The 72,089-nt window shown below is 39.7% G+C and overlaps 4 protein-coding genes across 6 annotated transcripts in view; 2 read left to right on the top strand and 2 right to left on the bottom strand.

The window, feature by feature from the left end:
- Nucleotides 1–14,537: 14,537 nt before the first annotated feature.
- On the top strand, nt 14,538–40,232 carry vsnl1a (visinin-like 1a). 2 transcript variants are annotated; one of them, XM_062437196.1, is made up of 3 exons: nt 14,538–14,708; nt 38,355–38,570; nt 40,035–40,232. In XM_062437196.1, exons 1-3 carry the CDS (start codon nt 14,547–14,549, stop codon nt 40,230–40,232), a joined length of 576 nt encoding a protein of 191 aa, XP_062293180.1. In that variant the 5' UTR covers nt 14,538–14,546. The 2 variants fall into 2 exon arrangements, with proteins under 2 accessions (XP_062293180.1, XP_062293179.1); XM_062437195.1 differs by lacking the exon at nt 38,355–38,570 and having other exon boundaries at nt 14,547–14,708.
- A 3,285-nt stretch (nt 40,233–43,517) lies between these two features.
- Nucleotides 43,518–46,590, bottom strand: sf3b6 (splicing factor 3b, subunit 6). The gene is made up of 4 exons (XM_062437333.1): nt 46,466–46,590; nt 45,220–45,338; nt 44,297–44,435; nt 43,518–44,084 (listed from the first exon to the last, which is right to left on the bottom strand). The coding sequence occupies exons 1-4, from the start codon at nt 46,493–46,495 to the stop codon at nt 43,995–43,997; spliced, it is 378 nt and encodes a 125-aa protein (XP_062293317.1). The 5' UTR covers nt 46,496–46,590; the 3' UTR covers nt 43,518–43,994.
- A 6,503-nt stretch (nt 46,591–53,093) lies between these two features.
- Nucleotides 53,094–63,341, top strand: tdrd6 (tudor domain containing 6). The gene is made up of 13 exons (XM_062437783.1): nt 53,094–58,734; nt 58,931–59,010; nt 59,655–59,709; nt 60,369–60,436; nt 60,522–60,579; nt 60,743–60,819; nt 61,011–61,082; nt 61,770–61,812; nt 61,955–62,007; nt 62,094–62,202; nt 62,351–62,418; nt 62,873–62,930; nt 63,250–63,341. The coding sequence occupies exons 1-13, from the start codon at nt 53,094–53,096 to the stop codon at nt 63,339–63,341; spliced, it is 6,474 nt and encodes a 2,157-aa protein (XP_062293767.1).
- A 566-nt stretch (nt 63,342–63,907) lies between these two features.
- pla2g7 (phospholipase A2, group VII (platelet-activating factor acetylhydrolase, plasma)) overlaps nt 63,908–72,089 on the bottom strand; it is an 8,230-nt gene continuing 48 nt past the window's right edge. Inside the window, exons 1-11 of one of the 2 annotated variants that reach the window (XM_062437649.1) lie at nt 72,025–72,089; nt 70,696–70,823; nt 70,031–70,181; nt 69,382–69,475; nt 69,199–69,267; nt 68,187–68,358; nt 66,979–67,092; nt 65,441–65,532; nt 65,176–65,346; nt 64,939–65,087; nt 63,908–64,801 (exon numbers count right to left, since the gene is read on the bottom strand). The exon at nt 72,025–72,089 is cut by the window's right edge and continues 48 nt beyond it. In XM_062437649.1, coding sequence (XP_062293633.1) covers nt 64,701–64,801; nt 64,939–65,087; nt 65,176–65,346; nt 65,441–65,532; nt 66,979–67,092; nt 68,187–68,358; nt 69,199–69,267; nt 69,382–69,475; nt 70,031–70,181; nt 70,696–70,791 — 1,209 coding nt within the window. In that variant the 5' untranslated portion in view covers nt 70,792–70,823; nt 72,025–72,089 and the 3' untranslated portion in view covers nt 63,908–64,700. Of the gene's footprint in view, nt 64,802–64,938; nt 65,088–65,175; nt 65,347–65,440; nt 65,533–66,978; nt 67,093–68,186; nt 68,359–69,198; nt 69,268–69,381; nt 69,476–70,030; nt 70,182–70,695; nt 70,824–71,832 lie in introns of both variants that reach the window. The other variant, XM_062437648.1, reaches the window with a different exon arrangement.

Below are 72,089 nucleotides of genomic sequence, written 5' to 3' on the forward strand. Positions count from 1 at the left end.
AGAGTAAACATGAATCATGATATTCGTAGTTACTTGATGATGTGTCTTTATGGCGTCCCAGTTCTGGACTGCCGAGGTGTTCATCTTCACAGATGTCGCCCTCCGAGGCTTCAGTTACATCACCACACTGCTCAGGTGACGATGCTCGACTGTCACCTGCAAAATCACTTGCGCTGATATCAAAGAACAACTTCAGCTCTTTTAAGACCATGTCAAACTGTTTTTTCATCTCAAATGTGGGGCCTTCGTTCACGTCACAGGCTGGACTGTCTCTCCCAGAGGGAACGGTGGAGAACACTGATGGTGGGTTTAAGTCTTCGTGGTTGTAGATGGATTCACAGTTAGGTTGTTGCTCTGGCCATCCTAGAGCGATGACATCCGCTGCTGAGATAAAACTTGCGAGTTCATTACAATTTATATCGCTGTTCAGAAATCCATTCGCCATGTTCTCAGTGTGACACTCGAATCTGTCCAACTCCTCTTCCTCCTCCTCCTCGGGTATCTCATTGAGCTCGTCACACTCTGCCACTGGCATGGAGTGGTAAAGTTGTCGCTGGGGTTTTTTCAACAGCTGCCCGGGCAAGCTGGTGAGGAGAGAGCTGTTGCCCGGGCCAGCATCATCATCATCATCGTCGTTCTCATCATCTGGTGAGAGCTGGATCTTTTCGAAAGTGTCAAATGCCCCTGGCACACAGTCATAGAGAGTGAAGGCAGATGGCACCGGGGAAAATCTGTCGTTATGGTTTGGAGCTGTGGGGTAGTTGTCAGTAATTTTTGAATGGCATGTTTGGCTTAAATCGTGCGGACCTGGCACGACTGCATCACTCATTGGTGGAAACCCGAAGCCTGAAATGTCATCTTTATTTTCATTTACAGTCAATGTTTCATTTTTCTGTTGGTATTCAGAGAAGTAACTGAGCTCATTTCCAGCTTCATCTTCACTAGCCGGGGTCAATTTGTTGCCCTCTGTCTCATCACTGATGCAATCATCAGGTGATATTTCAGCCATGTCTGCTCTGTGTTCATTTTCATGCAGCAGATCACCCTCAGATTTCACAGATGTCTCTGAGTAACCATCAGTTTTCATTTCTCCTTCAACACTTTGCTTTACCTGAACTGTCTCCTCCATCAAGGAAATATCAGCACTGTAAAGGTGATCAGACAAGCACTCGAGTGTTTTCACCAGTTCATCCTCACTAAATGCTAATTTGTTGCCACATGTACTTATTTCATCCTCTATCCACTCTGTGATGTTAATATCAAGAGTTGAGATAGTGTTCATGTCTTCTGTGCGTTCATTTTGTTGATACGGCTCTTCCTCTAGCTCTATTTCTTCTCCAGAGTTCCCAAGTCTATTAGTTATTACTTCTTCTCCAAAACTTCTCCTTTCTTCTCTTTCTTTAATCTCAGTTGACTCATCCATTCTGACAATGCCAGTCTGTGAATATTCAACCTCCTGTGATATCGGGAAGTCAAGACTGACAAAAAAACAGCCTGATTTATCCTGCTCTTTCAACTGATGTCCCACAGTACCGAGGCTTTCTTGTCTTTCATGCCCAGCAGGAAAAGGCTTTGCGGGGCTGCGCGGACGACTGCTGGGACTGGATTCCCAACGACAGCTGCCTTCATCGCTAGTCATGCCGTGTGTCTCGTTGGTGGTGATGGAATAAGACCGGGGCTCTGAGTATGACTGACGCAAGTCTTCTTTTTCATCTTTGCACTGCTGTGTGTTTGCACTACTCTGGTTATGAAACTGCCTGGCGCGGTCAGAAGTTGAAATCTTCTGTATTGACCTGACGTCAGAACAGAGTGGAAGAGGTGTTTCCATCTCGTAGACGTTTATTGACTGAGATAATTCTACACCTGCAGTGCTCTCTGAGTTGCAGCGTTTCTCTTCAGCCTGTCTGTCGCTTTCACTCCAAATTGCAGGGTCAATTACACTGAGAGAGCCTGCATCATTATCTCCTTCAGCAAGCTCTTGACTGATCCTTGCAGGCATTGGAGTCTCTGTTAAGTGATCAGCCGTTTCACTGCGAGCATTGCCGATCATCTCGCCTGCAGCACACTCTTCGTTAGTCTCACAGAAGTCTTCAACTTCAAGACTTGCACACTCAATTGCAATATCTCTGGCTAATGTCACATCATAAGAAACAACTGATGCCTCTGTACTTACAGCTGCGGAAAAGATGGGGTTTTTACTCATGCCATTCTCATTAACTTGTTCTTTTGTTTCCACATTACAGACGGCAACATTTTCATTCTCCTGAATTTGCAATTCAGATTTTTTTATGTAATTTTTTCCACCTTCCGTTAAGTTCCCAGAGGGTTCCTCTTCAGGGTTACAGCAGAATGATTTAGAGTCTCCATAATCACTGTGTCTTTTACCCTCTTTCTCTTCTTTGCTGAAAAGGATATTCTCACTAAATCCGTGCTCATCCCCCTTCTGATTATGCTCTTCAGCTTCAGCAGATTGGCTCCGTGTTTTACAAACTATGTCACGTAGCACATCTTCGTAAGTGTTATCAGACTGACATCTGACCTCCTCATCACTTGAACTAAGGATGACTACTTGTATTTGATTGACACTGTTTTGCACCTGTCTTCCCTCCTCATCAATTCCAGAGGAGAGGCTGCAACCACCAGGGGGCTCATTTTCAAGCGATTTCCCCAGCTGCTGGCAATCAGGACGGCTGGACGTGTCAGTGCAGGAGTCTTTTGGAGTGTGACACTCTGCTAATACCCCACCTGCATCATCTGCTGGATGTGAGCTGAGCTTGTCAGTTTCGGTAACTGAAGGCTGTTCATCTTTCTCCAGATGCAGGAAGTGTCTCTCTGCAGATGATCCTATGTGTCTATTGTCAGTGTGTGAACTACTCACTTTAGTAATAGGGGTGACATTTAATTTAGCGTCTTGCTGTTGCTCATGAGGTTTTTCATCCTGCATATCCTCACATTCTGCTGCGCATATTAAGCCCGCATTATTGTGCAAGGTACTCGTTGGTGATGGGAAGCCAGCGGTTTTACGAAATGTTAAAAGCCCCCGGATGTCAAACCACTTTTTCCCGCTGCTAATGCAGTCTGTCCTTGGTCGTTTCGGAGAGAGCGGTGACGAAATATCGCTCACAGATTGGGGATCTTCTTGCGTGATTTTATCCATTTTCTCTCTACCATGTAAACCTAAAATAGAAACAGCTTGAGTGTTAAAACTGCATTTGTAAAGTACACTGCTAAGATCAAAGAGTTACAGAAAAAGAAAAAATAACATTGAAGCAAAACTTTTCAAATAGGCTGAATGATGAAACCTCCAGGCTGTACTATACAGTCCACATTTTCATCTGTTTAACTGTGATCGCCCACACGTGTAAAGGCTACACTTACCTCACCTTACTCCAAACTTGCAGCTTGAAGCGCATGTAAATCTCACAGCAAACCTTTGAAGAAAAACACAGGACACAAAAATATATCATATTGAGTCAGTCGATTTACTTTACCCGAACAGATTGTTACACAGCGTGATGCTAATTCGCTGCACAGTGTACAGAAAATGGCACTATAGCACTGTCGCTGTTCTGCTGCTTTTACCTTAATGTCACAATCTGGCATTGCAGTGCACCAGTTTCTGGCAATGCTAGTTTTGTTGATATTAAACACGTCTCCCCTGTGTGCTTCCTATACATGTTATTGGGAATACGCTCATCTGTTATTGGGAATTTATTTATTTAGTATCTGATTATGTTTTTTACCACTTACACTTAGGAAAGAGAGTTAGCAAAAGTCTTAACTCTCTTTAAAACCCAATTTCAGATTTGTGAAACTTTTATTTTGCTCATGGAAACACAATAAAAGGGAGGTTTCACTAATATTTCTCTCAATCCAGATCACATTAGAGCAGGTCAAGATTAAAAAAAAGAAACACTACATTTAGACCCATCAAATCTGGACTACATTACCAAGGAGACTCCAGAGACTCATTAAAAACAGAATTTTATATATTTGATAAGTCTAAATTTGGGTTTTTGATCTGTGTCTGGTCTAAAGTAGTATGAAAGAAGAAATATTAAAGGTTTCAAAAATATAATTACAGTGTTTTAATGACTTTAAGGACTTAATGTAGTCCTAATTTGACCAATCTAAATGTAGTGTTTTTTTATCTGGACCTGGTCTAATGTGGTCTGGATTGGGAAAATGTAGTGAAATCGCCCTTTTTTAGCTTTTCACACATCAGAAAGTTGGTTTAAACAGTCTTATGGACTTTTTTCCACAAGTGTCAGTGGTGCTAAAACGAATAATCAGCTGCTAAATATTATTTTTATGCTTTTTTTCTTTAACCCAACTTTACAACCTGTTCAAACAAAAATAACTTTAACTGTTTTGTTTTTGCTTTATTTTGTTCTTGTTGTTTTAGCTCCTTTGTTTTGCTTGTTTGTTTAATTTGTGTTTTGTTTTATTATTCTTTTTTATGCTGTGTTACAAAAAAAACTTTACATCCTGATACATAGAAATGTATACAAATATGCTGCTGGGAAACTTAAATAAATTATCAATATATATTAAATAAAACTAGCTTGGTTGGTGCTTGGTATTACTGCTAATTCTAGCTTTAGCCAGCAGGAACAACAAAAGGACAATCCTTTTCTTTTCCAGAAACATATAAATGTACTCTTTGTATCTCTCAGATATCCATTTCACAACAGCAGTGTGTTGTAGTTATTTACAGTGTGTTAATATGACTAAATGTATATCATTATGTGTCTTATTAAATGATAACATTAGCCAGCTGGTGAGAGTTAGCTGTCCTCAAACTCACCTTAGACTTATTACTACGACATTTAGCTCATTTAGCTCTAAAACTATTCATGTTTGACATCTTCTTTCAGCTATTATTATGTACTCACCTTTTAAAGTAGTCAATAGGTTTAATAAGTAGACTCACAAGCAACAAAACCAGCCCGAGTTATTATTACCCTCTCCAGGCGAAACCGATGCTAGAGCCTCCGGACTGACCGACCAGTGAGTGGCGCCAAACTAGTGCGGTACTTGAACGCAGCACAGGCCTGTATAAAGCAATAGAGTGTTAAAATAAAATAATACAACAAATAACATGACATTCACTACAGTAATCAATTAATAAGATAGCCATATGTATAAAAGGCTATGTCAAGGTAAATATTTGTCACAATCAGTTTTAATTATGTTACATTTTGAAACTTTATTTATAGAGCACTTTTCAAAACAGCGTTTCAAAGTGCTTTAAAATAAATATATAATAAGGAAATAATAAAATAAAGTGGGTAAAACCAGAAGCCAGATTAAAAAGTTATAGGTTTTAAGTTTGCTTCCAGAGACAAGGACCAAATAATAAATAAATAATTTGTGTTGCTATGACACCATATATTGCCAAAGCAATACAGGAAATTGGTCACATTGACAGATGATTAGCAATAAATATACAATAATATGCAATATGCAACAATCAACAGTCGTTTCTTGTAGTGCATGACAACATCTCTCTCTCTCTCTCTCTCTCTCTCTCTCTCTCTCTCTCTCTCTCTCTCTCTCTACAGTATCTTCCTCCTCCTCCTCCTCCTCCTCCTCCTCTCGGTACACCAGCAGCAGTGTGTGTTCAACATCATCATCCGACGGACCTGCACCGCTCACTTTCTCCCACAGAAAACAATAATATTTTAAAAAGCGCATAAATAAATAAAATAAAATAAAATAAAAGCACAGCGTTAATCTCCAGCTGTTAGTGGCTCAACAGAGGGAGATCAGCATTTGAATCGCTTTTTCCCCCCTTTCCTCTCAGTTGGGTTTGGTTTTTTAATTTTTTATTTCCTTTGGATCACTCCAGACATCGGACCGGACTTCTCCCATTGACTCCGCTTTCTTTTAAGGTAGGATGGTCGCCTTTGTTGAAAGATGCATGGATGAAATCTCCTTTTACGCACAGGCTCATCTCAGTTTTTGATGTTTATCTGCATGATGCAACCTGGTGCGTCATCCTTTAGGTATTATAAGACTAATTTATAGGTTTATTGGCGGGTTGAAGTCAATAATTATGACACACAAATTACAATAACGGCACAATATCATTTGACAATGTAGCTTCCGTAACTCTTCATTCAATTTATGATTCAGTGTGCACGTTTTGCGCGCAAAAACTGCGATCTATCAGCATTAGACTTGCTTGTGTCTTGCTGGGGTTTACTCTCACTGCCAACTCTCTCTCCCTCTCTTTCACACGCTCATACACACACACACACACACACACACACACACACACACACACACACACACACACACACACACACACACACACACACACATCCTTATTAGGACATTGCATTGATCTCCATACATTGTAGACACCCTAATCTAAACCCTAACCTTTACCATAACCAATTAATGCCTAACCCTAATCTTAACCTTACCTCATTTCACACCTTACCTCTTAACCTTACCAGGACCTCAGAAATGACATATTGCCTCATTAGGACCTGGCTTTGGTCCCCATGAGGACCACTGGTCCCAACAAGGTCGATATTAATACTGGAAAATGTCCCCAAGAGATAACAAAAATACACACACACAGTACACCGGGCTTTGATTCAACGAGAAAAAGTGAAGGGAGCAAGAAAATCAGCACCGGTGGGGACTCCTTAATGAAATTTTTCTTATCAATGCAGAATATCTAACCCTAACCCTATTTTATTCAATTAGGGTTATGGCAACGCGTGGGTTGGCTGTGATTAACATGGCATGATGTGGGGTGATGTATCCTGGTGTAGTTTGGCACTGGTGCTGATGTTGCAAGGATGTGTGTATGTATGAGTGTGGAAGCTGGGGGTGTGGTGAGTCTCCTTAACCATCATCATCCTCCGCTACTTTTTTTTTTTTTTTTTTATGAGCGCAGGCATGACCACATCTCATCCACCAGCCCCTCCATGATTATGATATCCTCACCTCTCCTGCACACTGATACACACACACACACACACACACACACACACACACACACACACACACACACACACACACACACACACACACACACACACACTAAGAGACTAAGAGAGAGAGAGAGAGAGAGAGATGTCTTTCAATAAGGAGAGCAGAATCACACGAAAGCTACCAGATTCGCCTGAATCAAACCCTCAAACTGTACTGTTGTTGTCTGATGTTGCCTCTGTGGGCTGGGGCTCTGCCTGCCTCTCAAGGTCATCCCCTGTTGGCAAATGATGGTAAAGGGACACTGTTATGTAATAGCCTGCCGCCTAACTGAGGGCAGGTCTGCTGGTTCTTTACAAAGCTGTTGAATTTCTTATTCAACAATATATCTTCATATCTCCGTAACTGTTTGTTTGGGGGTTGTTGTTTTTTTGTGGTGAGGCTCCAGTAGATTATATTATGGTACAGTGGACAAAGGGCTATGACTCAGGTTTGGTGTCACCATGGTGCTCTGCTCTGCATTGCTCTGCAGGCTGACCCAGAGCGTCTTGTCCCAGACTCGGTCCCTAAAATAAAGCATTGACATTTGCTGATTATGCACCAGCTGTCTGTTTTTTTTACCTCTAGGCTTGGATGTGAGTAACTGGTGCAAAACATTACCCCACATAAAATTAAGCCCTAATAGGGTTCAGTGTTTTGTACTAACAAGAGTGTCATCCAGCTCAGATTTCCTTGCATTTTTCATTTTTTCTCTTTTTCTCTGATTTTATGAAGGCTGCACTTCCTCCTGTGCTTATCCAATGTGGCGAGCTGGTGTATTGAGAAGGAATTTCATCCTTCTCATATCTGTAGGCTGTTGAATGTTAAGCGATTGCTGAGCAGAGAGATTTTCTTACATTTAAAGACAGTTTGCACTCCCTTTTTTGATTTTTTAAGTGAGTAAGTAAGTAAAACTTTGCTGTTAAACAGTAACAGTATATATGAGGGGGTGACAGGGCTTGTAAGCAGCTCTGAGAAATATGCAAGATGTTGTCATGAGAATGAAACGTATGGAAGATGAATATGAATGAGAACAATTTGTGACTTTTTGATACACAAACAAAAAAGTACATGTGTAGGAAGATTATGTTTTTGAAATTTCACCACCATGTTTCCACTTGCATCACTTCAAAAGGTTGTGCTGTTACAGGTTTTATAATGCCAGCTGAGGGGGCGGTATAAAAAAAAAAACAATGTGTGATGTAATTAAATGTTTTCTTTTGGCTTTAATGAATGTGGCCTATAGGGACATTATAATAAGGCAAAATAGCTCACATTGTGATGTAAAGCTGGGCCACCGGCAGCACCCTGATACAATACAGATGCAGATTCAGCTCTGCTGCTTGTTGCATGAATGAGGGAAGACAGAGTAATGAGTAACACTCATATTAAGATGCGGTGTGAGCTATTGTAAACACATTTTGAATGTATTAGAAGTGAATGAACATTTAGTACGGCATCGGGAGTCGGTATCTTTATTTAAGTACCCACCCCTCCCAGAGGTTTTGCATGTTGTGTGCTGCAGCATCATATATTCTGACAATATGCTCATAATGTGCTTGTGATGCCTCCAAATGCAGCACTTAACCTTAATTCTTAATGATGCCTGTTGTCCTGGGATGCACAGTGAACACAAACTCATTCATTCATTCATTCTTTATGCAAAAGTATGTGACAGACACTGAAACACATGGTGCACAGACACACTTCGTCACTGGTGGGAAATACATTACATACTGTATATACACTAAACATGCACTAATTCACATGCTGTCGCTACGTTCAGATTAGATACATGTGTATTTGCTCTGCCTTTCTATTACACAAACACACACCACGCCAGCACACACACACACCCACACAGTGACATAATGGCATGGCTGTCATGTGTCTTGCTCACATTTCTCCTGGGACACATCTGTCTCCTGCTGCAGCTGCCGTCTTGCGGCTCAGCCCATCTTGTCTGACAGTCTATATTGTAACAGAAGAGTATCCGCAACATGTGGTCAGACTGCACTGCTGCACTGAGAGAGTTTTTTTCATAACGAGGGATTTAAATGATAGCTTAACACGTAAATGAAGATGAGGTCAGTTTTTAATTGTCATACTTAGACAACTTGTTAAACCCCGACCTGCATGTTCAAAATGATTGCTGCAGACATCACCTGCTAATGTATTATACTTTGTATCGTGCATGATCGTCTTTCTGTTCTACAGGTATTGAAGATGTTGGGGCTCAGAAGCATTTTATTGAATCTGAACAAAGCATCTGATCCATGAAAGCTTTATCAAATCTATCTAGGTAGTTTATTTTAAGAGGAGGCAATTTCTGTGTGAACATTGTACTGTTTCTTTGGAATTTAGTGCAGTAAAAAAAATAGCTTTCATAAATTTACGAAACAAAAAGTGACAAGACAATGGAAAGAGCTTTGTAGCTGAGAGAATGTTTTGAAAGGAAAGGACATAAATGATTTGGTACAACATTGTCAGAATCTGAACTTAAAGGGGATCTATTAGGCTTTTCTTTATTGTCGGTCATATATGTTGGATAGTCTAATTAAACGTGGCCAAAGTGTAAAATAATGAGGTGAACATATGTAGAAGTAACACATGAGCCAAAACTACTGGCTTCAAACTGCTCTAAACACTCAGTTTCCAACACTTTCAGCACAAGCCAACGTTGCGTTTTCATTTGGTGGTATCTTGACACAACTCTGATACAGCTGCCCCTTGGAATGCCTCCAGAAAGCAAGCCAATCAGAACAGAGTGGGCTCATCAGGAAGGGGGCCTTATTGAGACAAGACTGCCTGTTAAAAGACTGAGGCTGAACCGAGGGGCTGCATAAAGAGCCATTATAACATAAAGTTTTATCAACTGTGAATTATGCAAAGCCACTCTAGTGGAGTCCCAGAATAAAAATATAGAGCTGGAAATTAGCAAAATAGGTCCATTTTATTCAATCTAGATCTTTTAATAACTTGAGAAATGAAATGAAACCAGCTATTGGTACACAGCCCTACTGAAACCTGAAATTCACCAATAACCAAAAATAAAATGCTACGCACAAAATGCTAACATTAGCACAATGACAACGCTAACATGTTCATGTTCAGCAGTTAACCATTTTTACAATGTACACCATTTTATTTTATCATGTCAGCATACTAACATTTGCCAATTAGCACAAAAGACCAAGTACAGCTGAGGCTGGTGGGAGAGTCATTCATTTTGTGGATATGTGGTCATAAACCCAAATATTGGAGAAATTAAAATTGTGGCCTGATGTTAGTGCTAGATTAAAAGTTAACTGGTTAACTAAGTCATTACAATTCATGCTCAGGGTGGCATGGATCCTACCAAAATGTCATGCGAACCATAGTTGTGGAGACATTTCACTAAATCACAAAAAATGTGAATGTCTACTACTTGAGGAAAAGTTAAAATACATCATGGTATGGGAACCATGACTGCCTGTGACAATCCATCTTGTAGATATGAAGATATTTCACAGGTTTATTGAAAATATTGACCTGCTAGTGGCACTAAATGGAAAGTCAGGGAATTTAGTCAGTATGATTCACCCCTTGGGCACAATTGATACGTATAAAATGTATATCAAAGGTTTTTATTGAATACTTTGTCTGCTAGTAGTGGCAGTTTACATGTTGTTCCGATCCACCACTGAAATATATAAATCCCAGAAAACCAATTTTGTTGATCTTCACATTAAATCACAGGGCTGGTTATGAATGAGAAAATTATACTTCTCCTTTCCAGAATGAAATTAACACAGTTAGACTGCCCAGCGGACATGTTAACACAAGGCTTTTTTTCTATTCCCCATAAGAGTTAAATTTGGTCTGCAAATACGGGTCCCAAGTGGTTTTGTCTGCAGCTTCCATGGTGGCCCCACCTGTGTTTGCCCATATGGGCTTAAAGTGGGTTCTGAATGGGTTTCAGGCGGGGCCCAACTGCGTGAGACCCATGTGGGCCCCATATGTTTGCCCATATGTTGTCTAAGTGGGATCAGAATGGACCTTAAATGGGGCCCATTTAGCCAGACCACATGGGCTTCACATGTGGGGCCCATGTTCTGAAACAATATGGGGCCCATACAGTTTGCCCTGTTTCTGCCCATGACCGCTTAGCCCACTTACATCCCTTATGGGGCTCATATAGTCAGCCCACATGGGCTTCACATGTGGGGCCCATGTTATTGCAACCGTTGAAGTCCATTCCCACTCAGTACCCATGTAGCCCGCATTTAACCCATGTGGGGCCCACATGGACATGCTGGCTGGGAAATGATCCATGATTTTTAGTGTCGCTACCATGACATCCACAGACTCTTCTTAACGTGAGACATTTCCTGTGTTTAGAGGTCACAAAGCCAAACACATAAGGGTCTTGGGATCAAATGACAGTCAGCCACTCACACACAGGTCAGAAATGCTGTTTATCGCTAATTAATTCATCAAAGATCTGCGTGAAATAACATTTTCGCCACTCTGTGAGCAACATCAGTCTTGTCAGGGCCGGAGAGGTGACGCTCTTTGGTAGCACAGGTTTACATCAAGCTTTGTTCTGATGTGTAGAGCAGCCAGGGGCTAGTAAGCCGCTGCCAGTGGATGGCTCTGAATTTATTGTTTCTGGTTATTGGATCCTTTGATACTCTCTATTGACATCTACCTCTGTGTCTCACTGTCCCTCTGCCGCCCCGTATCATTCTATCTTTTTTTTTTTTTTTGGTAGTATAAGTGTGAATTCTCATTTCCACCCTTAAGCTACATTTAATTGGATTGCGTCTTTTATAATGACATTTCTGTGTTGTCCCATTGATTTAATTTTCTCCATCACATAATTTACCAACTTCCATATGGACAATATAATGTCTGTCATACCTGCAGTGATTGGATTTTTAATTGAAGGTTAATTAATTTGTTGCCTTTAGTTTACAGGCAGTATGGAGGCATGATTAGGCACATAACTTGAATATCAGTTTTGTACATTATTCCTCGGGTGAACGTAGGTCATGCGGAGCCTGGCTGACAGATGGTTCAAAATTTGATTTCAGAGCAAAGTAAATCTATCTTCTTCAGACAAATGATTTCCAAATTGTGATCCTGGGGCTGCGTGAGCTGCTTTGGTGGTTTCCAAAGGTCACAAAATGAAGAATTGTTCAATTTCTTTTTTTTTTGCCCCATGGTTCACGAAGAATGACTTCTTTGATCTGATGTGTCACTGTCTCCACTGCTCTCACTCACTGTCCACAATGTAGACAACCAAATTAGATCAACCAATAGAGCCATTGTCTATATACACACACACACGCACACATATGCGCGCACACACACACACACACACACACACACACATACACACACACACACACACACACACACACACAGGGACCTTTCCCTACATCTCTAACTCACATTTAATAGTGAAAGTGAAAAAATACAAACCCTCTAACCGGCTCAATTCCATCAGGATAGAGGATGAAAGGAATAGTTTGGGATTTTTTTATTGTTGTGTATTGGTAAAGTACGCTTTCACACGTTTGAGGCGAAAAATAGATGAGAAGATGAATACCACTTTCATTTCTGTGCACTAAATATGAAGCTAGAGCTGGCAGCCATTAGCTTAGCTTAGCATAATGACTGGAAACAGGGGTGAACAGGTAGCCTGACTGTATCGGATGGAGCCAAAATCTTAAAGTAAAAGGCTTGTCACACAATTAGCAAAGACAGAAAGTTGCTGTGCAGGCCCAAGAAACAGTGTGCCACGTTAACCCCCATAAAACCACAAGCTGTTGATTTTACACTTTGTTTCTTTGTGTGGAGTTTCCAGTCTGTATGCTAAACTAGGCTAAACTAAGCTAAACTAATCAACTGCTGGCTGTAGCTATCCAGACATTAGAGTGGTTACGATATTCTCGTCTAACTCTTGCAAGAAAGCAAAGAGCATATCCATCAAAATGTTAAAAAACGATTTATTAGTACCATACTAGAGGTTTAGCATGTTTCAGCCCATTAATGACATATCACACGTATTCAAAAGTACTCATCAATTGCAAGTACCATTTTGGACACATGCCTTGCTCAAATGTTACATCAGCTATGTTGAGACACAATCAAACCCTAAAGATAACAATAAGAAGACTGCAAAGCAAAGTGTCAATTTGGTCCTTTCTTGGAATAAAAAAGTTACTTTTGGGTAGCCAATTCCGAAACCACAGGCACTAAAATTATGCATTGCCTGTTTCAAATGAATTTCATGTCACTGCATTGTTGGTTTTCCCAGCATTTCATAATAAATGGGAACCCGCTGCAGCCCAGAAGGCACAAAATCAATCATAAAAATGACATTCTATTGGAAAATGGTCACTTTAAAGAAACCTATCCTCAAATGGGGCTTAGCGAAAACCAATGCAGCATGGCAGTCCTCAGTAAATTACTGCAGCACGCCTTGGATGCTTGCCTGGGTCTCCTTCCGTCACCCCTCTGCATAAAGAGACAGATTGGCACCACACACACTAATGCTGCCATGTATCTCACTTGGTGTTTTCAACCTAAAGAGGTCTCATAAAATATCTCAGCAGAGAGTAAGTACAAATATTCCAAATGTCTAACCATGGTTTGCAAATTATGATAATCACAGGTTGGTTAATTAACTAATCAAGGCCATAAAGCAGCAGCATCAGCACTGTGTAGATTGATCAGCTAGACACAGAGGCAGGTGCAGTGAAGAAATTAAGAGACATTAAACACCAAAAAACCAAAAAAAGTCAGAGTGGGCCAACTACTTTAGATTTCATTATTACCCTTTTCTAAGATCTAATGTCTCTTTTCCTGGTGAGATACTCATAATTTGGAAAGCAAAAAGGCTAGAGCAAGATATCGATGGATGGATAAATATAATTTTTATATTTTGGGGATTGAATATAAATGTAATATTTGATAAAGCAAGGCAGGGCAACCATATTTCCTAAAATCAAATTGGTAGCTTTTTGCTTTTGTTCCCAGATTGAAATTGTTGGGACGTACACTAGACAGCCTGCAGTCCCTTTTTGGCACTGAAATATTGTTTAGTTGATGTTTTTTAAGGGAATATAATATAAAACTTCAGACTAATAAATTATTCCAAGTTCATCTAAAAATGAAACGACAACAAACGAATCAAAGTAGGACAAGCAGCTGCTCAAAGAAGACAGGAAAGGAAAGTTTCATGTCTTACAAACTGACCTTATTACCCAAGAAGAAACAACAGTACAGACTCATTTCCATAATGTGACACTATTCTGGTGCCTCATATTAAACTCTACTTCTTTTTAAAGCTTATTTTTAGATGGAGCTTTAGTTTGAACTCTACACAGCTCTCTAGAAATCTGTGTTTTCAACTTTGATTAAGTACCTTCCAAACATCCCTCGGACTTTTAGGTTCTACAACAAGTCGTGGCACTTCTTCTTATGCTTCACATCATTCATTGTGTGTGTGTGTGTGTGTGTGTGTGCGTGCGCATGTGTGTACCCTGTACCCGTCTCTTTTGGCAGGCAAAATGGGGAAACAGAACAGCAAGCTGACCCCTGAGGTGATGGAGGATCTGGTGAAGAACACAGAATTTAACGAACATGAGCTGAAGCAGTGGTACAAGGGTTTCCTGAAGGACTGTCCCACCGGCCGGCTCAACCTGGACGAATTCCAGCAGCTTTATGTCAAGGTAAGACTCCACTGACTCACTTTCAGTTGATGGATTACACACATATGCTTCGACAACGATACTCATTTGTACATGCTCGCCACAAACACACACTCAAACACAACACACAAACCATAGAGATCTCTCAGAGCAGATCTGACTACAAATCAGTACAACAGTAGAGGCTCATCTAATAATTATGGGGTTACAATGATTAAAACAGACTTAAACTGGTACAGAGTGATTAGAGAGCAGAGAGGAGTTCAGTCAACTGTCACGTTAACTCGAATTCAAAGGAGAATATGACGGACTCAGAATAAAAAAACTTAATTGCACAGAACAATGCTGAACTGACAGTAGTAGTAGTAGTCAGTTTATTCTGAACAAAAAGTATACAAGTAGGAACTTGCTATAAAAACCTAATCGGTTAAGTTCTGGTCAGTCTGTTTGGATTAAAGTTAGTTTAATCCAAACATGTTTAAAGCAGCAATAAAATATTTTTTTGGCTTCCCACTGGTGGTGGAACAAGCTGTAAACACGACCTCTACATATTATCACCTCATCTAATTATAAAGGAAGGAGGAGAAAATGAGTCATGTATGTGTATGTGTTTTCTCTGCAACTGTTCATCAAATCTACTTAACACTCTGCAGGTTTATTTCTGGGCACCCAAAGACGTGTAGTGTCAAATTTTGTGCAATTTGGACACGCAACACGTTTAATATTAATAAACTTTGAATAAACAAGCGCTCAGCCAGCCGCTCAGCTCTGCAGCAGCTGGGCGGGGCTTCAGAGCTCTGCACAGACGGCGATCAGAGCTGTGCAGCGAGTACTTTCATATGCCGTGCTTGGACACACGATACATTTAATATTAATAAACAAGACGACAGCGAGCTGCTCAGCTTTGTGTCTTAGCATGGAGTATGCTATCGAGGAGTAAGGAAAGAGCGTAGTGATGAAATGGTGACTGACTGCTGTTGGAGTGGAGCATTTCTCTGAATCACAACATTTTAAAAGTTTACTTACCTAGATTTGATTCATATAATTTATTTCTACTCTCTTACTGCAATTTACCTATACACTAGCTATATATCTCTTAGAGGTAATACAAAGGCTGAATGCAGTATCTGAATTGTTGGGGTCATAGGTCAAATCATTTATTATGATTTTTAAGCCATGAAAATAACTTTAAAATACATATTTGATTAGCACATAACCACGTTTCTACCTAAAAAAAGATTTGGCTGAACAATGAAAAAACTTTGCAGCCATTTTTCTCAGTTTCATTGCAGTTGTAACAATAATAGCACAAGAAGCAACAGTAGCATCAGTAATAGTTATGTAGCATTACTAACGGAGGCATCAGTGTCACTTATTATCTACTTATCCATTTGAAATAATGTAGACAGACTAACAAAATGCATTATCAGTGGATTTCCCATAATTAGTATAACAGGGTTCATTGGGGACACTTGAATTCATTCTGAATTACCACAAAAACCATCAAGGAGAGTCGCCATCCAATTATTAACCCAGTTAGATTTTAACAGGCACATTCAGCCCTCCTGTATCTGGGCAGAAAACCAACAGAGAGGCAGATATCAGAGGCGCTCCGATGATTATCTTCTCGTGCTAATATGTAGACCATCGTATCTCATTACCTCTGACAGAGCAGTGTGAATTTACACAATGATTTATTCATTTGGTCATAACCGGAGAGGAACACACTCATAGAGGCAATGACGCTTCAAGAATTAATGAGAAATAGTGTTAAAATTGTGCCTATAAATATACACTAAAACTAATAATTCTAATCTTGACGACTAGGAGTGCCTCTACTAATATTGCTAAAACTACAATTGGCTGCCAGTGATAGATTAAGAAAAGGAATTAAGAGAGTTTTTCCCTGTTCTAAATGAGGCAAAGTTGATAGATACCTCAAAACAAATAACTTAAAGTACAATATTACAAGTATTTTATTATAATACAGTGTGATTAAATGACTTAAAAACTTAAACCCATGCACAATAGTTGTTGTTTCATTGCTAATCGACCATGATTTGTTCTTCACAGTGGATGATAACATTTCAGTGTGTCCCTAGCCTACCATTACAACAGACATATCTCAGCATCTTGTTTTCTCATGAACTGTATGCTTTAGCTTCTTAAGAGTTCACATCCAAGCAAGCAGCTCTAGACTAGAGTAGTTTAAGAATAGGCATTAATCTTTTATCACTGCTGCCAGGAAATGCCTCATAACCAGAGGGTGCTGCCGTTACATAAGACACGCCTGGGCAGCGAGGTCAGGGGTGCAATTCCTTTAAATGCCAATCAGAGCTCATGCATCTGCTAATACCAGAAGGGAAAAGGGGGGGAAATCAAAACCAAGCACATCTGTCACAACCAGGAATAACATTTTCCATTTGGGCCAATTTGTCCTATTATAACCCCCTGAAAAGTACCAAAATCCTTTTAAAATTGCGCTACAAAAATAACCTGAACTCCTGGGAAATAAGGGAGAGTTGGCAGCTCTGATAGAGGCATACAAGCATAAAAAAGAAGTTGGAATATTCCCTAAAATCTCTTTACAGCATAATACGACAGCACACAAGCAACAGTAGCATGAAAACCTGATGGCGTACAAAGGGGGCAACATGGCTCAGATCTAAAGGGGTCTTGTAAGCATCAGGGTAAATCCTATTATTGATGCATCCTATTGTGTTTCTAGGCAACAGTGTATCAGTGATAGGGCTTTATTTAAATCCAGAGGGCTGATAAGTGGAAAAACGGTCTGCGGCGACCTCGCATTAACGGGACAGATTGTTCCTGTGAAGAGTGACTCTGTGACTGTGTGCGTGTGTGTGTGTGTGTGTTTGTCTGAGTGTGTGTGTTTGTGTGGTAGGGGGGGTCATATGTTTAGTGGGAGGTAGAGGAACCACAACAGCATGTTAGCGTCAGAGAGAAGCGAGAAACAGAGAGTGGCGCAGAGATGGGAAAAAGTAAGCAAGTGGAAGAAAGTGTGTATACATTATTTATCAGTCGTTTGCTCCAATGGAGTCATGCAAAGCAGCGATGAGAAATGTTGGAGATTAGTTCTGTGTGTGTTTGTGTCCTCGCTGTGCACACATGCATGAGATAGGCAAGCTTCAACTTACACCTGTGCACCGAGATCTTTATTTTCTACACACCTCCACCCTCGTCTCTGCACAGATCTGCAGCCGTGACAGTTTTCCGGAAGCCCTCACTGCCAGGGTGCTAAATGTAGTGTTACCTCCACTCGGCTGCTTGCATGGAGTTAATGTACTGTTTTGGTCGGACATAGACGTGCTGTTCTGTTGCCTTTTTTTGGGTTCCTTCTGTGGTCTGTCTTTCACTCCTTAATTTCCCACTGCTTTTCTGGAGGGAATCATGTTAAAGGCTGTGAAAAGGGAGAGAGAGAGAGGAAGGGAACGTGATGAAGAGGGACAGTCATTGAAGATCAGGAGCAAGGGAGAGAAAGCAGGTGTAACATGTTGTTTGGAAATAATAGGTGTGTGTATCTGTGATTTTCATATGTGATACTGTGGTGTTGGTGTATCATTGTAAAAGGACTGAATGAATTACAGTTAGTGTAAACAAATTGGATTCTTCTTATATATGTTTAAACAATTTCTTCTGATGATTGAATATTATGGTTAAATGGACAGAGGACTGAAATTAGAAACAGCTGAGAAGGTTTTCTAGAGGCAGGTATTTCAGAATGATCACACAGGATTATATTGGTTGGATTGGATTAAATTCTGATCTGATCTGTATTTCAAAGCAGATCGAAAGATTTGTGATCCTGAAGATTCAGATTTGATAATATAATCCCCTAATCCGGACAAAAGGCTGCATTTGGATATTTCAAAATTTAAGGACAAGATCTGGATCAAATTGATGCCAAAATTCAGAATCATTTGGATCCCACCTCAGGGTTGGATTTGACATAGACGAAAAATGGCCTGGGCTTCACTTCTCTGAGGTTGCCCAAGATATTCATTACATTTAAACTCTGAACTGAATGTGCGCTTCAAATGTTTTAGTTCTAAGAGAACCAAGTAATTGAAAAAATGTAAAGCATTGCAAAGTATGGTTAGCCCACACTTCTTCCTGAAAACACCTGGGGAGAATATAAGAAGTATAACAAATACAGACATTTCTCCAAGTCTAGTTTCACTTAAACTATGTTTAAGAAGTAAATAGTTGGCCACTAACAAAACAATGATAGTTTTCTCCAATAGCTGTATTCTCAGTTGAGTCACTTGTGGCTGGAGCATGGTCGGCTTCAGCTGATTCTCAGCAAGGAGTTTTTTAATCTGCCCTCACAGTCTCCATTTTCAGCAGATTTTTGTAGGAGTCCTTATTGTCAGCATGGTGCTTCCATCTCTGTTGCTCACACACCAAAGGTGGGGCAGTGCTGATGCTTGCACATGGCTCAGTCTCTGAAGGATCAAACTCCACAGGTGTGAGGAGCACAAATTCACCACCTGTGGAAAGGTTGAGTGGCTGAGACTCCACCCCATGGAGTGCTTGGGAACTCTCCCCTCCAGTGTGTCTGTAAACTTACCACATTTGAAGGGCAGGTTCCCAGTTGGGGATTCTTCGCTTCCCCATGCTCCCATGTAGCCTTCTGCTTCAGGTTATTCCACCTAAATCAAGCCTGTTCAGTTCAGTTTGTCTAAACAGTCCACCACCTGTGGTATTCACTTGCTGTGTTATGTCAGCCCAAATTTAGTTTTTTGACTTTGGCTGACTGTGGCGAGCTCCTCTGAAATGTCAAAACAAGTGTCGATAATTACACTGCACTTGCACCACTGAAGTTCGTCCCCTTGCTCTTTTGAGCCTCCATGTTGGCTGGAAGTTGGTGAACAGGTTATCCTTTCATACCATGCCAGCACAAATTACTCCAGGTGCGACATTAGCCCTGGCTAATTGTGAGGTGCTTAAATTGGGCTCTTTTAGCAGGAATTGTCTTTTACACTGGCCTTAGTTGTGCATCACCTCCTACAGCAGAGGAGAAGATACAAGCCAAGACAACATGCTGAAGGCTCCAATCTACATGGGCATTATTCCTATGTTGACCTTTATGAACAATGCAGATTTGGGCGACAGGACATTGTTGCAATTTGCAATATTCTTTTTCCACATTAGGGGGGGGGGGGGGGCAGAGGAGCCATGAGGTCCCTGAGGATGGACCTGCAGTGACTAAATCCACTGTGGGCTGTGTGTAGCAGACAGTCTTCTGGGTCAGTTTGTTGCATTCCCTGAAAATGAAGGCATACAAACCCAAACAAAGAGGAACTATTTCTCATTTTGCAGGATGCCTAACACCATTGGTGTGATCAATTGTCCACATGTGCATATTCAGGCACAGCATGGATGTTTGTCAATAGAAAAGCTACCACAGCATCAATGTACAACTTGTTGGAAATGCTGACCAAATAATCACTAATTGTGTTGTGTGATGGCCTGGGTGACTAAGGCTTAAGGACTGCAACTATCAATTTTCTTCAATACTGAGCATTTAATTTATTGTTTTTCTGATGAATAGATTAAGTTTTTATTGTATGAAATGTAAAACCCCAAAAATGCATCAGCAAAAATGCCAAACAAATATATATTCAGTTTACTATGATAAACAGAGAAAAATAGATTTGTTTAATTTATGTCTGTTAACTAATTGAATAATTGACTCATTGTTTCAGCAGTGATCTGTAATGTAATAAAGAAACTGCATCTGAGCTGTGCCACCGACAGCGAATGGGTGACTGGAGTGTTTGGACACACTGTGGTCATTTAATGACAATAACGAGTTAAGAATAAGAAAATGTTCCTCTATCTCTTTACACTCATAACATTCTCCATATTTAGTGAGATGAAGCCTTTTTAGTTTTCCAGGACAAGTGTCAGTATTCATAAAAATCCTGAGCAAACTATCCAAGATCATTAAACTGACCCGCCACAGTTTTTTTTGTGTCCCATTGGATTTTCACTTTTAGTGATATTGCAAATGCCAGACAGTGATATAAAAATTGAAGAGAGGCTTCCTTGACAATTCACACTCAAGTGCTTGCATGCCGCAGCGTGTGAAATTTCTCATCCCTGACACGCCAGCCGCTCTGGGAGCCATTTGTAACAGGATAACGACACTCCCTGAAACGTTAAGGTGATAGATTTTGTCGCTAGTTTTTTTTCTCGGGTTTGATGCATGCAGAGACAGCAGCCACGCTGACAGATAGCCGTCAACACACACACATTTAACAATGATCCATACATGTGCACAACATGTCATTTATTCTCATTTAAAATAGGAAAATGCTTGTAAGATAATATACATCACCCAGTGTTATTGATAGTCCTGTTAGTCCTGTTGTATGCGTTTAGATGTTAGCGTGTTGGCTGACAGTACCATGAAATGAGCATCAATACTGTTGGTCCTCTGCCAGTTGGTGTCCTGTTGTTGCTGCTGTGATGAGGTAGCATTTTAACGTTGGTATAATGGACTTAGTAATGGTTTCTGATACACACAGCAACTCTATTTCTTTCTCCTTCACTCATATTACTCTGTAATTGGTCTTGTAGAGAACAAATGAAAGGATAAACAGGATAAAAGAAACAACATTTTTACATTTAAACTCTGCATTTTGAATCTTTAATTGTTGTTTCGCCTCTTAAGCTGGTTTGTAACGGCTGAAAATGTATAAAAAATGTGTTTTATCAGACCTTGGGCTCCAGTTGTCATAGTTTAGTGTCATCATACATAAAGTTGGGACAATATAAGACCGTTTGAAATTAAAGAATGTTAGAAAATTTGATTCCTGGTTTGTTGCTTTAGATTAGCAGTGATATGAAGTAGAGGGGAGAGAAAAAGCCCTTGCTGTAGATTGGAAGCATTGTTGTGACACCGCCTCACGCACACACGGACACACAAACACACACAGACGCACACACACAGAGTCACAGATGCTGACCTGAATATAGATGTATGGATGGATTCCGCTCTGTTGCGTCTCGCTTGCATAGCCTCAAGGCTATTTGCTGTTGACGGGTGTGGAGTGTGTGTGTTTGTCTGTGTGTGTGTGTGTGTGTGTGTGTCTGTGTCTGTGTGTTTTGTGTGTGTTTGTGTGTGTGTGCGTGCTTGCACCAATGACTATCCAGCAGCGCTTCCAGGCTGTGAGACTCCCTATCGCCTCACTAGACAGACAGACAGATCACAGGCAGAATGATAGGAAGGTAAATGGAGCGACAGACGGACACTGACATCATCTGGCCAACAGCCTGTTTCTGTGAGGAAACATATGCTGCCTGATCAAAGGAGACAAAAGACAGGCAGAAGAGATGGAGATGGCGCATTAGATTGACATGGAAAATTAGCCATAAAAGGTGGCTGCATTATTTGGAAAATCCATTTGTAATAATTAAGAAAGATGTGACATTCATGGATCTGGCTGCCTGAGTTTTTAATACACTTATGACTTTTTTAAATTTTTACTCATACATAGAAGGTTGGGACCCTGCTCATATTCAGTTATGCTAATGTTATACATTTACACCCACACACAGTATAGAGGTGGGCATTGTATTAAAAATCTGAACATTAATGATGAATATTTTCACAAAATAATCAAAACTTATATTTGAATGCATAAAAAAGCTATTGTTCCTTTTATGATTATTATTTTAAAATGTCTTTAAGTTATGAAAAAATAAACTATTTAGCTATTTAGTTCTGCAATGAAAATGTATGCTCCTTATTCAGCGACATATACACCAGGTGATCATTTTGACCTATACTGGTATATTGGTTTGCTCCACCTGAACTATGTGAAACAAATACTTAAGTTACTAATTATGCATATTTTTCTTTATTACAGCATGCTTACAATGGACAACAGAATATTGTAAAACACCACTTTCATTTTGTATTATACCAGTATGCTTAAAAGTCCAGCAGGCAGAGAAAAAAAGCCAAATTATGTTCTAATCATAACATCATAGGTGATCCCCATTCAAGAGCTACATTTCTGATGGGTGTGTATGCTCCATTTCCATCAATAGCAAAAGCATTACCCGATATAAAGCGGTCAAAAGCTAGAAAATGTTAATGTCGCAATCCAATATTTCCCCGCTTTTGGCACACATTCAGGGCAGCTGATGGTGTAGGTGTATGCACACATTCATGAATACATAATATCAGCTGTTCCTCCCACTCTTCTGTATCTCGCTTTATGTCTCTATCTTCCCCTTTTCTACATCTCTTACTCCATTTTCTCCACTTTTCCCTTTACCCAACTCCTCTCTCGCCTCCTTTCTTTTCTGTCCAAGTGGGCTTGTGGCTGCCATGCACTAAAAATAGCTTTTGTCATCTCAGAAGCTCTTTTGCCATCCTCCATCGTTGTCACAGCACAGGCACACACACACAAAAATGCACACACACACACACACACACACACACACACACACACACACACACACACACACACACACACACACACACACACACACACACACACACACACACACACACTGGCTCCTGAAAGGCAAAATATTCTGCTCATTTGGTTTAGCAACATGAAACACTTTGTTGTTACAGTATGTTCAGAAATGTTCAGATTGTTGAATGAGCTCAGAGAACTTACGTCAAATTGATGTTAATGATAAATTATGGACAAAATGAGTCACTCGTTACATTAGTGAGTAGTTTACAGTGTTTAGAGAGCACAGAGGGAGGGGAACCTGACATTGAATTAGCAGACTGTAATTTTCACAAAGACAAACAGTGGTTTTTCTATCATGTTTTTCCTCCAGTCTTTCCAAACACAAAATTGCTGTTAATTGCTTGCATGTTAATTAAGTGCAAGTGTCAGCGTTTGCAGATGAGATGCATCTGCAATCAGCTGAAATGAAGAAAACTGACCTCCTTAAATCAACTCAGGGAGGCAAAAAAGAAAACAGAATGATACACAGGGGGAAACATGATGGACAGATGGTTGCTTTTGACCTATCAGTTGCTTTCTGGTTTCTTTGCGATGTCTCACTTTGGACCCTGCAGTTCTGATTGAATTATTCAGCAACTTTCAGCTGCTGCAGCAGTGTGAAAGGTGGAAATAGGACAATGAAAACCATAAGATGATAGGTCATTTCCCATGGGGAAATTCATATTCAGATTGAGCTGTGTATAACCTTTATTACATCCTCTGCAAGGATCCCTCCATGGACATCATTACCATGGTCGAATGGTGAAGGCAACGGGGCTTAAAGCTGTTAGTCTCGTGATGCGGGCTCAAATGTACAATGATTTGAACCTGCACGCTGCTTTGTAAGCAGCGGGGTTGGTGGGGAGAACAGCCTCCAACTGGTTGAAAAGGGTTCAAGCCACTGACTTTGGCAGCTTGACATATTTCATTTCTGCAGCAGAGATGTCAGAAGACACTTTGGATTCGTTTTCACTTGTCATGAATTTATTTCCTCCATGGCACTGAATGAGTCTAACACACTCATGATAAATAGACTTTAAGACATTTGCTATCCGAGTAACTTTAAGGCTACAAACAACCCATAAAGCAACCCTCTTAGTAGTAGATGGGTTTACATTGGCACTGTATCCATTCAAAATGAATATCTGATGTTGTGAATGCAAATTAATGTGTAGAAAAATATTCCCAGCGACTAACAGTTAACCATTAACTTCTCTTTTCTGCAAGGAGAGAATAGCCCTTACAGGAATCTGTTGTCTGGTCATATTCAATTTACATTTCTATTATGTTTGAATAAATAGAGTATGACAAATAAATTATATTCTTATTTAAACTGACAACAATAGCTTATTAATGTCTCTCTTTGTTGGGAAATAGTGTGTTGGTGTTTACAATACATGAACTAATAATGCCAGTATATTGTTGTGTATGTAAATACGCATTCTAGGTCATGTCAGGTCATATTGCGTTTGTTGAAGTACTCTTCAAATAAAATAGGCTTTGTTAATCAATGGAGTGGCCATCCTCCTCCTCCCAGTTTGCAGTGTTTTGGAGTAGGACATTATTAGGTTAAGAGCTTGGCGTTTCTTTCTCTGCTGCTCTCCTTATCTTGTGTGTCATTTTTACTCTCATACGTGTCTTGCTATTTGTAATCTATCGTGGCTGTTAACTCTTTCTCTCTTTCTGTTTCTATCCAATACATTTGTGTATTTTTTTAATGAAAAGTATAGTTAAAAATGTAAGCCCCGAGTCTATCTTACCTTAGGGGGGAGGAAGTTATTAATGTTGCTCTCCTCTCCCTGCTGTGTGAGATCAATCTTTCTTTCAATGTCAGAGCCCAGATGCCAAACACTAATGCTGTACATGTTCTACATTTAAATAATATCCTACTCCACATGATTTGGCTGACTGGAATAACAGTAATGGATGGGAATGCACTTAATTCACTTTCCCCCCCCCCCCCCAAGATTTTCTGGAAATTCGGTTAAAATTTGTTCTCTTGTCATGGAAATTGGTAGCAGGTGGACCGAAATCCAAGAGACCGAAGGCACAGCTGCAGAAAAGGGTTTTATTTCCAGATCTGATTAAACTCGATCCAACAAAGACTGAACAGAAAAATCAAGATTTAAAATGCAAACCAAACTAATCAAAACAACAGGGAACAGGTGGCAAAACACAGGGGCAGGCTGGGAGTTGATTGGCTAGGGAAGACAAAAGGAGCACGGGCGGGGCTAATGAGGCAAATGCAGAGCAGGTGTGAAGAGGAGCACTCAAGGAAAACTCAGAGCAAACTAAAAATCAAAACCCAGAAGACACACTTAGAAAACCCAAATAAAAGAGTCCAAAAAACATGAGACCATGACAGCTCTGTGCTTTATATTTATAATACCGCAAGTATAACAGCAGATTATTTCCCAAAATAATCGTCTCACTCTTCAAGTCAACAGACTCAGAGCTGACTTTCTACAGATTTCATCCACTCAAGAGACATTTTGTTCCTCGCAGTCATTTGTCCTCACTGACCCAGCTGTCTGATCAGCAGAACCTAACGTGACCATAGAGCTACTTGACAGAATGAAACTTGTTTCAAAACTGAACGAGAACAAGAAAGGACAGCCGAACAGGACCAAAAAGGATCAGAGTGGTAAAAGCCAACTGCTTTGTTCTGCCACAATATGATATTAATAACGTTACAGCTCGTGACACGCTTCAGATGCTGTCATAATTACGTTTATATGATGTGAACAGTTAGATAAACACATTAGTAAAGTTGTTTAAATCCATTTGTGGAGATGTAGAGAGTGTCTCTTAATCATCTCAACATCTGAATATATCCCCCACAGGAGCAATGTGTCAGATAATATGGCTACTAGATTCCCAAAATGAAGTTATACAGGGCGCTTTGCTTTGATCAAGAGCATTTAATTATAGAAGATAATTCAAATACGAGCACCAGAATTGAATAGAATTCTTTTTTTAAACAGACGCTTGTTAGTAATTTGCACTGCATCAGCATTTTTTGTATAATGTGTCTGCTGTGATAACTGGAGTCCTTTAACATGTAAAAAATATACACACAGAGGCATTAAACCAATCAGCACTTATATAAAGCCTAGTGAAGACCAGAAAAAACAACACATTTACCTAATTTTATAGTGGATATTTGGAAAAAATACTGGATTTTGTTTAGGTTCTGGCCATTAACCACATCACCATAATTGTACTTAAGAAGTTCAAGTAGAAGGGACAATATAGTATTTCCTTTATGTCAAATAAAGAGGCCTCAAATTGAAGATTGGTATTAAATTGGTGCATTTTTACACAAATCTAATATAATCCTTGTAATGATTAAAGGTAGAAACACTAATAATAAAAGAATCCATCACATACTCTGAGTTTGATGTTCTTGGCGACCACCAAAAGCCTCGCCAGCCAACAATAAATCGCAACACAAATGAATGGTTTTCAGTGCCGATCAGAGCTGTAATATAATAATCAGAGGATTCACTGTTGTTGTTCCCAGTGATAAATGAAAGTGATAGAGCCGTAAAACTTTATAGCCACAAAAATATAAGACTGGCGATATTGTGACATATTTTGCTATGTCAACAACATCCCATGAAAAGACCGATTTAACCCAACTGGCTTTATGTCACCAATATAATCCACTCAGTATTCTGCTTTTCTGGGAGTCCTGGGCTCATAATTTAAAAACAGCTCATAGATTTATGGTTTTATGTCATAAACATGGTGAGTAACTTCTGGGCACTGCCATTTTTTCACAAATGTTAGTCAAACAAGAGTAAATATTGCATTTTTAGTGACTATTCTCAGCTGCAGATTTGATTCTACTGAGTATTTAAAACAGAAGGACAGCGTATGTAGGAGTGATTCCCAAGTGCCCATATTCATGGTGATGGAGGGAATGCACAGTGTGGTTCATTCAAGTGTTTTAATTGTTATTTTTAAACAATAATGAAGGTTTATGGAACTCTGGCTGCAACAAACACTTTTTTTAGTGGGATGGAAAGACCCTTTTCACAGCAGACATGTTTGGCGCTTTTCCATTATACAGTTCTAGCACTACTCTGCTTGACTCGACTCGAGTCGATTTGGTACCAGGTACGTTGTTTTCCATAGCTCTCGTTGGATCCTCTCGTCTGCTACCACACACACCTATAATAATAGACAGAGAAGAGAAATGAAGTGATGATTTTGCATCAAACAGACCCTATTACCCTTCAGGCAAACTCTATCAGTCAGCATAGAGCAGGCAAGGTACCTTGAAAGGGAGAAGTGGATGGACAGGAAGGGAAACAGAAAGGTTGGTCCTGATTGTCTTAATGCAAGACATTAATACAATACAAAGTGAGAGCAGTGCTAATTATTTACACCTGTCAGCTGGTGTTTGCAGCACAGGTGCTCATAAAAAATAGGTCACGCACCTGTCTGTTTCAGCCGACCCGTGTCATGAGACTACAGCTGATCTATATTTGTGTGCTCGGGGTTAGAATAAACGCATGTTCAGTTTACATCTTTAACTTTAATAAATGGACTCGGATATGAGGGAGATGACATCTTATCATCTCATGGGTGTTTGTGCTCACCAGATGGAAATAACACTGAGGCAGCAGGGCTACACACACACACACACACTGACACACACACACAGAGAATCATGAGGGTTTCCATGCATGCACACACGCAAAGATGCCTCAGACGGAATCGAGCAGCCTCATAAGTGATGAATTTATGCCGGAGGAGCAACAGCCAAGGAGGTCTGATGAGTCATGTAAAATGGAGGCAGAGTGTAAATAATGAAGTCATTCTGTAGACATCTAGAGAATATAGAAAGGTTGTTGCGTGCCATGTGGCATTTTTTGCACCGTATCCCTCTCAGTCTTCCCTTCCCCTCTATTGCTGTCTTTTAGCCTGGCTGAGTGGGGGAAGCTTGCATGCCGATTAAGCGCTTTTAAAAGGTGGTTTCAAACAGCACAAGCTGCTGTGATTTATCTTGCCAAGCACTCAGACTCTTCCCATCCTGGACACACCACTGGCAAGCAAAAAATCCTCCTTTTCTTCTGCAGTTTCGCCTCACTTTGAATTGCGTCAAAAAGGAGCAAAGGGTAACCCCTCAAGTCTACCTGCAGTGTCACACTCTGTTTCCCGCCCGGCTAGCCTGCCCGTCTGTATCTGAGTTAGAGTAGGTATTGAAAAGGACGAAAAGCAGCTCTGATGGAATGCGCCAGACGTGACATTTTTTCTGCTGATAATGTTGATGTTTTGTTTTTTTCATTACCGGAAGGGATAGTTACAGATCTTGGTTATTGATAGCAGTCTCTCTCTCTCTCTCTCTCTCTCTCTCTCTCTCTCTCTCTCTCTCTCTCTCTCTCTCTCTCTCTCTCTCCTCTCTCTCCCTCTCTCTCTCTCTCTCTCTCTCTCTCTCTCTCTCTCTCTCTCTCTCTCTCTCTCTTCTCTCCTCTCTCTCCTCTCTCTCTCTCTCTCTCTCTTCAGTGCTAATAACTATTCTCCTCACTTCCCCTGAGGAATAAAATATGTTTCCACGCTCAATAGTGCCATCTGCTGTTGTCATTTACACCCCTCATGCAGAGTTAGTGCTGCCAGATGGGTGTTTTGTAACTACAGATAAACCAGGGTCAGGTACAGGTCTGCGCCAAAGTCCTCTTAATCAGAAGATGAATGATAATGGACAGCAGGGACATCTTGTCAGCTATGCAAGCTGGTTAAATATCCTATTTGGTCAATCTGTGGTTTTTAGGAGAAGGAACGAACATTATCAGTACTTGCCGCACGTATCAGCCGTGGTTTATGTTTCTATCAAGTGGCCACTCTTCTGGAAAGCCCATTGTCTCGCCGAATCAAAGGCTCATCCCTCAAGACCGGAGCAATCTTGCAGACCTTGACCATAAACAAAGGTCACAAGTGCATTAATGCAGCTGGATTACAACAGCAGTAGTGGCAGAAAGATAGATGCCTGCCATGTTTGTCTCATTGTAGCATCTTTGAGTAAAAAGTGGTTTAGAAGTGGTTGTTAAAAATAGAAAAAGAAAAGTTGACATATTATATATCGTTGAGGACAAAAAACCCCAACAAATAACAATAACAATCTATTTATACATTGATTGATTAATTAAGTAATTGTTTCAGATCTGTTTCTAACTTGTGTACCTTTGGTGACACTGATATCACAGCAGACGGCCATTTGATAGTAACAAGAGGATGATTAAAAATGCATTTTACAGCGCGAAGTGGATTGAGCGTGTGTGAGTGTGTTTTGCATCTGTGCAGACCCTGGAGGCTTGGAAGCAGTAGCAGCTACAGCAGTGCACTGGCTGGGTTTCTGTATATGCCTGGCATGTCACTGAGGGTTTATGTAAGAACACACAAAAAGACACACACACACAAACACACACACACAATCACTGTAAATACCACTGCGATGGATTACGCATGTATTCATTTCCTCTTTCCACTCTCTGGCCGCCGCATTATGCTTGGTAAAAGTAGCATCTAATCGACGCTTTGACGAAGCAATGTAAACAGCCATATGCAGCGACAGCCAGTGCAGCCAAGGTCTGCTAGTGTGTTCCTCCAAATGGGCTTGACTGCATCTGACAATGTTAGCAAGCGGATGCATGAAACATAAGGCTTTATTTACGCAGCCCTCTGGTGCCACATAAGAATGACAGAAACTGTAAGAAATGAGTCAAAGTCAAAGCTTCATTTTTTACTGTATCGCTCACGGGAAAATACAGACCTCAAGTGCTTGGAAGGGCAAGTTACAGTCTCAGATTGACCTCTAAAATATGTGCTTGCGTGCTGGGTGTTGAATAGCCAATGGCAAACCTGTTACCTATTGATAAGAGAAGAGATGAGAGCGAGAGAGAGAGAGAGAGCAGAGTCCTTTAGAGCCCTTAAAAGAAAGGAAATGACCTTGTAGGCACCATGAAAGCTGAGCGGAAATAATGATTAATCTAATTAGATGTACAGCTCAGATCTATTCCAAAGTATTCAATTTTAATGTATACTCTTCTCCAAACTCTGATGCTCCAATTGAGCCTGTCCGATGGTTACTGAGCTGTTAAGATGAGGGATTAATTTTTCTTTTGGCACTCTTCCTACGGGTAATGATAACATTTAGCTACAGGGCAAAATGATATTGAACCATCCGTACTGTTTAAGGAGAGTGAACCCAGATACAAATGAGCTCAGAGGCTCCCAGATGTGTGCGTGTGTGTGTGTGTGTGTGTGTGTGTGTGTGTGTGTGTGGGTGTGTGTGTGTGTGTGTGTGTGTGTGTGTGTGTGTGTGTGTGTGTGTGTGTGTGTGTGTGTGTGTGTGTGTGTGTGGTGTGTGTGTGTGTCAGGATTTTAGCATGTGTCTCTGGACTGCAGGAGCAGAGGATGGAACATAGAGATACAGAGGGGGAATGGATGTGGAGTCAGAATCTGACAGTCACGTATCAGCGGAAAGTAGAGGGTTTCATCATCATGGCAGCGGTCCAGAGCAGGCATTACGGTACAGTGAGTGCATGAACGATCACTCGTAGGGAGATTGTGAGTGAGTGTAACATGTAACGAGGAAGTTCTGGGTCGAAGACGTGATGTTATAATACACATCTAACACATATGGGGATTTCTGTATTGTATTTTCTCAGGTTCATATGATGATTTAAAAGTTTTCTACTTTTATATAAAACAATGTTGCTTGTAATCCTTTCAAAATGTGAAAATGTGTGAATTGTGTGCTCTGAAAAACCCAAAAAAGGAAGATTGAAAAATAACATAAATAATACATCAAACCCCATTTTTTGATACTTTTCATGGCTGGATTTTATTTATTTTTAGAAATACCCATTTGATGTTTTCATATTTACAGTAGTGAGCCGCAGTCCTGATCTCATGTCTGGGTCAGCCTCTGATCCACCAGCTTCTGTAACACAGCGCAGTCTCTCATGCAGCATTTCTTTCATCATTTTCTCAAAAAAAAAAAATCAAGCGTGTTTTTGGGGTTTACTGTCCATATTCTCAGAGAAATGGGCATCAACTACAGCACTTACTTTTAGAAGTACGTTTCACACAGTTAAACAACAATTCCTTTGTGAGCATAAAAAAAGCTCAGAGGAAAATTGAATATCCATAAAATTCATTAGCACCCATTTGTAAAGTACATTTACTTCTTGTTTTCCTTTTTTTGTTTTAATCCCTGCTGTCTGAAAACATTGCTCAGTCATCCCTATCTTGCTGTTAGATAGAGTCACTGCTTTCACTGAGCTGTAACGTTTAGCCCGCGGAGGTCTGTGGATTGTAAGAACTCGTGTTTGTCTCTATTTAAGGTCTCCATAAACAGAAATATTATACTAACAACAATATTAGATTTTTCCTTAATAAGACATACAGATTAAGACACACAACATACCACTAGGTAAGGTTATGTTCCCAGGCTGGATTTTAACTAATTAGCGTTATTTCAAATGTGAATGGGATTTTAAATGAGGGTATCTTCCTTGGGGAGCACAAGCCAGAAATTCCTGTTTCACTTCATTGCAAAAACGAGCGCAAGGTATTAAAAGATAATGATGCATATGGCTGACAACATCATAAATTCTTTATTATGATTCATGCTTTTATCTAACTCTGTATAAAACAAATGAAACCCTTTTTATTGAGAAAATACAACTTTTCTTACCTTTTCTTTCTTCTTTATACACAGAGAATGTACATTTCATTCTGACTCTTTAGCCACTAAATGCTCCACTGCTGCAGCTTGAAATGAGCTAGTTGAAGCAAATGAACCAAGACAGTGTAGTTTGGGCCCTTAAACCAAAAAACAATTAGCTGAAACTCTCTGTAGAGCTAAAGGATTATCTGACATGTTTTTATAGCTTTAAGAATGCCAGAAGCTTACTTATGCTTGTTTTATATGATTATGAAGTGTAGACTTAAGAGGTTTTTGGGTGCTGATCAGAATAATAAATCTCTACATAAAAAGGTTTGGCTCTGGTTACTAGCGGTAGAAATTTCTGTTGTATAAAATAAATGATGAATAATTTAACTGATAAAACAATCAATGGATCAAGTAATAGTGATAAACAACAATAGTTATAAACAGATCCATATTGCTCTATGACAGCAGGATGTCATAGTGAGTGATGAGTGAAACTCAAAACTACATCTGTGATGCTGCAGAGCCAGAAAGCCTCCCAAAATGACTTACTGCACTTACTGCAGCTTCCGATCCGTTTCACTTATAAAAGCTTTACACTTTACCATTTTTCTTTTCTTTTCGTTAGTACTCAGATAACAATAATCCTGTTACATGCAATCTGCAGCGCGCTAAACTGCAACAGAATGTGTATATAGTACGTAAATCTTCATCGCGTTTAAATCCTGACCCCTGCGAGTTCATCACTGGAAGCTTTTAAGCTGCAAGATGTCTGTCCAGCTTAGCTGTTATCTGAAGAGCTGGCGACTAAACACAAATCTGGATCGCATGGCCGAGCATCTCTTGTTACCTAACTCGGAAGTTATTTTAAATCCGAGCACAAGTCATTTGTTACTGATGAGCTTCTCGTTTGATGATTGCTGTCGAGTCACATCACTGTGTTGCCTCATCAGCAGTGGTTCGAGCTGTATTATTCATCTGTCCTATGATCTCGGAGCCAGTCGCTGTTCTGTGTGTGTTAAATGGCCTTCATTTAAGTGTGTCATTCTCTTTCTTGCAGTCTTTTCCTCTCCTTCTTTCCCCTTTTTTTTCCTCCCCCTCTCTGGCTCTCTCCCTCTCCAAGTTTTTGGATCAGGACCAGTGCCAGCTTGAGGGCTGATTACAAAGGCTTTAATGTTCCACTTAACAGCAGCATGTTTTGGGGTGTGTGTGTGTGTGTGTGTGTGTGTGTGTGTGTGTGTGTGTGTGTGTGTGTGTGTGTGTGTGTGTGTGTGTGTGTGTGTGTGTTGAGGTAAGGGTATCTGTTTGACAGAACAGGCCTCATGCGCACACACTAACACAGTGACATTAGCCTTTATTAAGCCAGCTGTGCCTGTCCGCCTGGCTCTTCCCTGAGTGGACAGAAATGGTCTGGCATTCAGCCTGTCCTTTGATGGCCGACTCCAAACAGGCATATCAGACAGCCATAACCGCAGACGGGAGCCAAATCAAGATCGAAATAAGACTTAATGGAAATGTTAACAGCCTAATAGCCGTAGCTGTAAAGGCGAGGAAACAGTCCTGACCGGCTCATTCTGGTTGTTAAATGGCAATCGTGTGCCATCTAGTGAAGGTTTTGTCATCTTTTTCCTGTCCGTTGCTGTGTTTTTCTCTGAGGTCTCGATGCCTGTAGCAGAGACAGGAAAGACGAACCAAAAAGAAAATCAGATCTCACTCCCCCGTCCCACTTTCCTTGTCTCTTTATTCCTCCTCTTCCGTTTTTACATAAAGTGTTTCATAACTTGCCAGATTGTCAGGGAGCTGCATTGGCTTTCTCTGTCCTCCTTACACCCTCCCTCACCCTTCAACATCACTTCCGTGACACCTTTCCTCCTCTTTCATCTTTTCATCTCTTTCTTCCCACGTTGTTCCCTCCACGTGCCTTCTTCCTGTCCTGGGCCGGGCGGCTGAGGCTATAGGCAGGGCCATACCGGGTCAGGAGGCAGCGCTCGTGTGAAGGAGTCGCGTTGCATTTGTGCAGAAAAAGCATCAGGCAGCGTGTCAGGTGCATTTCTGGCAGCTTCGTGCCTGCCCCACATCCCAAGGGGTTTTTCCTCCTCAGATTAGTTTGGCTTCTTCGGAGCAGAAGGGCAGATAAAGACCTGTATAACAGGCAGGAAGGGAGCGAGCTCTATCTCTGTCACACTCATTTTAGTTTCCTCCTCCATCTTTTCTCTTCCAATTTCATTCTTCTGTCTCTCCGCATCTCTTTGTTCATCCTGTCTGTGAACTTCTCACCGCAGACTGATCGGTTTGCTGCTGCAGCAGAGTGTACACGGGTGGGGACCTCATTGCAGAGGGGCAGTTTTGCAATCCTAACCCTCCCTCACTCTTCTACCTCTCCCTTTCATTATGTTCAATTCATTGCATCCATCTCCTTTCCCATTAGGTTTCATGGCCTTGACTCCCCCCCGTCGTGAATCCAGACAATTTGTGCGTACTGCAGCAGTTACTCTTAGGAGAGGCAGGGGCAGCGTCCTCACCTTTTTCTGTGTGAGACGAGACTGTCTGCTAAACACATGGACAAGGACACAGTGTACAACAGGCTTGTACCGCCTGAAACAAAAGTACACGTGCCTCAAACTGCTTGTTTAGTTTTTTCCAACTCCTTTTAAAGTTCTGTCTTAAAGTTCTGTTTTAAACTCTCTCTGGAGTTTAAAACTGCAATTAATATTTTAGAAGTAACAATGGATCAAATGAATACATGCAATGTGACATGCTTGGCTTGTAGTGATGAAGCCACTGAGACTCATCACCTGACTGCAGTTTCCCTCAGCTCTACAGACTCTTTATTTTAAGTCATTTTTAGTTTCACAGCCCACAACTTTACTTTTGATTCATCCTCACCAATCTCATCAGTGTTAAGTTAAGTTAAGCTACTAGTAAGTTAAGTCAAGTATTTAGCATCTAAAGTGCCAGATATTTCTGTCAGTTGTTGCTGGAGAACAAAACTGACCTAAAAAGAGACAGAACATCTGACTTTCATTGATCAGAAACATGACTCCAAATGAATGATAATGTTGCTCCATGTCTGCTGGATGTGTAAATAGGCAACTGCTTACCAACAAAAAGTCAAATTTAAGATGCATAACTTTATCTTGAAAGGGTTTCATTTCTCAGCTCCTTCTTGTTATTTAGGCCTCCAAATGTCAGTACCAGCAGATCTGTTGATATTTGTCGACAGATGAAATTTTAAAATCATGATGGTACTCATTTCCTTTGAATTGATTCACCTTTAATTAACAAATTCATGCTTTCAGTGTTCACTAAGTATGAGCAGACAAAAACTAAAGGGACAACACAAAACTCAAGAGCAGTCGATTCTCTTTTTATCTTTGAGCGCTTCACTCGTCCATAACAATGTTGAATTACAGTTTATATCCAATCGTGACTGGATTGTTTTTATAGAATCAGCTACAAACTGTATAAAACTACTACAAGACATTTCCCCACAAAATAAACCTGAATAATATTTTAGAAGAAAAAAATATTCAGTCGTGTTTTTTTTAACATCAGCTCTCTTGTTTACACGAGTCCTCAGAGAGCAGCCTCGCTCAGCTTACATTACCCATCGGCTCTTAGGACTTTTACTGGAGAGGTCAAGTAGAAGGTTATATCTAATGAATCGCTCGGCTTCTCGCAACCACCCACAGGGCTCAGGGGCTAGTAGATGATGAGCTGAGCAGGGGCTCAGCGGTCATCCACAGAGTTACTGCATTAACCTCTGATCTTGTGTACATGTTAAGCAGAGATGCAGTGATGACAAGTATGACTGGAACTGCCGACACGCAGAGAGGTTTAACTTTTAGCCAGTTCTGAGAACAAAGTTGATTCAAAGCATCTACTGAATTATTTAGAGGAGAGTTGGGCAAACAAATATGGCTTCATAGGACAAAAACAGATGTAGGTCAAGTAAATTATGTTCTTGCTACATCCCTCTACATTTGCAAAGGGAAGAGAAAAAATACATTGTCTGGATTTAACCTATTAACATGTTTTTGTTTTTCAAAAATCGATTAATCAAGTTCAATCCATGATAATCTCATAACTGTTTTTGCAGCCTTTTTAGAAATTGTATTACAAGAGTCAGGCAATTTAAATCCTGTGCCAAGTTTAAATTTGATCGTAACAGTGAGAATATGGACTCCGAAGCCCCACAGGAGCCATCAAAGCTAAGTTCCTTTAGCCTCGAGGTGACGCTTTTATTTTGTGTACAGATTTCATGGGCTGTAAAATCATGATAAGTCAAATCTGCATACAGACACAGCAGGAGAGTGCTGCAAGGTAGAGTTGTGAGTGGGGAGGTGGTCTTCTTACTGCAGGCCTTGTATTCAAGCCAAATGTGTCAGGAAGAATCTGGTGTGTAAACATACACATACATACACACACATACATATGAATAAACAGAGAAATGATAACATTTGATGGAAAATAAAAACTTACCAAATCAGAAGCCCTGGATGAACAAAGGTTTGCCTCCTCCTCAAAACAAGAGAAGCGACAGAGCATTACAGCTCAGTCAGGGCCAACCTAACGAGGCCAATCTCACAGTCTTAACACAAACAGTGGTTAGAAGACCAACTCTGACCTTCGACACATGTGGCAAGATACACAGTTGATCACACACATCAAACCACTCAGCACTGTGCCCACAACTAATTCTGCCTCCCTCAAGCTCATCTATATTCTCTTTGAATTGGAAAATAAGGAGGCCATCCCCAAAGCAGATCTACCACCAGATGAACAACTTCTCACACTCCCCACCTCAGATGTTTGCTCCTTCCTGAGCAAGGTGAATGCACAGAGGGCCGGCCCTGACGGCATACCTAGCCGTGTGCTTAAAGGGTGTGCACAGCAGCTGGCTGGGGTCTTTATGGACAATTTCAATCTGTCTTCGGCCCAGGCAGTTGTCCCCACAAGTTTCAAGACCACCTCCATTGTGTTAGTACCAAAGCACTCCACTGCTACGGCCCAGAATGGCTTCCATCATGTTGCATTCAACCCATCATTGCCAAGTGATTCAAGAAACTGGTTCTGTCACACTTGAAGTTCTGTCTGTCTGCTACACTGGACCCAGACTAGTTTGCCTACCACCACAACAGTTTAAAAGATGACGCTATCTCCAAGGCACGCCACTCTGCCCTGACCCGCCTTGACAGTCACAACTCGTACATCAGTTCAGCATTGAACACTGTGATCCACTCCAAGTTTAACCAGCTACATCAGCAGAGCTTTAGTGGCACATGTGGCAAGCTTCAAGTGACATCCACATCTCCAATCATCACCTGGTCCTTAATCTCCTCCATCACGGTCAAAAAGGTGCAACAGTGCCTTTACTTAAATTAGAGCCTTAAGAAAGCTCACCTGTGTCTCATGATCCTGGGGGACCACTACCCCTGAACCACAGAGAGCCTACTGAATCTCAGTGTAGTGTGGCAGCTGCTCCGCATCAGACCTTAAAGCACTCCAACTGATGGTGAAAACTTTCCAACACATCATCAGTATCCAGTTACCCACCATCAAGATCATTTATCACAAGCACTGCCTGGGCAGGATGAGAAACATCATTAAGGATGTCTCCTATCCTAATCATGGACTTTTCACCCTTGGCCCATTTAGCAGGAGTTACGGGAACTTCCGCTCCCTCACCAGTAGACGCAGAGAGAGCTTCTTTCCTGAAGCTGTAACCCTACTGAGCTCCACTACCACTCTAATAGCATTATTACACTCATCACTGCACTATTTACAGTACTTTAATAAACATATAACTTGCACTATTCATAATTTGCACAGCCTGAACCTCTACACTGATCTAATAATGTTACTGTGTATGACCAACTATAAATATGTTGCTTATACTCTGCTTATTTAACTAAATGTACATCAGCTTTTCATACAATACATACAATCTTTTCTCTAACTGTCCTCTTCTCCTCTAAAATATTTACATATATAATATTTGTGTATAGTAACTTTCCAGTGTCCATCAATGTACATATTAGAAGATCACTTATGCTATAGCGCGTATTTCTCTGTATTCATCTGCAAATGATACTGTATTTTTGCACTTCTGGTTGGATTCTAACTGCATTTCATTGGCTTTGTACCCATGCTTTACACAATGACAATAAAGCCGAATCTAATCTAATTGAATCTGATCTAATTTGCAACTGTGGCGCTTTAAAGCATTGGATGAGGACAGGAAATCAAAGTTCATTTAATTACAGCAGGTAATGAATGTGTGATTTAAATGCAAATAACTCTTTGTTATTATGCCCCCAAATCACCTCATCTGTTTTCATTAATCTGCCACTTCATCGCAAAAACTGGAAAAATCTGATCGTGGCCCTATTTGTTTCTACTGAGGTTTTATATATAAAACATGATCAGCGTCACTCTGCCTCATGAATACTTACACCTTACACCCCTCTGTCTTTTTCCTTCCAGTTCTTCCCTTACGGTGATGCATCCAAGTTCGCCCAGCACGCCTTTAGGACCTTTGACAAGAATAGCGATGGCACCATCGACTTCAGAGAGTTCATCTGCGCTCTGTCCATCACGTCACGAGGCAGCTTCGAGCAGAAACTCAACTGGGCCTTCAACATGTACGACCTGGACGGAGATGGCAAGATCACACGGGTGGAGATGCTGGAGATCATCGAGGTATGAAGAATAAACTTAAAATCCTCTTTCTAACAGGAGTTAAAGGGGTAGGGTTTGTTATTTTCTCAGTCAAATTGCTAAATTCTGTCCAAATTCTTGCAGCTTGTTAACCTCTTTTATCACAAAGAAGTCCTGGAAAAAGGGGGAAATTAAACAACCATGATATAATTTGTTCATCAGTGAGCAGAGGTGCTGTAGGCAGATATTGCTGCCTTTGGATAGAGCCAGGCTAACTGTTTCACCCTGTTTCCAGTCGTTGTACTAAGCTAAGCTAACTTTATCTTAGAATGAGCCCTTTATATCTGCAAAAGGCAGTGGGTCCCCTTCTACAGAGGTCACCATGTTGTACCGCCATGTTTCTACAGTAGCCCAGAACAGACAAACCAAACACTGGCTCTAGAGAGGACCTTTCTAGAACCTCACCACTAGATGCCACTAAATCCTACAGACTAGTCTTTTAACAGACAAGAATGTGAATATGCTAAATTCCCAAAATGTCAAAGTATGTTATGAAGGCTGTCCTGCATCCCAACATGACTGAACCTGCTTAGTCACAAGAATGTTATGTTGATTATTTTTTATTAATTTTTTTAGCACAGGGCTAAGTTTTGAGCCTGCAGCACCTTGAGAAATTATCCATAAACACAATTAAGATGAAACATCAGCAACAATACACTAAAGTACACTTAGAGTACAGCCATCTAGAAATGTGGATACTTCCTCTCTGTATTATGGGTAATTATAGTCAGACAGGCAGAGATAGTTCTTTGTTACTCAACAATGAACATGTTAAATTCTCTATCTGTGTCTGTCTGTGTCATTTACATGCGAGAGATATGTACGAAAAAATAATTTTCATGTTGCTAAGACATTTTAGCTACTAAATTATATCTACAAATGATATTGCCCTCATAGCTTCAATAAATAATGATTAAATTATGTAATTAAACAAATTAAATATTTATTTTACAATATTCATACATAGACAATCAGACATAATTCAAAAAATTAAAAATAAAGTTGCTACCAGTAGAAATGGCTTGTGTGCATTCAACATCAGAGCAATGAGTCCACTTATAAACTGAGGCCTGACTGATGTGTACAGGTTTTAATACATGTGTGGATGGTTGTCAAGAGTGGAAATGCGGAGGGGAATTTTTCACAGCTTGTTTTGTTATGTGGAAGGACATCAATAAAAAAAGACTAATCGCACAGGCGCAGTTAGTGTGCATTCATCATACTATTTGTGTAAATAAGTCTAATATAACAAACTGTAAGTCATCAGATGACAGCATTGAACGGTTGAAGCTTGCCGTGCTACTGCTGTGAGAAAATGACGTCCCTTCACATGATGCTTTAAAGAAAGGGATGTCTCATTTCACTAAAAATGTGTTTCCTTATGGAGGAAACGTTGATACTTTAAGGGAACTGAGATTTCATCTGTTCTCTTTCTCCCCCCTGCAGGCGATCTACAAGATGGTGGGCACGGTGATCATGATGAAAATGAACGAGGACGGCCTGACGCCCGAGCAGAGGGTGGACAAGATCTTCTCCAAGATGGATAAGAACAACGACGACCAGATCTCACTGGACGAGTTCAAAGAGGCGGCCAAGAGCGACCCGTCCATCGTATTACTCCTGCAGTGTGACCTCCAGAAATAAGCCGGAGGGCCAGCTGAGCGCTCCACCAGCCGCCACGGACTGCACAGAAAGAATTTCATCTTCCATTCAGTTTGCAGCTATTTCCACTGAAAAAAAAATGCTTGGACTACCTTTCAATGGATCTGCTTCTTGTGTTTGAAACACTTGTGTGCATGAGAATGTTATTTGCTATAAAAAGATCTACACACGACATACAACAGTGTGTGAGTGCAAGAGTGCAGATGCACACTCGCACTACAAACACACACATACACACACACACACAATCACTCACCACAACACGTCGCACAAATAATATATATAGATATATAAATATGAATATATATTTAAATTATTTAAAGATCAACTGCCAAAATGTGAAGTGTGCAAAGTATTTTCCATAAAGTTTCGTTCTACTGGAGCTTGCGCATCAGTGATGTGCTACGTTGAATTTGCCGCTACTCTATTTATTGTTCCAAGTTTACTGACGCTAGCTGTATGTGTTTCATAATACTGAGTAATGTCAACCGAACCAAATTCCTATGATAATGTATCTGCCTCCAAGAAGACACTCTATCCATCATCTAAAATATTAGCTATAGATAGACAAAGAGATGGATTAGCTTTTGTCCAACTTTTCCTTCTGAAACATGCTTGTACTGTCAGTAAAAAATAAAAATAAAAAAGTAAATGTAGTTAATTTGCATGCCTTTAGGTTCTGCCTTAAAAATCTCCTCTTTTTGCATCCTGTGATGGAAGACAGAAAGCCTTATCAAAGCAGCGCGCTGACACTTGTTAGGAACCGTGAGAAAAGATTTTTACTGAATAGTCGGGGGATTTTTAAAAAAAATCACATTGCAGTAGTTCCTTCTACAAGTATTGTCATAAAGGGATGTAATTTTTGTGATCTGTCGAGACATTTTCTTTTGACTGCTTTAACTGTGGGAGCATGTTTCCTCGTAGACTAGCTGTACTATATGTTGCTAAGAACTAAATCCCTGCCCCTGTGCATCTAGACACACTATCTCATTACAAAATTAGTTGAATGTGGAGGAATCCATCATTTTCGAGCCAGCAGCAGAGACAAAAAAAAGAAAGAAAAAAGAGCTAAATTGATACATTTCTGACTTAGAAACAAAGGGGCCGGAGGCAAACAAGATCAAACATTTAAATCTGGATTCCCTGGAGAATGAATGATTGCTTCCCCCTTAGCTGGAGTTCAATTAGAGTAGAAAGAAGAAGGAAAACAAGTATTCATTTATAGTCGGAGAGGTTCTAAGCATTGTTATCCAACTTAGTTTTAATCTCTGTGCCACCGTCACCTCCACTTTTTAAATTAGCCTGCAGGTTGCATATCAAAACGATGAATCCAGAGGAGTTTTTTTGAAAGACTCTTTGAGCGTGAAAGAAAGAGCAGAAATAAGGCCTGTGCAGCATTTTAACTCATTCTTGTTTGTCTTTTTCAGTGGAAGTAAATGAGTGCTCAAGTAATGAGAGGAGCAGTGAATGACATTTCATTGTACACAAGAGGAAAGCCCTTAACTGTTGTTTAGTAGGTCGGACAATTCACATACGCAACCCCCTTAAAGTATTTCTCTCTTACCAATCAGTCAATCTTTTTGTACTTTTTTACTCCCTTCTCTCACACATTGTACACTTACTGATGTGCAGTAGATGTAGAGAAGTTCAGTCAAGCGTGATACCTCCTGAGAAATGATTTGGAGAACAAATGACCTGGAAGCCCACTTTTTATCTTTAAATAAGTTTTGCCGGCTCTATTCGAAAGCAACGCTCACACTTTTCCAACCTGCATTAATACTGCAGAGCCCAGTGTTTTATGAGCTGAAGGTAGATGTGGTAGGTCATTATACACAGTATTGCAATTAAAGATCCTATAGCATACCAGTCCACAGTCATTTTCTCAGCAGCGTGGCTCGTTCCCTGTCAGTTTGTAATCTGAACTTCTTTACATGAACATCTTTGGCCAGAAAATGTTTCTAATTACAACTCTGTTATTACTATTATTATTGCTATTACGATCAAGAAACCAAATGTAAGCAAAGGCAACCGTGTACAAGGATTCTTTTGTAGCATGTATTGTGTCCCCGACGACATGGCTGCACTACTCCCTGTGTTGTGATTTAATCTAATAAAAGGAACTCTATGGGCTGTTGTCTGCTGACTCAACTAATTATCTTCTCAGATGCAGAGTTACATCGAGACTGCTGGGGATCACACAAGTGGATAATATTTTGCATGGGTGTACCTATTAAGCACCAAAATCTAAGTTCAGGTGTTTTTCATGGATAAATATTTAAAAATGAGGGGGGAAAAACCCTCCTGAGCGAAATCTTAAAGGTTTGACTTGAGATGTAGCCCCCTTTGTAATCATCAACATTTTCATAAGTAACTGTAATTTAATTAAACAACTTTTCTCAGTAACTGTAACAATTGATATGGTTATATGATAAATATTTATATGGTTATATATAAATAATGATATGATAAAAGCCTAACTCTCACCCCTCTTGTAGCAATATGAATCTTTGATTTGGCTAAAATAGCTAAGGTAACAGAGCTGTTCTCTTTACAATTTTGACAATTACATTTTGGAAGTCTAATAAATTACCACACTTTAGGTGTAGCCTTGTATCGCACTTTGTTGTTACCTGCTTTTTACAGGCTGAGGGAGAAAACTGATAAATATATAGCTCTATACTTACAAGTCAATATTAAAAAGGTTATACTGATGCAATGCTTATTGGCTGAAGTAGTGTCCTTATGCAACCACCAGATGTCAGTGTTGTATTATAGATTATCAGAGTTACAGCTGTTTGTATCAGCTATCACCATCACATCTAGGCATTTTAAACAAAACCAGGTAAATTACTTTAGATTACTTTCCATCAAAACTAGATTTAATGTCTGCCTTTCAAGTGAAGTCACTTTGTGGGAATACGATAACTCTCAAGTACAAAAAAAAAAAAGGTATTTGGGATAAATTACTACAAAAAGGCAGGCCGTGTTTACCCAGTGACTCTTTGGCACAGGGCCAGCACTCACCCTGACATACCGTACAAATTACAGCACAATGAGAGCAATGACATCACTGTGACAGCCCCAGGGACTGCCTCATCACTATGTATTTGAGGCTCCAGCCTAATTGAGAGTTGGGCGACCCCCAGCCCGTGTACATGTGGAAAATGCATACTACTAGTGCCTATAGATTTAAAAGGGTTCACATAGAGGACAGCATTTCCACTTCATTACATTTACAGTATGTAAAAAAAGAACGGACACAAAAGCTTTTAGAAAAGAAAACATTTATTTTACAGAGTCAATATACTTTACACACTCAGTACTAATCAACTTTAACAATCTGCTCAGGCAGATTTTAATGTTGCCCAGGGTGCAAAAACAATGATCAGCCACTACACAAATCCTTGTAAAAGTTCGTCCCACTTGTAAATCAATTTGAGAGGAGATCCACAAATTTAAAGTCCTATTACACAAATCCAACCGACACTGAGAAACAGCATTATTTGTGACTGTCATGCCAAATGGCTCCATGCTCAGATGCTGACTCAAATGCTGCAAGTCTAACCAGAATCTTTGTACATATCTGACTCCTCATAAGAACAAAATAATTAAAAGAAGGCAAAACATTGTTTCTCAACTTAATCAGTAAATTATCAGCAGAGCAACAAAAGAACATATGAGGTTTGTACAGATAAAAAGAAAAATTGTGGACATGACAGGAAAAGAGGGGTTTTTGTTGGAAGGCTACTTTGGAGGGTCCGTGTTGATGCCATATTTCTCTTTTAGGAGCTTCAGCTGTTCCTCTTTCTTCTTTGTGTCCATTTTCTGGAAAGCCTGCAAAGAACAGTGATAAAACAGTAAAGTTAATTAACTTTGAAATGATCGTAGGAGGGTATGTGTTCAGAATTTCTCAAAATTAAAGCTTACTACACTTTCGTTTCCCACATATGATTCCCTTGATCATATTCCACATGCAACTCAAAATATAAGCTTTTAAATTGGATGTTTTTTGCATCTCCCACATCTGCTGTAAAGCTCATACGTACTCTGTTTGCGTTGTAGTAGAGAACCACCAGGTAACGGTTGCAAACGTTGAAGCCTGACAGATGGTCACAGGCGTTCTTGGCATCGAAGATGTCTTCATAAACCACATAGGCTGTTCCTCTTGATTCGGGTGTGTTCCCTCTGAGATGACAAACAGAAACACAACACACAGGAACTGATTACAAAATTGGCAAGGGACAGAGAAGTGCATGTGCAACAGAGGCAGTTTTAGTCTTTTCTGATCATGCTATCAAAATAATAAAAGTTTGAACCACATCGGCCCTGCTCTGCACCTTTTCAGTGCTGATCAGTCTACCAGCTTCACAAGTGTGAGGAAAACTAAACATGCACCAAAACATGTTGGGAGACAGATTTTATTCAAGGTTGAGATTCAGAGATGTACTTGTACTACTATTTACAGTGGTTAAACATCTGACGGTATCATTACCATCAACCCTTTCTATTACTGCAGGAATCAATCGCTTTATGGTCCAAATTTCATGTGTGACATTTTTTGACAACTGCAGGGATTGCTCCCTGTGACCTCCACAGCTTCTTTACACAACCAGCAGTCATCTTTAACAAGGACAGTAAAAGACTGAAAACATACCAACTCCTTTTAACCCTCATATCTCTTTCAAATCACACTTTGTATACTGTGTCCTTGTCTGTCCTGCACTGTGTACATGTATATATATTAACTGCACATATATATCCTGTACACACAGTTTATTTGCACTCAAATGAATTTAATGACTGAAATAAACTAAACTAAACTTACTGTTGTGTTTGTGTTCATATCTATTCCTTAATATTCATGCTGACTGTTTTTTTCTGTCGACATCTAATAAATGTGATTCTTATTCTATCATTCACACATCTTCAAATTATGCAGGAATCTACAATGTGTAAAAAAGACAGTTACGTTCTGATTTGACGTATTGGTCCGTATTTCCCAAAGATGTCGTACATTTCCTCCGCTGTAATCTTGTAAGGAAGGTTCCTGATGTAAAGGATTCTGTTGACCTCAGGAGGTAATCGTATCTGCAGGGACAACAAGAAAGACAAATGAGTTTCAATGTAAAGTTGGAAATACCGTAGATGTAAAGGTAGAAACAAGTGGAAGTACCACACATCACATCACAATCAATGCTAATTCAATGCAATTTACAGTGTTTCGTAATCTACCTCAAAACATTAATATGTGAGTGTTGAAAAAATGTATTGGTGTCAAATTTGATGAAACTGAAGTTAGCTTCCTATTGGGGGTTAAAGGAAAGTTAAGATAAACAAGAATAATGATATTTAGCAGTCGATATTCCAACTTTTCATCACTTACACTGAAAAGAAAGTGTTAGACTTCGTAGCAAAATCCTTAACACTGTTTAAACCCATTTTCAGATTTGTGAAAACCTTTACTTTGCTTATGGTAAACCTTTTCAAATCTGGACTATATTTCATTGATATTTCTCAATCCAGTCCACAGAAGACCATTTTTTTCACAGTTTTCACAAACAGAATAAGAGTTTCACAAGTCTGAACATGTCTTTCTGGAGTCTCTTTGTTACTTAAGTCCAGATTTGACAAATACAACCCGTTGGTGTTTCTATTGATCTGGTCTAGTGTGGCCTGGAAGGGGTTCGACATTTTTTCCCCATATTTTCCTAAGCAATACAACGGTTTCACTAATCTTAAAGTAGGTTAAACAGCTTTAAGGCTTTAACTACAACCAAACAGTTTATCCATGGGTGTAAATGATGAAAAAAGTGGAGAATTAGCTGCTATATATCCTTATTTATGTTTCCTTTACCATGAATCAGATACAACGATAATAGACCATTTTATATCACTTTCTGTGTCATTTAAATCTTATAAACCTCCTGAATATTGAATAGTTTAACTAATAACCAAATTATTTTAACACGTTATTGATCTCCAGGTGCTGGTACAAACAGTACAGTGAGTCTAAGATAATCTGTCTGCTGGAAAAAGTCTTAATAAAGAGAAATAATGCTTTAAAACAAATGTTACTGATAAGGCTTGTGTTTGTTTTCACTACGTTAGCGAGCTAAGTAGCTAACCGTGTGCTAAGCTAAGCTCCTAGCCTAAAGAAACTGGTATTAAAAGCTAAAAACATCACAGAATAAACCATAAAGTAGGAATAAACTTACATTAGCGCGTTTCGCTGCTTGCATAGCCATGATGAACTGTTTTATGTGAAAATTAGACAGCTGAACAATAAACACGCAGTTTCCCCAAATGGCAGCGTTTACAGGATGGTGACGCAGTTCCGGAACTTCCGGTTTCAGAGCGGAAGGACGCAGTGCTGAGTGCTGCCCCCTGCAGGAGGACTGAAGACTGCATCACAGCCCACTTTGAACACAGCACAAGGTCAAGGTGTCTTTATTTATACCCGAATTCTACATTACACATAGACAGTAAAAAGACAGGACACATACAGAGGACAATTTCAAACAGCACAAACAAAGACAAGGGGCAAGTACTAACAAGGTTCACTGACCAGAGTTCAAAGCAGAATAAAAAGACCATTAAAATGCCAATATAAAAAAACTGTTAAGAATATGATGCAAGGGACCAAGAGTAATTTAAGCTGAAGACCAAGTTGGGCCCTACTAAATAGGAATAAATAATGAGGTAAACTTGCTGTTCCTGTAGCGTGTGGTCTTAGCCCTTGGGACTCTGAGTAATGCACTTACACAGACTCAGTTTAATGCTTTATTAACAGAAACTGATTTGGCTTAAACAATCTAGAGAGTTTTTTCCTTGTTCCAAAAAAATAAGAACATAAAATACACAACATTACAAACACTAGACACCGCAAGACAAAGGCCCGAATAAATTAGTCTTCAGCTGCATTTTAAAGGTGTCAACAAAGACCGCATATCATACATCCAGTGGAAGTGTTCCACAGTGTCGGAGCCACCACTTCAAAGACACAATCACCTTTTGTTTTTAGTTGTGAGCAAGGGACAACCCCTCTCATCTTCTCTATGCTGAGTTGAGACACCTCAGGAATATGATGTGTTGTTAGAGGTGTCTTCACTTCCTACTGCAATACAAATATGAAGCAAAAATATTCATGGTTTATGACCTATTGACCTATACTGCAGCCAACCACCATGGGGATAGTGATATGTTTTGGCTTCACATATATATATATATATTTATTTTTTTTCCCCTTTCTTTTTTTTCCCTTACACCCTCTGCAAGAGCTTCATGGCCATCGGAGAAGCTCCATGGACACTAGAAGCAAACACTGTCCACTCCGTTCATTCAAGGAGGCGGTCTTGGCCCATGTTCAAGAATTCTTGGATCACAGGCAGAAAGTCAGTCATCTGGTTTTATGTTTGGTTATTTTCATGTACTCTTGATGGTTTCTCCTTTATGTATAAATTATTCTGTGTGACTATGTGTTATGTGTACATAAAATAAACAGTTTCTAATTAGATGATTTTGCTATTTGTGTGTTATTGCGTCATGATCCTTGTGAGTGTGTAAATACGTGTACTATTCAATGTTCAGTTCTACACAGGGAACGTCCAGCAATAACAATTACAGCTGCAAACAGTGATGATTGGGCCTTTGCACATTTGTGCTAGTCGGGGATGCACATGATGAAAAGATTTCAAAATGTAATATATGGTATGAATGTTTTAAAATTGTGTTCAATTTTAAAATAAACTCTAAAACTGAGAGGTAACCAAAGAATAGAGGTCTGAATCGATGTGATATGATACAATTTTATGATTATGTCCATATCGTGCTGCTGTATTCTTGTGCTACATTTCAAGAAATGTATGTTTTACATTCAACTGACAGTTGAACAGTGGTGGGGTGGTAGTCAGGAGGACTGACATCCAGTAACCTTTCAGGCTTACCTTGATAGACTGAACTGTTTGTACAAACACACACATTTAATGTCTTCACCAAATCCACAGGAGAAGAGTAAATGAGCAGCTCTTGCAGTCCTACATTCTCTTGACACAAGGACATCCTCATTTAGAATAGCATTTGGAATTCCAAAAATGAATGCCTTAAAAATGCTTTTGCCTCACCATGATGAACACAACTGGGTTCATAGTACTAGAACTGACATGTCAATTTGACCCTGCTGCTGTTCTCAAGCTTTAAACAGTGTTACCTGCAGTCAGCTGACTCAAAAGATGATTACACATACTATAAGTGATGTTTCAAAACTTGTACAAACTTTACTATTGGTGATTGCACAAAGTGACCAGTTTCCTCTGCCTCCATCCTTTCTGTGCAGGGGGAGGGTGTTGCTGAAATAATATTGAGGCAACACTTTCCACATCAGTTCTTCAAAAGTGTTCCTTTAAACTAAAACAGTATATTTAAACACATTATTAGACAGTCATTCATTGTTAGATGGTATTTCGCTTACTGCACATGCATGCTTTTGTGGTTTTCTGACATATTCCAGTTGCAAGCATGAAAATAAAAATATACCTAAAAATGACATTCATATAACGTTAAATTGACTCCAACATGCATTTTCTTTTGTTGAGAATTTACAGCCCATGTGTAAGTCATTATTTACAAAAAAGCAGCAGCAAACTCCTCACATCATACTGAAATGATTAACTTTTAAAAATTAAAACAGGACAGTCTTCACTGACATCCATTAGCTAACTGCAAAAAGATTATGACAGATTAAAATCAAAATATCCTATCTGATGTCACATTCAGTCAAACAGTATTAAATGAAAATGAAATTAAAACAGGACAGTCTTGAATGACATCCATTAATTGCAGCGTGAAAGATATTTAAATATCTGATTAATTTGATCTGATAGTGGTAAATGAAAATCTTATTAATCTGGACAGGGATCTAAATGCATGGTCAAAGTCTGGTGATCTACACAAGTGGTTGTCAATCTTTTTGGTGTCAAGGACCCCTAAATTATTACACATCAGGCCACAAACCCATATTTGATTAGATCTGCATCTTATCTCTCGGGGATCCCCATCTGATAAGATTTAATTATTCCACAACTGTCTATACTGTAGATTGGCAAATTAACAACAGAATAGTCACTTCTGTACAGTCTCTCATTGTGTTACCTTGTAGTCAATGAATGAACAGGGAAATTAAAATATTCCCCATTTTTTTCTGGGGACCCCCTGAAACACCCTCAAGGACCCCTAGGGGTAATTGGATCCAAGGTTGAGAGCTCCACTATCACAATTAACACCAGCTTGTCAAGATTTATGACTTGGTGACACTTTTTATTTGTCAGCTTGGGTTTTTGCAATTTGGTAGATGACATTTTTCATTAAAATTCACGTCTAAAAAAAGATTTAATTTAGAGGTACATTTGTTTTTTCTTTCTTTCTTTCAATTTTTTCTCTGAAAAATATAATTGTTTATTTTTAATCTGAAGTCTTTACAAATAAGTAGTGGTTGAACTGAGTAGACTATATAAGGAAAATAACATGAAATATAGTTTAAGTTGTACTTTTACACTTGTGTCAATGCAGAACGACAGTTAGCAGGTGTTGTTTCGAAAATTGTTCCCCCATCGATTTGTGTCTCCCCTACAGTTAAACCTTTATCCCTAACCAGTCATCCTCTGAGGGGCTTAACTTGACTCTAAATTTACCTTAACACCAAATAGTTATCTCTGCTACGCCTAACCACAGTCTGAGTTAGGATTTATGATTAATAAGTCCTAACTTGGAGGTGTTGCTAAAGAACACTCAGTTCTAACAGGAAGGGGACATTATATGAGGGGGGACGAAATTCACCACAACACCTGACACAAGATGCTAAAGAACCACTCAGTTCGGTTCGTTCTAACAGGAAGGGAACATTATATGAGTGGGGTGACGAAATTAATCACAACACCTGACGCAAGATAAAAAGGGTTTCAACGCGCGCGTGAATTTTAGTGCTAGTTAACTTTAGCCGCTAATTAACCGTTACTAACGGTTTGTTGAGGAGTTTGTTGCTACTTTAAAAAATATAAAACATATTCTCCGAAGCAGTGAATCGGATCATCTGACACAACAGCAGCGCACACCAGAGTTAAAAACAACAAACAGTGGAGGTGGAGTAAGATTAGCTAAGGCGGAACGGTTTAGGCGGGCGAAAGGACGCTAGCTCCGCTGCGGCTGAGTGGACTGTGTTGGGCTAATCGGTGTAGCTACTACCCTGCTAACCCCCCTTTTACCCCTCCATAGTGGTGGATTTAAGAGGACTGGGCAGGAATAAAACAGGTGAGTTGTTAGTGAGTCAATTTCCCCTTAAATTACTGCTAAGTGTGCGCACAGAGAAAGCTAACTTGGAGGATAAAAGTGTCCGCACATCGTTAATTTTACCCAAACTCAGCTCACCTGTAATTTACCTGCATTGATTAAAATGTCTGAAATAAATTAACATTATCCAAATAACTGATCTTAAACGAAGCCATGGCTATGTCTGTTAGCTTTCCCCCGAACAATTTTATTGATGCAATGGCCATTTGTCCTTAAGTTGAAAAATTAAAAATTAAAACAAATTAAAAAAAATAAAGAAGCCACTGGGGTACAAAAAGGAATGAAATTTATGCAGGGTAAAAAAAAAAAAACCTTGTTCAGGTAAGCATGTTGACAAAAAACAATGGTGTCTGCTGCCTCTCTTGCACTGGTGGAAAAAACCAAACATGCCTTTCCCAGTGCCTGCTGATTTCTCTACCTGTCTAATTATAAAATAAATTCACCTCTGTGCCCCAAGCTGCTTCCCAGTACCTTCAAAACAAAAGCATTAAATAGTACTCAAATTAACTAAAATTTAACACGATTTATATATTTTTAATAAGATTTAACAACAAATAGCTCCAATAATTGATATTTCAAACTTATTAAAAAAAAAAAAAAAATGTATATTTTTCTTATTTTCAACTCCAACCTTTGACCCTGACTCAAAGCATCCCAACCACATACAAAAATTAAATTATTTATTTGTATTAAAATCCTTTATAAGAACCCGCTGATACTCAAACACATTTTAAAAATGTTCACTGTTTATTTTAAGTCTTTTTTTTACCTTTTTAAATATACTATTTGTGCTTTCCTCATCATAATGATAATGCTGAGGTCTTTTCCTTCTTTATGATCCTTAAATCACCAGACATTAAGTTTAAAGGACAGCTGTAAAAATGCTGCTTCCTTACAATATCAAAATAAATGGAAATCTGAGTCCTCTCCTCTTCCTCACATTGTTTGATTCTCCATTTTAAGCATTTTCTCAGTAGAAGTGTCTGTAGATTAGTTTTAGTTGGAGACATCTAAAATAGTTTGTAAATTCAGATAAAAACGTTCCCCCATGGGACACATTTGTCTAATACCGATACAGTAGTTTTTTTGTGTGTTTTGTTTTGGTGATTCATGTATAACTGATATATTCTTCTTATGTTTCTCTTCGTCATCCATAGTATATCCTTAATGTAGGGGCAACGTGTCATTTGTTTCATACATAATGATAGTTTTGTTTTCCAGGTGTGTGATATAGCTGCCTGGAGTTGATGACATGGGAAATGATATTAACGTATACTCCTGTTAGATCATCGTAAGACCTGATTTCACCTCTGCTGTTTTAAAGGAATCATTTAATTGAATATTTCTATTATGCCGTAACACTCGGCTTTGGATTTCACAACAGGAATTTGGCTAATGACGATTGTACTGAAATCCCCTGACCCTCCGTATTTAATTGCATGCAGCTGGTTTACTTTGTCATGTCTGTTTCTGTCTGGTTTTCAGATTTCACACATCTGGATCTGCTCCCATCGAGATTGGTCGAAGCTTCACCATCCAAATCTCCTGTCTGTGAACGTCGAAAAAACTGAACAGACGCAGTGAGTATTTGGGATATGGTAGGACTAACAGTGTACTCCTTCTGTGTCTTGGTAGGCCGCTTAGTTTGTTGTAGATGTTTAGCTTTATTCTAGACACCTCGGCCCACATCTCCTATTTGTTTAATGACTTCTGGGGCTGAAGTTTGTGGTGGTATTCACTGGGAAAATCATTATAAGTCTGAAAATAAATAAATCTTTAGGTTTTAGACTGTTGCTTGGACAAAATAGGCAGTTTGAACGTATGATGGGCATTTTCCCCATTTGTATACGTTTTACAGAACTATTTATTAAGATTTAGGTATTGTTAGTTGCAGCAAATACAACTCATACTTTATCCAGTCAGTGCTTCACCTCAGAGACTGACTGACTCACTAACTTTTTGTTTCAGTTATCAGCTGTATGTGATGTATTTCAAGCCATTTTATTCATACAAGTATAATATGTTCTTGCAAAGATGACACCAACATATTGTTTAAATTGCCTTAAAAATGAAAAGGGAAATGTGACTAAGACCATTGTAACATGCAACATAAGCTTATAAAACATTTACAGTTTCATTAGATACATTTATCTCACAATCACTTAAGATAGTAGCAGGTGCAATTACCTTAAGTATTTTAAATGTAGTGATTGAATTGTAATTTTAACCCAATGTAGCTTTTAAGAAATTTAAGTCTATAACCCTGTCAATTTATGTAGTTTTAGTAATTTTCGCCAGCTAAGGATGTCCCTGCAAGGTGAGTCAAAAAACCAACGTGTAGGCAGAACTGAATTTTAGTGTGTGGGGGGGGGAAAAACAATTATTCAGTAGAAATGTTGGATTTAATGTGTGTTTATTGGTTTAATGTGTTTGTATGTTTTCCAGATAATATCCAGAGCTCCACACGACTGTTGATGAGAGGTGACAGATGAAACTGCCAAAATGTCATCAATCCTTGGACTTCCGACACGAGGATCAGATGTAACGATCATCATAACCAGGGTCCACTTACATCCCTGTTGTGTGCTTGTGGAGTTCTGGGGAAAATTTAGTCAGGAGAGGACAGCAGATTATCAGTCCCTGGCCAAAGATATCCAGTCTCCTGGAAACACATTTAAAGAGTTTGAAGGAAATCAAGGTGACCAGTGCTTGGTTCAGATAGATGGTACCTGGTACAGGTCCCGCATTGTCTCAAGAAATGGCTCGAAATGCAACGTGTTCCTCATTGACAAAGGAATGACAAATCGCACCACCACAACTATGCTGGCATGGGGTAAGAAGGAGCACTTCCACCTGCCTCCTGAAGTTGAGTTTTGTTTGCTAGCCAACGTTTTACCTCTCTCACCTGAGAACAGATGGTCTCCAGTGGCTCTTGAGTTCCTCAGATCTCTCTCAGGGAAGTCTGTGATGGCACATGTTCAAGACGTCCTGGTGTCTCACAGAACATTTGTACTGCACATTCCTTGCATATTCAAACAAATGTATGAGATGGGATTTGCCAAGAAGCTAGCCCCAGACATGTTCCAGGACTTTGTACTCAAGTCATTGGAGGACCATAGTGGAGCAGAAATACCTCTTGAGGCTCAGCAAAGCTCCATAGAGGTAGGTGAGGGACTACACAAGCAAGAGCTGTACATGTACCCAGAGCTGCCAGCAGGAACTGTGGAGACCGTCGTAGTCACTGAAGTCACAAACCCACAACGGATTTTTTGCCAGTTAAAGGTTTTCGCAAGAGAGTTGAAAAAACTCTCAGAACAAATCACTCAGTGCTTCGAGGGCAGAATGACCAGTTGCATTGTCGGTCCTGAAATGATTGGATTTCCGTGTGCTGCAAGAGGAAGCGATGGCATATGGTACCGCTCCGTTCTGCAGCAGGTACTGCCAGGCAAAAAAGTAGTGGAAGTACTCAACGTTGACTATGGAACAAAACAGTTTGTTCAAGTGAAGGATGTAAGACCACTAGCTAAAGAATTTTTCAGGATGCCTGTTGTGACTTACATCTGCTCGCTCCACGGGATCCTCGACAAAGGCGTTGGATGGACGACCACCCAGATCGACTATCTCAGGACCCTTCTCCTGCGCAAAACAGTGATTGCTAAATTTGAGTACCAGAGCATCTCAGAAGGTGTTCACTATGTTACGCTCTATGGGGATGAGAACACAAACATTAACAACTTGTTTGGTTCAAAAGAGAGCTGTTTCCTGGAGTGTGAAAAAACACTGGGAGATTATGCCATTCAAAGCACTGCATACAATCGCCAGCATCCTCCGCAGCAAGAAAAGAATCAAAGAAAGATGCTACCTTCTGGACAGATCGTAGAGGATAAAGAAGTGAAGGAAATGGCAGAGAAGTTTCCAGTTGAAGACCTCTCCCTAAACTCCTCACATGTGGCATTTGTACAGCATACATCCAACCCATCAGAGTTTTGGATCCAAACACAAAACTTTGCAAATGAGTTGGACGAACTGATGGATAACATATACCATCTATACAAAGATTCAACAAACAAGAATGTGGTGAGAAATCCAACTGTAGGGCTCTATTGTGCTGCCAAGGCAGAGGACGGTGACTTCTACAGAGCAACCATGTCTGAAGTCGGTGAAAAACAAATCAAAGCGTTTTTTGTGGATTATGGAAACACGGAGCTGGTTGATAGGAGTAACATCAGGACCCTTCCTGAAGAGTTCAAAAAGCTGCCATGGCTTGCAATGAAATGCACCTTGGCAGGTGTCAGGCCAAATGATGGAAGATGGAGTCAAAGTGCCATTGAATTCTTCATCAAAGCAGTCACAGACAAAGCTCTAAATGTAAATGTGACAGCAAAATATGACGACACTCATGTAGTCCAGCTGACTGATCCTGAGGCACACGGAGAACAAGACCTCAGTAAGCTGATGTGTAGCTCAGGCCTCGCTGAAAGGGATGAAACACAGAAACAACCCAAAACCAGAATGACCATTCAGCCTGCCATTATCTGTGTCTCACAACATATGCCAGATGCCAGATTCTCAGGTCTATACAGGAACAGCGGGATGCCTTTCAAGACCCAAAACACTGTTGTCCCTCCCATCGACGAAAGGAGAACTGCTACTTTCAAGGAGAATATGTTTCCCATCGGAAGTGTCCTTGACGTCAGTGTGTCCTACATTGAGAGCCCAAATGACTTCTGGTGCCAACTCGTACAAAATGCAGGGCACTTGAAATTGCTCATGCATGACATACAAGCTCATTACGCAGGAAGTGAATTTCAGCCTCCTGTAGAAACGGCATGTGTCGCTCGCCACCCTGAAAATGGGATGTGGTACAGAGCTCTCGTAATTCACAAACATGAAACGCCTCATGTAAACGTGTTGTTTATTGATTATGGCCAGACGGAGACAGTCTCCCTCTATGACCTGAGGAAGATCTGCTCTGAATTCCTCACTCTGCATGGTCAAGCTTTTCGCTGCAGTCTGTTAAACCCTGTGGATCCATCATCTGCCATAAATGACTGGAACGAAGAAGCAACAGCAAGGTTTCACGACTTTGTGGCAACTGCTGCGTCCAACTTTGTGATATTAAAGTGCACCATATATGCCGTCATGTACAGTGAGCAGAAAATCGTTTTCAACATTGTGGATCTAGAAACTCCTTTTGAGAGTATCTGCACCAGCATGGTCAATCTTGTCAAAAGTGAACCCCCCAAAAAAGCCTCTGGACCATCCTTCCGTCTTGACACATACTACTACTCGACACACAACGTCAAAACTGGGACAGAGGAACAGGTCACCGTGACGTGTGTGAACAGCGTCAATCAGTTCTACTGCCAGCTCGAGAGGAACGCAGACATGATAAAAGATCTCAAAATGAAAGTGAACAATCTCTGTCACCAGCTGGAGAACGTGAAACTCCCGACAGTCTTTGGTACTTTGTGCTTTGCGAAGTTCACAGATGGGCAGTGGTACAGGGGGCTTATCAAGTCCACAAAACCATCAATCCTGGTTCACTTTGTGGATTACGGCGACACTATTGAGGTGGACAAATCAGATCTGCTTCCAGTGCCCAGAGAAGCTAATGACATCATGTCTGTGCCTGCACAAGCAGTGGTGTGTAGTCTCTCTGATGTCCCTTCAGATGTTACCAGTGAGGTGAATAGCTGGTTTGAGACGAGTGCAACAGAGTGCAAATTCAGAGCTCTGGTAGTGGCCAGAGAGCCTGATGGAAGATTGCTGGTTGAGCTGTATCACGGACAAACTCAAATCAACTCAAAGATCAAGAAAATGTTTCAAATAGAGATGCAAACAGAGGAGCAAGTTGTCTGCCAGGGTCACAAAGCACCAAAAGTTTCAGCAAATAATGCACAAAAGACTCCAAAAGCTGTGCCAAAACAAGCTGCAGAAATGGATGATCACACTCAAAGCATCAAGAAAAATAACTTCTCTGCCCCAAAATCTGCACATCACATGAGAGATCAGACAAAATCTGCAGATGTAAATCTACCATCTGTACTGAAGCATGTTTGTGAAAATGGTCAGCGGGTCAGAACTGCTCCATTACAGCTGTACACACCTCCACACCAAAGACAGCCGTGTAGTATGGGAAATGGTTCTGAGCCAGCAGATACCCAAATCAAACCAATAAAAGAAAACCAGCTTGTGAAGTTAAAATCACCTGGTGCAGAATCTCAGAGGGAAGGCAACGTGTCACCAGAAGCCAAAATTGGAAAACTGCTCAAACTTGAAGACCTGCCCGCGAAGTCCATCACATCAGATATGGAGGCAGAAGTTTATGTCTCCCACTGCAACAGCCCCTTGAGTTTTTATGTGCAGCTTGTCAGAGAGGAGGATGAAATATTCTCCCTGGTGGAAAAGCTCAATGATCTGCACTCAACCCCCCAAACAAACAGCATCAAAGACGTGAACCTCGGAGACCTCGTTCAAGCAGAGTTTGCAGATGACTCCTCTTGGTACCGAGGAGTTGTTAGAGAAATTCATGGCAACACAACAGCTCTTGTGGAGTTTGTTGATTTTGGAAATACAGCAATAACGCCAATTTCCAAGATGGCCAGACTTGATAAGTCTTTCTTGCAGCTACCCGTGTACAGTACACACTGCATGCTGAGTGAGGCTGCAGCTATTGGAAAAGAGGTGTTTGATCCAGAAGTGGTCGCAGCTTTCAAAAGTGACATCGGTGGTAATGGTGAGAAGGAGCTGAAGTGCCGGTTTATCAGGCAATCAGGATCTGTGTGGGAAGTCAGTCTGGAGAACAATGGTGTTAAAGTGATGTGTAAAACATCTACCCCAGAGAAATGTGAACAAGTGATGGAAAAGTCTGTCGAAAACTCTGAGAACTCACAGCTAGACTTATGTTCTCTGCATTACCACCAGCAAACCTTTCAAGAGGGACAAAAGTTAGCAGTCTACATCACAACTATAAATGATGCTCAGACCTTTTGGTGCCAGTCTGCTGACTCAGAAGAACTTGATAAGATAACAGAAAGTGTCTCAGAAGTTGGGAATGCAGCAGATCAGAAACAGTTGGACACAGATCGTCTTTCCCCTGGCAGCCCATGCATTGCTCTCTTTTCAGAGGATCAGCTTTGGTATCGTGGAGAAGTCATCGATAAAGATGGAGGCGAGCTGTCCATTCTCTTTGTGGACTATGGAAACAAGTCCCAAGTCAAGAGATCAGATGTTCGAGAAATGCCTCTTGACCTTTTGGAAACTCCACCACAGGCGTTTTTGTGCGAGCTTGAAGGTTTTGATGCTTCACACGGATCTTTGGACACCGGTGCCGTAGACGAGTTGTCAGCACTCACAGCAGACAACTTACTACAGCTGACTGTCATTAGAGTAGTAACAGAAGAAGGAGGACAGAGCAGATGCATTGTGCTGCTGGAATGTGAAGGCAAGGTGATAAACGAGGCACTGAAAACCTGGTGGAGCTCCGCACAAGAAAAGAAACCTGATGCAGCGCTATTCACTTCATGTGAAACACCACCCTCACATAATTCATCAAAGAAAGAGACTGAGCTACCTGAAGATCATCAAACACCAGCGGAAACTGAGTGTTCAAACACTCAGGTAACAGACAAGCTTGTTGACCTTCATGCAACAGATGGCGACTACAAATTAGAAAATACTCAAAACAACAGCGAGTGCTCTGAAGAGTCCCTTCAAGAAGAAAGGGATCTGATTTTGTCAGAATGTGATCCCCAAATCCTAAGAACATTGGAGAGCCTGATAGAAACTGTTTCGAAAGAAGGGGTGAAAATATCCCCCACTATTGTGATATCTCAATCTGAATCAAATGATCTCTTGCCATCGGATAGTGACATAGAAGACACTGCGTTGCCTCCCTCTGATAACAAAGATGACCGTGTTATTTGGAACTTGAGCTTTTCCAAAAATGTGGTGGAAACTGACGAGGGCTCTGAAGAAGAGAATGCTTCACCGACAGACAGTATTTTGCCAGATGAATCAAACTCTCAGTCCGATGAGCACCTTCAAAAGGCAGTGGATGAGTCTGAGGTCGCGAAGAAGCCTCCACATGAAGAGGAGAAGACCTACGACATGGAAGGCAGCTCTCGCATGATTTATTCTGGTAAGCAACACAATGTGATGCATGACCTTCCCCTAAACGAGCAGCTGAAATTTAAAATAATTCATAGGTATCATGTACATTTGGTTATAATGTTGAATTTAACAGATGCTGATGGTCACCTGCTGTCAATTTCTGTAAGTGATTGTGTGAAGTTGAAGACTTGTTTCTTTTCTTTTCTTTTTCTCTGCATTTCCAGATTCAAATGAAGAAAGAGATGATGGCGAGGTTACCACTGCAGTGGACAGTTCTGTTACCAGCGTCACATCAGTAAAAATGGTAAATTCTGTGACATTAACGTCTGCCTGTACAAGGTGTATAGATTCTGATTATAGTAGTTTTTACTGAACAGGGCATTGGATCATTTTAGGGATTAAAGAAGAAAATGTTATTCTTAGACTTAAGATATGTACATGTGGGTAGATAGACTTGATGAAATCTAATTGGGTGTCATCTTCTTCTAAAGATTCCCCGCCAAGCTTTTCCCAGACAGAGGGAGAACACCGACTTGCATGAGACAATTTCTGTGACTTCTGAAAACTCAAAGCAGGTACCTGAAGTTGTTTGTAGCAGTACACACACACACACACACACACACACACACACACACACACACACACACACACACACACACACACACACACACACACACACACACACACATACACATACACACTTTACATAAAATAAACACCTTTTAAATGGACAATTTAATGAAAAAAACTGAAACTCATTCTCATCTGAACTTGAGGATTTTATCTCCGGATAGGTTTTGTGTGTTTTGCTGTGATTTAGAGAGATGAGCGATAACTCACCTCCAAAAACACTTGATTAGGTTCTTTGGTGCAGCGTGCCAAAAAAAGTAATTTTGACCTTAGAGAGGACATGATGTTTTTTAATTATTTAGTTTTTTCATCTTGTAGATTCAGACTGACTCTGTGCTGCCCGCCTGTATGCTTCCTGCACAGCAGTTCTTTGGTGAGTTATTCCTAATTCTACCAACACAACACTCATAGATTGTATTAAACAATGTAGCCTTAGACCATGGGATGATCTGAAAAAGGGTGAAACATGTCTACAGCATACTGAATCTTAAGGTAGTCCAAAATTGCAGTACTGTGATGATGGATTGTCTTAACAGATGCTCCCACAGAGCAGGAAATTGAAGCAGTAGGTGGCCTACAGGAAGTGGTCCAACGTGTTGTCACGAAACTCAAGGTAATCTTATGGAAATACATGCCCAATGCAGTCAATCATTTTCATTCAATATTTAGTGTACAGATGAATAATTTAAAGGAAATTTAAGGCACCTTAAATTACCTGTTCTGCAGTAGTCACTGGTTGATCATTTGTTTTAGAATATCTTGATGACTGAAGAGGACACCTTGGCTCATCACGAGGATTCATATTCAGGTTTGTTGTCATCATTTTAGATTATTTGTTGGATTAAATACTTTCAGGCTTTAAAAAAAAAATGTAAAATGCAAACTTGAACCTTATTTGCACCAGAATAGTTAAGCAAGTTTTAAATCACATTTTGTCTTACTGTTGTTTTTTATAGTAAAGAAGTACTCTGAATCCTTTAAGCAACACACACTGATAGTTGTTTATCTAATAATCTGCCTGTGTATCTGCAGCCCTGCCAACTGACCCTGACACAGCAGCCAGTGAGACACACGCCTGCACATCTCCCTCTGCAGATCAGGTCTGAATTCAGTGTACAGGATACTGAAATCATCTGTGAAACATCTCATGTCTGACTTGTGCTTGTTCTCTGTATCATTGCTCAGGGTGACGTGATTGAAGAGGTCCCATGCTCTGTTGAAGAGGCCCGCTTGATCTGCTCAGGTAGCACACTCCACTAAATGAAGTACAGTGACAGGAATGCACTGTGAAGACTGGCTTAAATGCTGATCAGTCTCATAAAAGCACTGCTCTGTTATAGTTAGCAAGGGTATGCAGTATGCGTAGTATGTAGTGTAATTAAAGATTCACCCTTTTTTCTTTGCAGATCCAGATGAGCAAAGTGATGATGGAGAGATGATTGCGAGACACGATTGTCTCAGCAGTGTGTCGGCAGAGGAAACGGTAATTTGCATCACAATGAGTTTCCACATATGAGATTCAGGAATCTGCAGTTTTTTAGTGTTTGTGGGTTGGTTTCAGCCTAGTATGGGTAAAACAAACCTAATTCATGGGTGAATTATCCCTTTGGTTTCAGGCACATGTGGATAAATGTAAAACATTTAAATGTATCCAAATGAATCTCTTTTTTAAAGGTTTTCCAGGCAGCCAGTAGTCCTGAGGTAGAAGTCGATCAGCTAAAGACAATTTCTGAAGAATCAAATGAGGTAAAAATGCTTGTATGTAAAGTACTATAGATTCTGTATGTGGAAACTATATAATACAAATTTGTATTGTTGCAAGTAAGGTCATTTTTGGGTTATTTGTGTGCATGTTATGTATTCTATACTTGCTTCATTATATCTGAGTGATAATATTTAGAAAATTTTAGATTTTGTCTAAAATTTGATTTCTTTCTATTAAAATGTTTATAATTTCTCACATTGTAGGTCCAGGACGAATCACTGTTTCTTTTTGTGGAGCTTCCTCTTGAGCAGTTAATTGGTGAGTAATTTATAAGACCAGTTACAAAAAAACACCCTATCATGGGCAAAAATTAAATTAGGGTGTATTCTGTGAGGAAACCTTTGTTCACTAGATGATCATTGGTTACTTCTTCTAACTTCAAAGCCACTCATGGGTCTATCCTGCAGAACTGGACCAATTATGTCATATCCTCAAATTATTTTGATGATGTTTTGCAGATTTGTAGTTTTAATTTTCAATTTCTTCCCAGAGCACCAAAAGGAAATTGAAGACATTTCCTTACAAGAGGAAATGTCTTGTGCATCAGCACGTAATGAGGTAAGGTTGATCCCAACTTTGAGTAAATGGTAATAATCTGAGCACCAACATGAATATTGACAGTTTTTGTTTGTCGTAGTGTCAGTGATCGGTCATATGTTCTGTTTTAGGATGACATGATTAATGAAGATGATGCGTTGATTCTTCATGAAGGTAAATATTTTGGTTTGTCAACTTCATCTTATTTTTATTGTTATTCCCTTATTTCTGTTTGTAAGTATATTTTTTATTTTATAAAAAACAAAAATTGCAACACACCACATGTGTGACTTATCACCTGCTTCTGTGTCCACAGCTCTAACATCTGACATGGAACCACAAACCCACACAGTTCCCTATCTAGACATGGTAATGACTTAAACACAATATTGAACTGAAACTGCAGATCATCACATCATGTTCATATCATGAACCCTGTCTTTATTTCTGTTCAGAGTGACCTGGTGGAAGAGGTGACCTGTCTCGTTGGAGACATTTGTTTGACGAATGTCTGCAGAGATGAGCCGCAACTTGATGAACAACTAAATGTGCCAACCATGCACGGTCATTACCAAGTCTTTTTTTTATTTTATTTTTTTATTTTTTCCCATATGAACATAAATATTTGACATAATGATTTTAGTTTAAATAGACATGGATATTGTTCAAGAGGTTTGTAAAGTTGTGTTCTGATATCTGCTTGTTCTTTTAGACCAAATCAGAGAAGCTGAAACGGAGGACGGTGAGCAGCTGGTATCTACACCTCTGAAACAGAACGAGGTAACTGTTTGAAATCAGATCAGAAATGTGATGATGACGTTTGTTTTATTACGTCGTCCTCAGAGTTCTGGTCCAGATGTAAAAAGCTCTCTATGGACAGAAGGTTGTACCATATATATCAAAGATTTGATGTGGTGTTAGACTCATTGACTTCACATATTCTACTCAGAATAAACACGTGTGAGAGCCAGGCTATGTTGGGTTTGCTCTTTGCAGTGCACATTTTAGGTTGGTTCACTTTTTAGTCTGTGTGAGACTTTGAAGTATGATGACTGATAGATCTCAAACCAGCATCAAACATTAAGTTTTATACACTCCAGTCATGTACAATCTTCACAGCATCCAGAAAAACACTTGTGCTGTTGTTCAACAATAAAGATATTAATAACTGCCATTCATCATATTGAAAACTGGCTAAAAATACAATGTTCTGAATTTACTGATGATTTTTCAGGATTTTAATGATGATGTGCTTGCTGAAGAAACATCGTCTTCTTCTGATGACAATTTTGGTGAGAGATGGTCACAGTGTTTTCTAAAATGTTTTGGTTTGGGTGAAATTAAATGCTATCAACAGTAAATATTCATGGGATACATCCAATTATATAAGTGTAAAGAGCTTCTAATGAATCTTGAGTATATCAATGTACGTCAAAAAATGCAACTCCTGTTATATTAATGATAAGCAGCTACTCATCATCAAGTATACACCATTCTTCCTCAGCTTGTTCATTATAATGTCCTGTGCTTCCTTTTCAGGATGACATCTACAATCTATGATTTGTGTTGCATGCAATTCCCAATAAGTTTCTTTTTTTACCTCCATTTCAGAGGCCCAGCTGTCAAAGATAACTCATCTGTCTCTGATCATCAATGATGGATCCGCTGATACTCTGCCTGTTGAACAGCAGCCAGAAGAGTGACCGCCTTCTGTTCACTTCAGATGGACATTTTTCAACTTTAGTTTAAATATGTCAACAGGTTTTAGTTCTGTATAATTTGTTTTACTCCATTTATTGGGTCGACCAAGCAGGTCCAGATTAATGCCTTTATTTAATTGTTCGTATTAACAAAAATCAGACATCTGGTTAAAGTTCGTTTGTACAGAAATAGTTGTAGAAAAGTAGGAGTTGGTTGTCTCTCCCAGCGTTACCTGGAGCTCTGTTGTGTTGGATATGATCTGTTCTGATAAAAAAACTGCTGCATAATTCATTTGGAAACAAAATCTGAGTACTGAATCTTTTGTTAAATGTGAAAGACCAGTGAATTACTATAGTTTTCAAGTAAGTTTTCTGTGTTTGGTGTGGAAATATGCATGCGTTTAAAGATAAATTTATGTTGGCTCAATAAATATCATTACAGATCTAAGAAGATGTGACGTGGTTTCTTTGGTTTGGAAGAGCTTTACACATACATTACCGAGCATTTTGACTGATTCAAAGTGTGACGAAGCACAAGGCTGCACACATTTGTATACAAACCTGATTTATTGGATTTCTCTTGTGTACAAATGCAGATATTTCAGACAGTAAGTGTATAAAAGTAGAAGGTTGTGACATTTCATTGACCCAGGATGAACAGGACTGAGTGAAGGCACAAAGTATGTTGATGCATCATCATTTGACCTTTGTAGTGATTAATTCAACTGTCTTAATGATAACTATTTACTTTTGTAGCTGCTTTCTGTTGAAACAGGATGGATACATTTACTAGCTTAAATAATTTAAGATCATAAGACTACATTGTTTAAACAGTACCCAACTTGTAGCCCATTGTCTTGATAAGATTCTCATTATCACACTGCAATCATCATAGTGTAGCTCGTCTCTGCTGGAAGATCCCTTTCAGAGACACAGTATTTCTAAAAAACATTTTATTTACACACTGATTAAAAAGAATTTCTCTTAAGAAATTTCCGATAATAGTAAAAATGTGTTCAGCTGCTTCATACGCAACATTCAGGCCTCATGAAACAAACACTGGTACACTGAGTGTTTTGTCTGTCAAGAAAAAAAAAATCTTTCCTGCTGACGAGGTAGAGATTAGCTTCTTTAAAAAAAATCCATTATCTATCTTGGCTCTTCAGCGCAAAAACACCATTCACCAAAATATCCTCAGTCCATTTTAAACAGTATTTGCTTAAAATATTAATTTAAGGTCTGTCTGGCATTTTTTCAAGGACTGCTCCCGCTGACTGACGTGTTTCGTGGCGAGATCGTTCAACTGACTGTACAGGAAGCATTCCAGCAGTATTTCAGCAGTGCATGAGGCGCAGATGAAGTTCAGATAGCAGACTGAAGCACGGTAATATTAGTCCCTGGAATGAGGTTTTCATCCTTCCCGTCAATCAGAGGGTCCCATTGATTGAAGTTCTTCTCCAGACCTAAATAAACCCAACAAAACAACAACCAAAGACGATTGAAAGTCACAATTTCAGCAAATCGCAGAAGGTTAAGCATGAATTGTTGAGTTAAGGAAAAAAAAAACAAGAGTTAGAAGTTTCGTCCTCGTGTTTCTTACGTAGATGCTGCTGCAGAAAGGCTAGTGTCGCCTTGTTTGAGAGGTCTATGGCGAGCTCCGGGTCGATCTCTCCCTTCAGTTTCATCAGCTTTCCGATCCAGTTGCCCGTCAGGAAGGTGAAGTCTGGAAAACTCTGGTGCACCGTACCTCTGAAGGTGAACAAAAAACTCAGTAAAAAAAGATTGACAGGAACTTAAATTCTGATAATGAGACTTGTAACTGATTGATCTGGTTTACCTTATAGTGATCATTTTTCTCGGTATGACAGCTGAGTCCAGCTTCCTCATGCGGCTGATGTTCCCTGCCCACTGGAACTTCTCTGAGTTGATGAATAATATCGGCTGTTTCACTCGAGGAAAGATCTCGTCGTGTAATGGGAACATCCAGGCGTCCAGCGCTACGCCACACCTGATTAAAAAAATTCACAGCCAAAGTATCAATAACTACGATGGGTATAAAAAAGTTTGATGATGATGATGTACATCTTTAAAACCCCACATACTTGAATTTAACCTCTTTGCACAGGGCTTCAATCACCGTCCCTCCCCCGAAGGAATGCCCGATCACTGCTATCCTGCACAGATCCATGGAGTCCTGAGGAAATGATGATGATGATGAGTAAGAGTCTATATTCAACTGTTGCCTTGAAACCCTTTCGGAAACCCTTGCACTCCCCTTTTTTCATTCATCGATCGACTTCTTATCAAGGAGTGGTAGGTATCTCACGTAGGCCTAAATGTTGGCTTTTATCTTACATGTGTAGAGACAAAATTTAAAGCTTCAGTCCTAAAAAAACAGCTCAATTGATGATTTCTGAATAATTATTCTTCAATGTGAGAGGGCCAATATAGCACCTTGAACGTCTTAAAATGACTGTCAGGTTCCCTGAATAAATATTTAAACTGGTTGTGCTTGTTGTAATCATTCCTGCTGTTCATACTGGTAAAAGATCTCCTTCAAATGGGCTTACAATGAAGGTAATGGGAGACAAAGCCCACAGTCCTCCTTCTGAGCATACATGCATTTAAAACTTTTAAGCTTTTGTAAAGGTTAGCTGTCCGAGTTACTCCTATCAAGTCAATATCTACCAGAATGAGTCTTTTTAGCATCAAATTCCCTCTTTGTGTCTCAACACAGTGCTTTCCTGTCCAGCTGCAGTGAAAGAATAGTGTCAAATAGAAAGAAATCTACACTAAAAAGACAACTTTAAATATATTGTCTCCTTGGGATAACTCAAGCTTCATATTTCAAATACATTTTTGCACAGGAGGAGGACTGTGGATTTTGCTTCCCATCACTTATACTACAAGTGTATTATGAAGGGATCTTCTAATGGTCAGCATAAACAGGAGGAATGATTACAACAGGAAACACATGCTGTTCAATGATATTCATTTGGGCACCTGACTGTTGTTTTCAGGTGGACTTGAAAAATTGTGAACCCGTCCTTTAACCATTTTACTATTAACGTGCCAAGGAGTCCCTCTCTGGCCAACAAGAACTGCACTGAAGGTGAATACAGTGCTTCATTATTAGTACATAAATATAGGACTACTGATGAATGTTGTAAACGTATCTAAAAAGTCACTATTACTATTTATAAGTTAACAAAGTTATATATTATATTTTCCATTCTTGGATCTTACTGAAACTGACTGTTAGACCACTTTTCCATTAACATTTACTCATGAACGATGGGTTTTCTTAAGCCAAGGTTTATTTTTTGTTTTTGAGTTTTTTACTAAGGTTGTTGGTGCCAAACACTTGAAAAGACCAGATTATGTTAAATTGTTTGATTTGTTAGAAGTAGTTTGATTATATTTTTCCTGATTTCTTTCTCTTTGATCCCATCTTGAAACTTGCAAATAGCCACGTATACATGAAAGAACTAAGTCTTATGCTGCCTGCTTATACCATCACTAGTTTCTGTTGATATTTCTTTTTTTAAATATAACTAGTACATTTTCATTGTTTTGTCTGTTTTCACTTCATGACTTCTCTAAGACTGAACCCACCAACTAAACTTCCTGGAAATGTTACCTGCAGAGTCGACCAATCAAACTGTGTTTGCAAAAAATTTTGCACAGGTGTCCCTGAGTTGATTTCAATCAGTTTATCCAGAGCCAGAATGCATTCATCTGCTCTCTGTTTCACCTGGGAGTGATGGAGAAGAAGGACAGAAATCAGGAGAAAAAGGAGAAAAAAAAGCACACATCAAATACAACTCTCATTAAAATCCCAGTCTTTTAAATACTAAGTCAACATAATGAAGTGCAGCAGCATTTCAAAGCACTACAGACAACTAGATGAAATGCAAAAAAAACGGATTAAACAGGCAGATCAGGGCAAAGATCGGAGGAAACAAGGATGTGGTTGTGTCAAAGTGAATTCGTTGTGCAATCCAGCTTCTGCAAACTCTTAACCCACACTGTATGAAAGAGGAATCATTTCTCCACCTCTACTTTTATACAACCAGCGTAGTGTCAGGTTATAACATGCCTATTGAGAATGGGCCAATTTCTTAAGAAAACCGTGCATATCCCCTTAATGCCTCTAATGCAGGCCATTCACAAGCGCTGCAATGTCCTGCTGCTCCTAAATGCCTCACATACTACAATTTTGAGCCGGATGAACTGCAGTGTCTGTTCAAAACGTTTCCCGAGACCTCCTACACTATGTCTTGAACATACATACCAACTTCCCACATGTAAGGAATGCGAATACATTTTTTTCAGTTGAATCTCTATGGTAGTTTTGGTTTTTATCTGTCCTGGGCTACTGTAGAAACGCTCTGTGGAAGAGGACCCACAGTATGGCAAAGGCCTATATGTAATGTGGTGAGAGATATGTACCAAATTACCAATTTGTACCTCAGGGGAGACAGTGAGTCACTGTAGCGTCCGGTCAGAACGGTTAAAACATGGGAGGAAGACGGACTAACGCTGCCCAGTAATTCTAATAATAATTTACCGCTGGCTCTAATGTCTCTGTAGTGTTTTGATATCTTTACGCATAGATTAAATGTAATAAAGTCAGCTTTACACTATATTCAGTGAGTGATAATGGTGGTGGGTTGGTGTATTTGTGTGTATGGGTGAGTGTGTGTGGGCAATTCCTACACATTGAACCTTTAAAAACAAAAGTATGTATATTATATTCTATTTCTGCTGGATGCCACTAAATTCCTCACACTGATAAAACAAAAGATTGTGCAGACTTATTTTTTGTGATGATTTAACACTTCATACTTGCGTATTTCTGAGGGTGAATTCGCTCTCTCCGTGCTGCAGAGCCCTGTAATACATCCACTCCTTCACCAGGTTGTCTGCCTCTGAGCCAGCCGGTTTAGGCAAACTCTTACTGGCCTTCTCTTCTTCTGTCTTCTCACGAAAATAATACGTAGCTGAGGCAGACATGTCTCTGCATTAAAAAAGAAAAAGAGAAATGATTCAGTAGCTAACTACAAAATAATAATAGAATAGAATAGTCTTTATTGTCAAAAAAAGAAGGTGCTTGTAAAAGAATAAAATAAATGAGTAATTAGTACTAAAACTAACACTCCAGACATTCCACTCGCTGCCATCAATATTGCACGATTCCCCTTAATATTACACTCAACATTGCTGTTGTTACAGGTCAGTTTTTTGGAGCACTTAGAGAAGTTTTTGCCTGGATTTTGTTCAGATTGTTGACAGGTCGATTTATCTCTGGGTGTGTTTGGAAGCAGTTTGTTTACAGTCACACACTGAACAAACTGTGTGACAAAAGCACCAGCGGCCACCAGTATGTGAAACAGACTCTGTCTCCCGCCTCGCAACAGCCATGAACCAGCAGGTTTACTACACCAGACTGAAACATGCTCTCTCTGTGGCTTTAGCCTTTAACCAGCTACCAAAATCCAACAGGACACCCACTTTAGTCCACATGAGTGACAGATTAACAGTAGCCATTATGTTCATCTCCATACGATCCCCCTTGTCTCTATACTGAAAAGAAATGTGATGACCTGGTTTGTACTATTGTCTGCACACCCTTTCCACTCCTACTCAACAGATAGACAGCCGCTTGCAGAAGAGGCCGACTAACGCTCGTCTATGATGACTAACCCCTGTGACTGTCACTGTATTTCCTCCAGCTGACATGTTAGTTCCCTAATCTGTACACGATATTAAAATCTACTCTGCCAACTCTGACTGATCCAATCCCCCGTTTGTGCTGTACAAGAAGCTCCTTTTGGTTTTTAATCACATGAATTAGTACCTGTGTTCCACTGAGGCCACGATGAAGCCCTGAGAGGCCAGTTCTGAACATATAGCCGAGTACAAAGTCCTAAAAAAGGTGGGGGAAAAAACAAAGAAACATCACTTACACATGCCTGGGGTGAACTTTATATCATGAGTAAATACTACAGCAGTGTCATGAATGTATTGTGTGTATATATACCTAAAGGCTCCTAAGCCGTGGGAGAAGATAACTACAGGACATTTCCCATTTGATTTAATTGGAGCGTCCAAGTAGGCTGGGATCTTAAAGGACCCTGAAATAAACAAATAGCAAAAAACTTTTAACACAAACTTTTAAAAAAAAAGGAACATGCCAGAGTTTTTATGTTTTTGCACATGCTAGCAAATTTAATACTAAGTAATGACCATTTCCCAAAATTGTCATGTCATGATACTTTTAAGACATCTACTGGCACGCACACATTTAACCGCAGTGGGAAAAAAAACTTGCAGAATTGAAACTTAGTAGAATTTGTGTCATTAATAATCAAAGAGGACTTGTCATTTCTGTTTCCACTGTTGTCAAAGTGCCGTTACTGTTGCTTAATAACGCAGTTGGAAGTGAGGATGAGTGGAAAATGTGCCAATGTGCGCAACAAAAACACAACTCTGACTAAAATAATAACAAACATGACGTAATGGTTGAGTGACTCAGGCGAACAGTCTAAGCTGTTTCATACACTTTCGAAACTCAAACACTGTGGTACGACTAGAAACGTGGTGAAGAAATACAAAGTTTACTACAGTTCTCTATATGGGACTTTTAAATGTCATATATCCCGTGTGATACTATTTGAAGGTATATTTACCAAAGAGGTAGTTGAAAATCCTTTCACTGAGAGCCCTGTTGATTTTCATGAAGTCTGCCAGACCATTGAAATACTCTCTGCACGGAATCCAGTCTGGTTTTTCTACTTTTTCCGTCTCTCGGCAAGGATAGTAAAGGCGGAAGAAGGTGCCCTGTTGGTGAGATAGATACTGAAGGTTCATAATTAAGGAAACAAATACACAAATGAGAAGCAGTATGTCCCAAATATGGTTTTCTATACAGATCCTGTCATGACTAACTGTGTAACTCTTGCCCTTGTTGGACTGCTGCCAGGCTGACTGATAATGGTATCATGGAAATTGATGACCAACATCTGATCACTGTTGACTTAGTAGCTGTAATCAACCAAGCCTTTAAATGCCTATTTCTTAAGAGTTATTTTATATGCCATGGCTTTAATTTGTGCTGAAATCCAGTGGTATTCTAGTTTTTAGTAATGCCTCATCCTGTTTTTTCTTCTTCAGAAATATTTAAAATTAGAAATATAAACAACAGCATGATGTTCACATTGCTCATTGAATAAGCCTATCCTTCTGTCTCATAGAAAATGTCCCTTTTGTCAAATGATTGACTTTCTCTTGGGGGAATGAAAGCATGTCTGTTGCATGTTCAAGTATACAACATACCCTGTGGTTGGACCTTTACCTGCGCTGTGTGGTCCATCATAAAATCTGTGCATCCCACAGCATTGGGGCCCTTGGCTGGCGGGATCCCGAGGTTATTACTGCAGGCGTTTCCCATGGCGAAGAAACCAAGTGTGTACCTCCTCTGCTCTGTGGAGTAAAAGAGAAACTCATTTGTAAATACGCTTAGTCGACCTGACAGAAGGAAATAAACGTGACCGCAAAGATAACAGCCATGACTAAACCACAGAGAAAACTAACAAGAAGTGCTGAAACCACAACTGCTGTTTTCTGACAGGTAGTGTTAGGGAGTAACTAGTTATATGTAACAGCGTTAAGTAATTTTATTACAAAATAAATGTAACTGTAATCCAAAAAGAAGTCAGACCTTTAAGATTTTGCTCAGCAGGAAGGTTTTTCCTAATTTTTTAACATTTAACATGTTACTCAATACATATATTGCTGTTTTTATCTGTTTTTAATCATAACGTGGGCTTATTTGGAGCACACATGGGCTTAAATGGTGTCACAGTACCAATTAAGCCCATGCCAGACTTTGTTAATAAAATATCTTTATTTTATATTCCAAAATCTACATGAACTAATGAATACATTTTCAAATGAGAGATAAATTATGCTTTATAAGAAATGATCTCTCTTTAAAATCATGTCAGTATCCATGAAAAACACCTGAGCTTAGATTTTGGTGCTTAATGGGTACACTTACCCTAACAGCTGAAAACATGTGTTAGGAAATCAGTATTCAGATTTAAAGTAATTGAAAAAGTTACATTACTTATTACATTTTAAATAGGGCAACTAGTAATCAGTAACTTATTACATTTCCAAAATAATCTCCTGTCAATGTATGAGAAGTCACTCACCTGGGTAAAGACTTCTGACTTTTAAGTGTGCTCTTTATCATCTGCTTTTGACTGTCAATCTCCTTTCAGTGTGGGCTATTATCTATAACTGGTTGCAACATGCAAGAACAAGGCATTATCTTCAGTATTACTAACTATGATCAAGATAAAAACAGACCCAGCTGTAATGTAGAGGTGTCTAACTTGATCAGATCAAGATCCTACTTCTTCATGTTATACCTGATAGCAGTTTGTAACAATGGCTGAGGAAAACTGAGTGTGTTTTCAGTCCATACCTGTCCTTTTCCACTCGTAAACCTTCTTGACTAACAACTGTACAAATCCTCCATTAGAAAACATGGACCTCAGAGGGTTTGAACAGCACAGCTAACCAGCACAGCTAACCTCAGCGTCCCCTCCTGTACAGAAAAAAAGCTCCCGAAAAAACACCGATATGACTGATATATATATGAGGAAATAAGTCCTACCGGAGATACAGGACGTTTGAGTGTCAAAGTTACTAACATCAGTTTCGTAACATTATCACGTAGTT

The sequence above is a fragment of the Scomber scombrus genome, chromosome 17 (assembly GCF_963691925.1).
Source record: "Scomber scombrus chromosome 17, fScoSco1.1, whole genome shotgun sequence".
Taxonomy (NCBI): Eukaryota; Metazoa; Chordata; class Actinopteri; order Scombriformes; family Scombridae; genus Scomber; species Scomber scombrus.

Coding starts and splice junctions, on each gene's coding strand:
- tdrd6 (XM_062437783.1), top strand. CDS start 53,094: ATGTCATCAATCCTTGGACTTCCGACACGAGGATCAGATGTAACGATC. Junction 59,011..59,654: donor GCGTCACATCAGTAAAAATG/GTAAATTCTGTG, acceptor TTCATCTTGTAG/ATTCAGACTGACTCTGTGCT. Junction 62,931..63,249: donor TTCTTCTGATGACAATTTTG/GTGAGAGATGGT, acceptor CCTCCATTTCAG/AGGCCCAGCTGTCAAAGATA.
- vsnl1a (XM_062437196.1), top strand. CDS start 14,547: ATGGGGAAACAGAACAGCAAGCTGACCCCTGAGGTGATGGAGGATCTG. Junction 14,709..38,354: donor TCCAGCAGCTTTATGTCAAG/GTAAGACTCCAC, acceptor TTTTCCTTCCAG/TTCTTCCCTTACGGTGATGC. Junction 38,571..40,034: donor AGATGCTGGAGATCATCGAG/GTATGAAGAATA, acceptor TCCCCCCTGCAG/GCGATCTACAAGATGGTGGG.
- sf3b6 (XM_062437333.1), bottom strand. CDS start 46,495: ATGGCTATGCAAGCAGCGAAACGCGCTAAT. Junction 44,436..45,219: donor CCAATACGTCAAATCAGAAC/GTAACTGTCTTT, acceptor TTGTCATCTCAG/AGGGAACACACCCGAATCAA. Junction 44,085..44,296: donor TCTACTACAACGCAAACAGA/GTACGTATGAGC, acceptor TGTTCTTTGCAG/GCTTTCCAGAAAATGGACAC.